This window comes from Callionymus lyra, chromosome 10 (assembly GCF_982586985.1).
Source record: "Callionymus lyra chromosome 10, fCalLyr1.hap1.1, whole genome shotgun sequence".
Lineage (NCBI taxonomy): Eukaryota > Metazoa > Chordata > Actinopteri > Syngnathiformes > Callionymidae > Callionymus > Callionymus lyra.
Genome location: NC_141827.1, coordinates 18,994,248 through 19,064,966, shown reverse-complemented (window position 1 = coordinate 19,064,966; position 70,719 = coordinate 18,994,248). Strand labels below are relative to the sequence as shown.

Below are 70,719 nucleotides of genomic sequence, written 5' to 3'. Positions count from 1 at the left end.
ATCAAGCTGGCCATAGTCAATCGTCCAGCCTGAATATTTGTCACTGTATCAAAAAGACCATTGAACTGTATGCAACATAAACAACCTGCTCAAGAGTGAGGGGCAAAACAACATTCAACATCACAACACATACATTTTACGTTTCTAGGACGTTGTTTTAATCTGTGTATTCGTAAAACCATTAAAACAGTTAAAACGTTTATCATTTTAACAACTGTGAAGAATAAATTCAAATTCCAAGTTAGAAACAAATCTTATTACAAATTGAACACAAACATTCAATATCTTAAAGGCCATATAGAATTAGATTAGATAGACTTAATAAATCACTCAGGAATTAAGGTTTCCGACGACACAGCAGACAATAGAAGGTACAGGTTCATAAAAGTTCCATAAAAACAAGAACAAAGTTCAAATAAAAAGAACAAAGAGCAAAACTAGGTAAGAGCAGTCTGATGTGATGTCCCTATTATTGTAGATCTTTTTGATTTCTAGCTGTCAGTTTCAGATCCTGTCTCTAATGGACTTTCAAATGGAAAAAAATAAATATGTTGACATTTAGTACAGGCTTATACACTGTGTGCAGAATTATTAGGCAAGTTGTATTTTTTGGGGATTCATTTAATTATTGAACAACAACAGTGCTGCTAATCAATCCAAAATGTTAATAAATCTCAAACTTAGATATTTAAAGCAGTAAAAGTGAGGTGTCGGCTATCATAAAAATAAAAAATATATACATCTGTGTGTGCACAATTATAAGTGTGCACAATTATTATGCAGATCAATAAAAATCAAATTTATCTCAACTTACTTGATCATTTTCATTCGTTTAAGTGATGATAATAATAAAACAACTCAAAATGTTCAAATACATTTCTGATAAATTTTAACCCCAGAACATCAGTGACCAATATAAGCACCCTTCATTTCAAGAACACTCAACAGCCGTCCATCCATGGAGTCAACTTTATGTGCTGTATCAGCTCTTCAACCAGCTCGTCTTTAATAATACCGACCCACACCGGTTCTCCACCTTGCTGGCGCCTGAGTGGAGCTCTTTGCCCATTACTGATCCAACCACAGGCCCATCCATCTGGTCCATCAAGAGTGACTATCATCTCATCAGTCCATAAAACCTTTGAAAAATCTGTCTTCAGATATTTCTTGGCCCAGTCTTTACGTTTCATCATATGTGTCTTATTCAGTGGATTCAGCCTTGCTTACCTTCACCATGTCTCCGAGTACTGAACACCTTGTACTTCTGGACCCTCCAGGTAGGTTGCAGTTCTGGAATATGACTCCACTGGAGGATAATAGGTTCCTAGTCGCCTCTCGCTTGATTCTCCAAATATCTTTTGCAGTTACTTTGCATCTTTTTTTCTAAACACGTTTCTTGCGTTTCATTTAACAATTTTGGACTTTTCAGAGCCTGTGAGGTCTTTCTTCTGGCCCATTTTCCCTGAGGAACAAAAGCTGCCTAATAATTGTGCACACCTGATATAGGTGTTGATTTCCTTAGGCCACACCCTCTCTTATTATACAAATGCACTTCACCTGGTGTGCTTCAATCCAATTGGCGTTCAAGTTTATACAGATTAGAGCTGGGAAATATATATACTAAGGAAAATGTCGTCATAATACTGACTTGCTTAATAATTCTGTGCGCAGTGTACGTTCACAGGAACAATTGTAACACAAAGCTGCCACACGGGCTTTCAGGAGTTCTTGCTCAGAGCTGAAGGGTCAATTCTCACAGTACGAGTAAGTAAGTGTGCTGCCCAGTGTGACCCACACACAGTAACATCCGAATCAGAATCTAAATTATTTTTATTGCAATTATCAATTAAGAATGTGCATGTAACTTGATCAATTAAATCATAATATAACTAATAACTAACTAACAGAACAAAGTGAATAAATCAAGTTTCCGCATTAAGCAATCACTCGATAGCAGTGAAACGAGTAAAAAAGTAATTTGACCTTGTCAAGCAAGGGACACAAATGACCCCCAAGACTGGCTTCAGCAATGGCCACATTACACATTGGAAACACTGCGACAAAGATAGCTTCCTACATTATGGCTGTTTGAAAAGTAGCTCTGGTGCACAATATATTAAACTACATTTGTGTTTCTGTTGTTTGTGGTTAAGTGTTGTCTTTAACTCTTAAGATTCCTGATGAAAATGATCATAACTCGTAACGAAACAAACGTCAATGAAGATTCATAGCATTTATAAAACCTAAACTACCAACCACTATCACGACATCCACGATCAGGATGGTAATGATACTCAAATGTACTTCTTATGTACAGTATATTGTTAAGATTTCCATTAGAACAGATTTCTTATTCATTTATCTGCCAGTAAGGTTATATGATTACATTTCAAACAAATAAATCATTTAAGATTGTTTCACTTTATGTCATTTTTGGTTTAATGAGAGGATATTATAGGTTTAATAAAGCTAATTTTATTTGTTATTTTGCCCAATTACATGCCACACAAAATACTTAAAATATTGAATTTATAACACAATATGGATAATGGATTGAAGGATTGGGAGTAATAAAGTAATAATTATCATTGATATTGTTACTGAATGTAGTTAAATCGGTGCTAATGTGGTTATTCTCATTTTCATGTTTCATTTTGTTTGAATATTCAGTGTTTCTGCTCTGGAGGAAAGTTAGTGTGATGACAAAAAAAATCCAATTTTGAAATAGTTTCAATCCCCAAATGGAAAAGGCAGAAGGAACATAAAATCCTGTAACTCTGGGATTTTTTTTTTCTTGGTGCAAGACCCAAATTACAAATGTAGTCTCTCTTCACGGCATACACACTCATTAATATTTATTGGTACTTTTACTGTGGGGAAACGCTAAAAGTAGAGCCATGACCCATTTTGGGTTCGGATCTATCGTTTACCAAAAGCTTTATTTCCGATCAGGAAGAGAAAATAGAAAAATCATTTTCATGCAGAGAGCATAAGAGATTAAAAATAGTAAATCGTTTATTTTTGGTGTGTTCTAAAATGTATATCCCAGTCCTTGGGGTGAGAGGTCACAGCTCAGCTAACATCCTGTGTATTCATATTTTTTAAAGAGTTCGCTTGGTTTTCATTTAAAATTACAATGTAAATTAGATTGTTGCATAACTGAAGAGGGCATTCAATGATAATTGCCTGCAAATATGTGACTATTTTAATAATTCCTGTTCATTTATAGATCCAGTGTCTAGAGAAGGAATTAAATAAATGCAGGCCACTAAAAATAATCACCCACCTGCTGATGATATCATGCTTTTTGATAGCATTTTTACATTTTCACTATCAAATGAAACAATAAGATTTATGAAAGTGATTTCACTGAACAATTATTTTAATTGACAACTAATTTAATATATAAAGTAAATTAGTTGTGGAATCTTCTCTGATTGGCTCTGTCTTGCCGGGTCATCCCCCAAACAGGAAGTAGCCCTAAGTCCTGGCAACAGGAAGTAGCCTAAGAGCAGACAAAACAGCAGAAGCAGCATGTAGCTTAAACAAGTGTAACGCAAACAGGTGTAGCCGAGTGTTGCTTGAACCGGGATATGTATAATTTTTCCGAAACCAGAGAGATGCCAAAACAGGAAGTTGCTATGTGAGGCTCAAACAGGAAGTAGCTAAGGGTGTGTCCCATATCGCGCACTTATCGACTTGCACTTTGAGTGAACAAGTCCCAATGAGCGGTGTGAATTGGCGCACTCAAACAGCCAGAAAATTGAGTGTGGATCGATGGACACTTTCCACCCTTAGCGACCGCCATCTTAGAGACGTAGATGACGCTAAACAAAAGATACGTCGTACGTATGATGACACTTCTTGGGGGAAGATACTGGCGTAAATGTCTCGAGAAAACACTCATTTCACTGCAAAACAACAACAATAATAACACAATGAAACACAACTTAATAACTTGTTTCGATTGACGCAAAGCGTCAAGTGTCAACGATAGGGTTCCTATGGTCGGTCGCAATCAACGTTAAAAAGTAGTAGAAGAAGAAGCTGTTGAGTCATTTCCGGTAAGTCTTTAGCAAGTGTTTGATTTGAGACAGTACTATCCTGCCGAAATGTGCGCACTGCGCAAGTGAGTGCACTATAAAGCAGTGCACTTAGAGAAGTGCGATTTGAGACAAAGCATTGATGAACATTACTCAAACAGGAAGTAGCCCAGGCTAATCTTCTAAGTACTTAGAACTCCGACTTAAAAATTAATAAATAATAAAAATAGTTCATTGAGTAATCATTTGACACATTTTGTGAGTATAAACTTTATGTACGTTCAACCGTTGCATGACAGGTTTGAGTGATTTCAAAAGCTTATCTAAGGGTCCTGCAGTTAAAAACAAAAAACAAATCGATACTGTTAGCTTTCATGTGATTATCTTCAACAAATAGCCTTAAACAGTAGAACCAGCAAAGTGAATTCATAAATAATATTAAGGAATTCATATTTCCGGGAGCACGTTGGTTCCGAAAGGAAGCCAACTTGTGTTCTTTCTGTGTGGAGCTTGTATGTTCTCCCCTTGTTGCGTGGGTTTTACTCTGGGCACCCCGGTTTCCTCCCACCGTCAAAAATCTACAGAAGTTGATTGAGAACTCAGGGAAATTGTCAGAATGTTCGAGTGTGTGAGACATTTCAAGTTAATCTTTGCTGAAATCAAGTCAACACAGATCTCCGCTTGTTAGCGATCCATCAGCAGACTTGATAAGGAGGTGAAATCAGAAAGCAGGACTGAGAGAGAAAAAAAGCCATTTTGCCGCCGTCAACCTATTAATTTGAAAGAAACTAGGAAACGCCAACAGGATTAAATGTGTTACTTCCAGAGCTTTTCCTCCTCTTATCCTCTTTCTTTCTCTTCAGAGTTCAAATTAAAGGATGTGGGGAAGGAAACGAGAGCGGTGTGGGAGAGGGTGGCATAAGAGGAGAAAGGTGTTAATTGCTTGCCAATCGATAATTCTATAATTACTTTGTGACAAATGGCTGGCTGGTGGTGCTCGGGTGGGTTCACGGGACGGCTGGGGGAGGGCGGAGAGGGGGATTGTTAGAAGGATTCGTCCGTGATCAGGAACGGAAATATTTGCTTTGCTGCCTACAAGCCTGACTACCTTTGGGACTTGTGACTGGGAATATGAGTTGGGTTTAAGTCGTCCCCGGGGAGTGCTTGCTGAGCATGTACACATCTGGGGGGTGGGGAGAGTGGGGGGGTCAGAGTTAAACACGATACATTTGTGTGACTTCTTTTTTTCTCTGACTTTTCAATTGAGTAGAACAACATTCAGGTTTTGAAGGTTTTTTTCATTTCACTTTTGTCAGTCAGCTGCTCGCACGCCTGGTGTAGAAGCTTCATGAATTTGTCTCCTTGTTTTTAGAGCCCACTAGATGGCGCTATCTGCTGTATAATCAATTCTATAAATGGCCTCACATAATGGTTAAACTGAGGGTGCCACCTACTGAGCCCCTTAATAATACAACAATAATTAGTGACATTTTTTTTATCTCATCACTACTACACAAACTCCATTTAAAAACTATGAAAAAACAGCCAATATTGACTTAAACTATAGTTATAAACAACAACAAAAAGTGTGTAAAACAGAAAAAAGTTCAATCGTTTGTCAAATCGAGATATACTAGTGATGCAGATAATTGAACAAAGTACTTAAACTAGCATAGCAATTGGGAAATTAGATTTATGTAAGGAAACCTTTCCTGAGCCATGCTGCAAGTAATTGTTCATATAACGTTGTTGATCAGACCAGTACTGATATATGGAAAAAGTTGACATGATGTCTTAGTCTTCTTATGATTGCAACTACTTCTGCCATCATCCAAATACTCTGGATAAAGTTGCGTATAGACCATTTACATTAGGGCTCTCATTTGAACTGGCCATGGGGCCAACAAAGGCAAGTTATTTCAGATCTTTGGACGTTTTTAAAGCACATCTTTGATCCAAATTTTGATTTAGCGCTTGATGGAGTCTACTGACTCCTTTAAGAAACATCTTAAGACGTTTCTATTTGTTCAGGCTTTTCCTTGTATTTCTCGAACTCCTGTGTTGTTCTCAGTATTATCTTGATCTTTAAAGTATGTACTTTTTTTGAGTATTGTTTTGATTGTTTAAGCGCTTTGTGACCCTGGTCTCGAAAAGCGCTATATAAATAAATATTACTTACTTACTTACTTACTTTTTATTGTTTCTGTTTTTTTTTTTATAGGTTTCTATTATTTTTATATTATTATATATTCTATTAATGATCACTTAACCAGCTGACATAGTACAAGGATAGAGTCCCTTGCTCTGCCTGAACAAAAACAAAACTTAAATGGAGTTCCACACAATTTAATCGTGCAAGTTTGAGACCCCCATTATGATATTTAAAGTGGGTTCCTGTAATAGTTTGAAAGCATTAGGTCACTTAGACATCAAAACCGTGTGTCCTTGAGACAATAATCTCTTTAAGCTTGTTCAGAATTCAAAATTCAAGATCAACTCTGAGAGCACCTGACCGCCTGATTCCATGCGTCTTTTTCTTACAGGGAGAAAAAGTAACACAATACACACAGACTCACTTCAGGGAGAAGTTGCTGTCGGCCTCGCTCCTTCTTTCCGTGTCGCGATAATTGTTCGCGTCTCTAATAGCAGAAGGCCAAACAGAAGACAAAAACTCGGGCGTTGGTACTTCTTTTTACTCTCGCCATTAAATTGTCAGAGTGGTTGGAGAGAGTGCCGGCAGTTAGAGGAAGTTTGAAGTGAGAGGTTTGGCTCCAGGTCTGTCTGTCACACCTCACTATCTTCCAATCACAGTTTCATTACTCCGACCGAGCATGAAGCGAAGGGAGACTCTTATGATTTTGGGGCGGACAGCAGGTGGGCTATCTAGAGACCGGTTCGGGTCAGGGCTCTGTGACATCTGGTGCCCCCTAGCTGCCACTGCAAGGTAAGGGGTTAAAGGGGGCCAATGAGAGATTGATGGCCCACCTTCACTCATGTCAAATCACCTGTCAGCACGCCCCTGGCATGGATTCGTTTTGTTTCAAGCCACCATTAACCTTGGACCACTTGGTTCTCTACCCTCCCTCTGTAGACCAGAACCTTGTGACCTCTGTCTGCTCCTGCTGCCAAAGTTGTAGCTGAACTTTTACTGAACTTTGAACAACTCGGATGACAGTCAGAGATCTTTTTCCTCCATCTATGGAAAATGGTACTTTCAGGCTGATGCTCCATGAAGGTTAGATCATTTTGGAAATACAATATAAATTAGACGTCCATTGAAAGAAGCTTTAATGTCCCTTTTTATGTCCCTGCTCTCAGTATTTATTGGGGTCTTGTTCATGAGTGAGGGACGGAGGGCGCCACCTACTTTTCTCTTAATAATTAGACACCGCTTTACGAAGCTTCATCAACCCATGACTAGTATCAAGTGGGATCTTCTTACACATGTTTTTTGAAGTTTCAGAGTAAAACACACTATATTTCTGGACTATACGGGGCACTTAAAAATACTTTATTTTCTCAAAATAACAATACTGTGATTTATAATCCAGTAGTTATGTAGTGAAATCATTAATTATGAATTCATTATTATCCACGTAAATGTAATAGTTTCCCTTGTACTATAAAACAAAAGGTGGTGCTCCAACTTCAGGTAGATTTTACCTAGAGGTAATTTTAAAGTTAAATCGACCAGAACTTGGATTTTTTATTTAAAAAAATATATAACATTTACTACAGTCTGTACGGATTAATTTTGGTTTTACCAACTAGCCTCGGTTAATTGACTAATTTGACACTATGGTGTAACACCTCATTATTAATAAAGAAATTCTAGACGGACTTGTTGTTTAGACTGTTGCCCCTACAACCTGTTGGAAAAAGCAATAAACATAATCCAACATAAAATAATGATCTTGTGTTTACATTATTACCAGTCAATGGCAGAAAAGCTGTAAACTTAATTGTTGTCCATCTTTGTAAACACACACCAGGAAGACGTTGCCCTGCCGCCGTGCTATCCTCATCATCATACAGTTGGTAGGTAAGTCCCCTCCATGGTTACGAGCACACTTGATCATTTCAGTGTCTCATAAAAGGACGATTGTGCCGCCTGTGGCCGCCGTAACGTTGATAGATGCCGGGCAGGTGGGGGCCACCTTGTGCTATTTAAACCGTCTGCCAACCAGCCGTAGGCTCGCCGAATTCACAGGTGTCAACAAAAAAAAAAAAACCTGCCACAGGACCTTTAGCAGATGCGAAGAAACATTTCCAATCCATACCTTTCGCATAATAATTGTATCGCACCATATCAGGGCTGGCAACAATCCATTATTTCCCGTTCCGTTGCCTGAAGGGGAACATAAATTGGATCCAATAACGAGAGGCGGTAATGATTGTCTTTGCATATATGGTCTCGATTTTCAATTATACACGGTTGATATTATTGTTGTGTATTCTCGGCGCTGTCAAATTGAAGCGCGCCCTTAAAAAAAAAAAAATGCAAGCAGGGGGATTTGAATTGTCAACCTTCAGACCGGCTTATTCAAATCTGCCGTGAAATCTGCGCAACCACTGAGCATACATTTGCATTGTCTGCAAGCAGCGAGATGGACTCTGCTTTTTTTTCCTGATCAAATATTGAAACTCAGATTGTGCGGATATACGGGCGAATTTATTCAATTTCGGGATGAATACAGGAGCGGGGGGAAGATGGTCCGCTCCAGACCATTAATGCCGCTGAATAGTGCAGTCCCTGTTCCATTCCAATTTCCCCCAGCTTTGAAGGAGTCACCAGTGGGACGCGGGGCTGCCTCACGGAGCGTGGCGTCTGTTCCTCGGAGCCCACGGTAGCTGTGGGATCGGCTCGCGTCCCTGACGGGAATGTGTGCCACTGAGTGTTGGCCTTGTCCACCGAGCAGAGCTGCAGGCCCTCAGATCTGCGGTGAGCTTGGCCCCCGACGGCGGCTTCTTTATGGCCGGAGTGTCTGGCTGCACACGCGCGGGGCCTCCAGATGGATGCTGAGACAGCGGAGGCCATGGGGCTGAAAATCCCATCAAGCTACAGTTCCAGCCCCTTGCACTGAGAAGATGAAGCACCCCCAGCCCGCAAGGGGACTCAGGCCAAAACCTTCTGTACCATCATCGCAACCCGAACCAAATCCCTTCATGTCCCCTGCGCTCCTCACCCCCTCCCCTTTACTTTTTTCCTTATGAAGTAGGAGTGAAAGCCCAACCAGCCAGAATATGGAGTGGGGCCCCCTCAGGGAACATGGCCCTCGCTTGTTAAATAAAGGAGCTGACTGGCTGATTGATAGACCCCCAACAGTGCGTGAACCTTGCATGTTCTCTGCTACGCCTGCCTCACGTATGAATCCTTTGTTGCCATGCTCGCGTTAGCTTTTGTTAAATGCAGCGTTTGATGGATGGCACCAATTTTCCTCCAAACCCAGATGAGCAACCTAAGCACCTTCACCCCCCGCCTGCCTACCACTGGTTTGTCCTCAGGTAAACCCCATGAGCACGGAGGGACAGGAGCGTTCTAAAATGGTATCAATCAAACAACCTTGTGTGCGACTGAAGCCGTAATGTTTCCTCTGTGCCTCGCACGCTCTCCGATCACCGAAGTGGCGCCGGAATCATAAGCTGCTCACCTTTGGAAGTACCCAGGTGGAGGAAATGTAATCAGGAAAAGATTGCTTTGATATCATTATAACTGTTCAGAAAATACAACGTTATTATTGTGCACCACGGCAACTTTTAAGTACTTCAATACAAAAAGTAAACAAATTAAAACTTAAATTAAACTATAGGAATATTTTCTTTGGTTACACGTTTGTGAAGTTTGGTGAGAGATCTACACAAAAGTATTCGTAACAAGGTTCATTTCAGTCAATATGTCACAAGTCAAAGAGCCAATTAATGGAGCAGCGGCGCTGACACGCTTCACCTGCTCAGCAGGGGGTCCGCTTTTCTCCTCTATTTTGTTTTCGCCATGACTAAGTGGCTACACTTAGCATTTTTTGAATGAAACAAAGTGAACAAACTGAAGATAAAAGAGGGTTAATCTTATTATTTAATACATTAAAATGTTTAAAACCATGCCTAAGGTGTAATTTTATTATTCACAACTTCATTTTATATCACTTTTGTTGAATTACTTGAATATAAATCATTAAAGAACTAAAGACAAAACATTAAAATGGGAAGAAGGAAACCATTGAATAATAAATAACTTGAAAAAGGCTTACAAATTACACAAATGTAATCTTTTGTTGGCTGTGTTTATACGTTCATTTTACAGTTTGGACTTCAAGGGCCACATAAATACAAATTAAATACAATATAAATAAGGTAAAATAAAGTCAATTGCCACATATGGCCCCCAAGGCAACATATATTATATATTATATAATCATATAGTATATGATCTGGAAGAGGATATTATTTTCTAATTTTTTTTTTTAATTAAGTGGAATTGTTTTCTTCATTTTGGTCACAGGTGGTCATTATGGTAGGATGGCGTGTCCAGGCTTTAGAGAAACACAGATCTGAATTAGTAACATGGAGACTGGTTTAAAGCTCCTCCTCTAAAACAAAAGTTACCAATGGTGTACTGCAAGGTTGACTACTGGGCTGATACAAATCACAGAAACAGACCTTCACGTTTGACTTAGAGACCCTCTTGATTTATTTACGAGACACAATCATCTCTAACATCATTCAGTGAGACACAGGAACTTGATTTAGAAGAAGCATATTGAATATCCTGATAAGTCAAACATGGCTTTACAACATGTCATCCGGTTTTTAATCTGGTGTTTTAATTGTAAATTGGAAACATACTTCACTTTAATTTATCTGTTCTATTGAGAAATGCATCATTGTAACTTGTATACATAGCTTAAATACAGTGTCGCAATTTTTTCTTTTTTTCAAGCTAATTTCAAGATTTAATAAGGCCTGAATATATTTTCTTGTTTTAAGTAACAAAATCTAGGATCTGTTCAGTCCTGCTTTCATCAACTTCAAATTCTATCAAAAAGATTCTTGCTCAATCTTCAATCAAAAGTCACTCTCTTGCCTCCAACTGGTCTAAACCAAACGGTATCTCATCAATCCAGTTAAGAACCTTTTACTAGACTGGTTGTTTCGAGGTCGAGGTACTAGTTAGTGAGTGGTTATTCTTGCCTAGCAGTGTGCATGATGTTGAGTAAAGAATTATCATTATCATGTTTCAAAATATTTCGGATCAATGAGAAATAATAATTGACGCTTACTTGTGTGTAAGTAAGTAAGTAAGTAATATTTATTTATATAGCGCTTTTCGAGACCAGGGTCACAAAGCGCTTAGACAATCAAAACAATACTCAAAAAAGTACATACTTTAAAGATCAAGATAATACTGAGAACAACACAGGAGTTCGAGAAATTCAAGGAAAAGCCTGAACAAATAGAAACGTCTTAAGATGTTTCTTAAAGGAGTCAGTAGATCCATCAAGCGCAAAGAGAGAGGAAGATCGTTCCAAAGCTTAGGAGCAACAGCCTGAAAAGATTTCTCTCCTCTGGTCCTGAGCCGTGTGCGTGGAACCATAAGTAGATTCTGATCCACAGACCTCAGAGCCCGAGCTGGGGTGTAAGGCTGGATCAGATCAGTGATGTAAGGAGGAGCCTGACCATGAATAGCTCTGAAAGTAAGAACCAGAATTTTAAAGTTGATCCTGAAAGAAACTGGAAGCCAGTGAAGAGTTTTAAGGATCGGAGAAATGTGAGTTCTCCTACTTGAGCGGGTCAGAATTCTCGCTGCAGAGTTCTGAATCAACTGCAGGCGAGACAGCTCCTTCTTGTTAAGACATGAAAACAAACTGTTACAATAGTCCAGACGAGAAGAAACAAACGCATGGATTACAAGCTCCAGATCATGTTCCGACAACATTTTCCTAAGTTTAGAGATTTTTCTCAGTTGAAGGAAACAGTTTCTGGTCAGTTTTCTGCAGTGTCGAACAAGAGACATGTGTGTGTGCGTGAGAGGACGTGCATGAGGGATCACTGTCATGACTATTTTTCAAATACATTTAAAATTCCTGTATTTTAGACCAAATAATTCATCAGGGAAACTACACCAAAGCTGAAACAAGGCACTGAAATCTGCAGTCATTTTAGATTTGTTTCAAGGGGTCTGACCATGAAGACCAGTGGAAGCTGTTTAAAGTTGTAGAGACAGTGAAAATCAAATACAAATATGATCTTTACTCTGACTTTTCATGATCGCTTGGAGGTCTGAATCGTAGCGTAGGTTCACTTTATATGATTTTACTGTTGTGTGCAATGACCGTATGAGTGAAAACTACAACTGTCGTGAACCGGGTGAAAGAGAAAAAGGTTAATAAAAGTATGAACGATACTTCTATTTGGTGTTTTTTACAGAAGTTAATGAAAAAGCCTCAGCTATCATTAAAGGTAACCACCGAGTCGTCACTCCGCTCTGATGGAGACAAGGTGTGAAATCCTCAAAGGCTGCAGGAAAAACGTCCGTCTGCTGCAGTGCTGCAAACAGACAGGTGAAAAAGATAAACAGATGCGGGACCGGTCTCCTGGGTGTTGGGTTCATTTGTTACCGAGCGAGGACAGACATATTCCTGTCAGACAAGCCGTGGCAGCGCCAGATGCGAGGTCGTTTTCGTTACGGGGAGAAAATCTTGGGTTAAGGACAAAGACTCACTTCGCGCGAGACGGCCGTGGGGTTTTATTTCCCCTGTGGTCGTCCACAATAAATGTTTGCTCCTCACTTAGCTGCAGAGGTTCTTTTTAATAAAGCCGGAGACTGTTTATCTTCGTTTTCCTCCGTCTTTAGTTGTGCTACAGCGGATCTGACGGTATCGAAGAAAACCTTTTGTTCTGGTGTTAAATGATTTTGAAGACGACGAGCAGGTAAAGAAACATCTACTAATAAACATGTAAAGGTTGTTTAATGAATTTGAAGTTCAGCCGGATTGAAAAGTAAAATAATTCAGCCAAAGCATTGGTCACAAACACAGGGTATTTCACTATGAACTAGAAAAATGCATTTCCAGAAGAAAATGCAGTGTGAATGCTGAACCTCCTGTGCTGTGGAAGTAGTAGTGGAATTACTATTAAAAATAGAAGTAGTAGAAAAGTAAAAGTTGTAGTGGAAGTACTATTAAAAGCAAAAGAAGTGGAATTAGTAGTTAAAGTAGAAGTCAAATTAGTAGTAAAAACAGAAGTAGTAGAAAAATAAAAGTAGTAGAAGAATTAGTAGTAAAAGTAGAAGAAGTAGTAGTATTAGTAGTAGACGTAGTAGTAAAAGTAGAAGTATTAGGTCAAAGTGGAAGGAGTTGAAACATGAGTTTAAGATTTTCCCCATTTAAATAAATGAGTTAGAAAAAGAGGAATAAAAGAAAGGGTGGAATAGATAAAAGAAAGCTAGAACATAGCCCGCATTTCGGAAACAAGCTGAATTTATAAAAGTTTGAACGGTTAAAATCGGATAAAATTTGTGGGAGGAGATGCGGAACAAAGTTTAGGTCAGAAGAAAACAGGATCTCAATTGTGTGAATGCTTCCCAGCATTCACACAATGAGGAAGTGCTGATCATGTGTCCATGTGCGGAACCAGATCTGGGGCCACAACGTGCCAGTTGAGTCGGGGCACACGCCAAAAGACCACTGGACCATTTATCACCCGAGATCATGTCCCTGGCTTAATGGCCCCTCATGGGGGAAACACCACAGATAATAGAAAAGAAGGGAAAAATAATAAACGGGGGATCAGACTGTCATGGTCTCTTCCCCTGGCTGGTGCCTGGATCTGTGTGACGCCTCACGCATGATCCACAAGAGAGTCGATCCACGGTGTTCATTAAGTCGCACCGGACCCCGTGGCTAGAAGCCTGGACAACAGTGGACGGATGAAGGATGGATGGATAGATTATTTAAGCATTAGAACTAGTGATAGGGATTGATGTTCTGATGAAGCTTCATGAAGCTTGTGTCATTATTTTCAGAGACCACAAGATGGCGATGTTAAAACCCAACTCTCCTGACTCACTCATTGCATGTTTCAAATGTTGAAGTCGATGCAGTAAGACCCTCATCATGAGGGGACGATGTTTTGAAGTTATCACTTCGTAGAGTTCTCAGCCGTCTAAAATCTTGGCAAACAAGAGGTTACAAGAGCGGAGTCAAGTCATGACGAATGTTAGTGACACATGTAGTGTATCTTGCCTGATGAAGGCTTCTGTAAACGGGGTTCATTCTGGTGTCCGTGAACGTCTCGCCATCTTCGTCCAGTAGGTTGCCAGATTACTACTGAGACTTTCAGGCAGAAACCTGCTAAAACACACAGTAAACAGGTCTTAATGTATCCGGGGGGAATACACCCAATCTGGCAACACCGGCCAGCAGTGGTGCACGATTGCTTACGGCAGTACTTGTCTCAGCAAAGTATCAAGGATTCCTCCAACATTCAGTTAAACAAGTTTTATGACAAGGTCGACAAGAATGGAAGAAAATAAAAAAACGTATTAACTTAAATTATTTCCTATGGTGTATTCATAACACCATACACAATTACTGTGTTTTTTCTTACAATTATGACAATAAATGTTAACTTGTTTCTGATAAGCCAGTCACATCTGACGCATATTTTTAACAGATATAATAATTTCCGTTTGTGGGCTGTGAGTTCATTCAATTTAGAGACTTTTTTTTTCCAATGGAGGTCCAAGATCAATTGAATAGACACTTTAATCTACACATCAAGTAAGTAAGTAAGTAACTCATTTTTATTTGTATAGCGCTTTTCCAGACCAGGGTCACAAAGCGCTTAAACAATCAAAACAATATTCAATAAAGTATATACTTTAAATCAATGCCATTTAAAGATGATCATTTAAAAGAGTTATGAAACCACTTCATGGTCATTAAAAGTGTCTTGACCTGCTGCTGTGGTGGAGAAATCAAGCTCCCTTGAGCACTGCCAGAACGCTAATGCTGCCTTTTTAAAATGATAGTGATACATCAATCAATGTAAACTGACATTTGTTTAAAAAAAATGCAGCTGTTTTGATAGCAAATCTTTATTGATCTGATAGAAGTGATGTTTCAAATGCGAAGGTTGCAGACTAGAGGTCCAGATGTTAGCAAAGGAACTAGAGACACTTTTAATACAGAAGATAACGTTCAGGACTTTTTCAAAAAACATTCAATATTAGCAATTGAGTTCCACGAAAAAAAGGTCCAGAAAGCGAAGAGGGACATGAAAGAGCCAGAGTGTGGAAGGACAGGCAGCACACGAGGCTCGTGAAAAGAAGTTATGTGAAGGTACTTGAGACACACTGGCTCCTCACCAGAACAACTGGCGTCTCTGCACCACAGATGGACACACAGGTGGGCTCACAGGTGGAGAACTAAGGGGGAAGTGTTCTGACAGGTTGGTGTGTGCGCGCGTGCACAGGAGAGACATGGATAACATCTGGCCCATGGTCCACTACGGTTGACGTCGGTGCGAGTCATCGACAAGGCAACACTGCGCCCTTGTGGACGTGAGCGGAATGACGCCATTCAAATGTAAGATTTTTAGACCACTTTAAAGAAAAATAAAAAAGGTTATATAAGTGAATTTACTCCCTTGTCAAAGTGTACTGATAATACTGTCGGAAATAAACATCTGGGCCAAGCCATTTATAATACTGTATATCATCTCAGACACATGGAAACATGTTTACTGAGACCAGGCTTAAGTATTTATGAATATTATATTTTAATTTTCCTTTTCAAAACTTGACAGGTCTTGACGAAGCAGAATAATCCCCGCAATGGACAATATGCCGTCCATTTAACAAATGAGAAAATGCATTTGAAATGGATTTTTTTAAATATTAAACGCTTTCCTGTGATAAATAAACTCAACCCTATGTTATAATATAAAGTATTTTAAGAGAATTTCTGAACAAGCTAAGCTAACAAGAATTCTACAAAAGTTCAAATTTCCTCCATTTTGATTTACAGTTCAATTAAAAATAATCTTAAGAGTTTCTCTAAATAATAAATCATATTATTATGGGTGACTGACGCCATCTCTTACCTGTAATGTTGATTAATGAAAGTCTTTTTATATAATAAACGTTATTTTGATGCAATTTAGTATCAAGAACATAATAAAAAAATTAAATTAATGTGATCTAAAAGTAATCCAAACACATAAGCCCGGAGATAAAAGGTATGAATTCTGAGACACTGTACCCAGTAGCTAGTAATGGTCTGATGAAGCTTCATGAAGCAGTGTCATCATTTTCAGAGTCCACTAGATGGCGGTCTCTGCACCATTTTCCTTCGTTTTGAACAACTGTTCTAATGAAACATCACATCATTTTTACTGATGGCGCCACCTACTGACCTCTAAGCAACATGACACTGTTTCATGAAGCTTCATCAGACCATCACCATCAATCAGTTTTTCACTGTAACAGAACAGAACCGGGACGGTTTGCCACCAGAACCTTCTGCTCTAATCACATCAGCTCCAGCCGATGGTCACACTCGGTTATCCTCCTCGCCGCGGTGACAACCGACATTTCTCAGCCCAGAGACTTGAAAAACAGCCGATAAATCTCATCTTACAGCCGGCCCTGTGAAAGGATGGGCAGAAACAAACAATATGATTGCAGAAAGCAAAACAACAAATACTATTGATCCGCAGCAGCACAGTGACAGCTAATCAATGAGTGCGTGTCCACCGTGCACCGGCAGCACCGAGGATCAATTCCGCAGAAAGATGAGGCGATGGAGAATAATGTAAGCTACATCTGAGGCGTATCCCAATGAAATGAACTCCCAGTTTAGCTCAAAACACAATGTAAAACTCTTCAGTTCCAAATATGCGGCTTTGAGTTTTTTTTTCTAAAACCGCTGAACGATCTCTGGCCTCAAATTTGGAGCCATCAGATGATTTATTGATCCGAATGCAGCCTCCAAATAACCTGCACGATTGTTTCATCACATGGTCATTATTGCCCGACGATGAGTCGGCATGAGAAAGTTGAATAAGTCCCTCAAGGGCGTCGTTCGGTTGCTGCACATTAGTTTTCATATATTGCAGACTCATAAAAGGTTACAGGTTTTATTGGAGCGCTGATTGCTCGGTCAACTCCCTGACCTCGTGTCACGACCTTGTTTTGGGCTTTCAGGCTCTTGATGGAGAGACGTGATGCAGCAGATGTTGGCTTTCAATCCTCACTTCAGCAAAGATGACCATCTCAACATCATGGGTTGTTTTCGTCTTCAAGTTGAAGCCTTGTTCATTTTTATGCATTTCTTATTTTACCTTTTTAATAATATATTTAGTGCATAATATTTGTTTTGGGGTTCGTTATTTGAATTTTCCATATAGTTTTTTTTGTAAAACTTTTTTATTTTTGAAACAATGATTTCTTCACATTTTGACTTTTACTGTTTTTTCTTTTCAGAATTTCTTCATTGTTGCTTTACCAAAAACATTTATTATCTAGTTATAAAAATATGTATATTTTCCATTACATTTATTAATTTCTACCTTATTGTTGCGGTTCCTTTTAACCCACTGACTTTGCAAGGTAAATGGTACTTAATTATATAGAGCTTTTCTACACTTATTTAGCTCTTTACACCAAGTTATGCATTCACCCATTTACACACACAATCCTACACTGATGGGAGTAGGCTGCGACGCAGTGCTCAAGCCCAACAATCAGGATGAAGTGTCTTGCTCAGGGACACAATGCCACAACGCTTTAACTCCCCCTGTAAAAATAAATCGTATTGTTTGACACACAAGAATGAGGTAAAATGCTGTTGTAAAAAAATAACTTGATCCGCACACACGAAAAAACATATAAAATTAAATAAAATGTTGCTTATTTAATACATTTATTCATTTTTAATCAATAGAAAGTCAACTGGTGAATGGTTTCAAGTGGAAGGCTACAGTATTTGTGAGGATTGTTGAAATCTACTAAACAAAACAAGATGTCAGATTTTTCCCATGTTTATTAAGATATTCAAATACACTGAAAAAGTATTAACTCACAGTATTGCAAAAAATCTTGTGCAAAAGCTGGAAAACAATGAGGCCAGAAAGTTATAGGGAAGAAAAAAAAAAGCAACATTCAAGATTCAGTCTCGTCATTAAAGAGTTCTGTGACAAAAATAGCGCTCGACGTTCATCCCGGCCCGACGGCTCGGGCGAGAACATCTATAAATAGTGGCGGCAAGCAATTTAGAAGGCACATAGAAAACCCGCTGGGGTTAATTTTTCGGCACTTTGTCAACACACACGAGTGAGAGAAAGACAAACATAGTATCATTAATTACCGGGAATCTCTTCTCCCTCTCGCTCGACAACAAAAAAGAAAAAGTATAAATATGCAACGTTAACATGCAGCACATACAAGGCCGGAGGCGTAGACAGTGGCAACGCGCTCCATAAATATTAATGTCCAGACTTTAAAGCACGCTGTGAAAATATATATGCTTTCATTTGATATTTATAACGGCCCTGTACGAAGGCCGACCGACGTGCCAGATTGTTCCCTTCGCCTGCAGGTAGCTCTGACTCATGCAGGACAGAGAGGGAATAGAGCTCAGCAACCAGCCTGAAGTCTGGCAGAGGAGAGACCAGAGAAATTGATGTGCAATCTAAACATCTGTGAACCAGAAAAGGACTTAATATACGACTTTTCCCTGATACTGATGGCGTCTCACACACTGCAAAAGCTTTTTCATTGTACTAAAAGATCAAATCCCGGAACGATTATCACTTGACTGACATGGACTATAAAAAAAAAAAGAGAAGACTGCTTAGATTGCTAGATGAGTCTATAACATCACAAGGCTCCGGTGCCTGGCAGGTCTTAATCTGCAAGTGCAACAACAGAACTATTGATAAAGTGCTTTCGCTCACTCATCTGGATTGTTTTGTCATGTTATCACCGTTGCCGTGTTGATAAAGAATATTGATCGAATTCTCTGCTAAAAAGAAATCAAGAAACAAACCACGTTTCTTTTTCAGATCCACAAGCCTCTCAAGTACAATTGTTTTTACCGAAGAGAAACCGAGTTGTACTGGTGAAATAGTTTGTTGTTGCTTTTTTTTTTACTGTAGCCTTTTGTCATTCCTGTACCAGAAAGCACATGATCAAATGTTCTTAAATGTTATGATACGCTGATCATCTTATTTCGAGCTCAATAGAGTAAGCCTCTGTATAATCCAGGTAGTGGGCTCTAAAATTAAATAAAATGTTGTAACCATAGTTACACCATCAATATGTGTTTGACCTTGAACACACCTTTAGTAATCTCTCACCAGATCAAGGTTCAAATTTTTGCATCGACAATGTCGATTTTTCAAAGGTTAATAAGCGACAATATCATTTACTACAGAGTGATATTAACTAGTTGTTTTTTTTTTCATTTTTGCTGCAATATATATTCTAATATTTGTAGGGCAACAAACGTTCTGCAGCTCTTCCAGGGATTTACAATCCAACTGTTGTGTTATTGGTATGCCTCACAGCCTCCTGACAGTTGGACATGCCCAGAGTGTCTCACACGGGAGGCGTCCAGGGGGCATCCTAAAAGAAGTCCCTCCACTGGCTCTGCTCAATGAGCGATGGGAGCACTGGTTTTACTTGGGAGTTCCTCCTGTGTGACCAAATGAAAAAGGTTCATCTTATATAAGCCGGTAAAACAGACATTTCCATTGACCAGTGAATTGCAGTTAAGCTTAATCCATGGCCAGAGATGTTGTCCTTGAGATTCCCGTTTTTTTTGTTTGCAAATAGAATTGTCAAAATATAAAACAAGCCACTAGAGTGAAATCAAAGATAAACAATTCCTCGTTCCATTAGATGCAATGTTTGGTTAATTTACAGCCACACACACACACACACACACACACACAACAACCACATCATTGGAACTACAACAATAACAAGATTCCGGAGCACACGTGTCATATTTCACAAGCTTGCATTTCACATTGTTCCTCAATAATAAAGCAGAAGCAAGAGTCAGAAAAAAAAAATGGTAGCAGTCCTATTATACAGAAGTATAAACGTTCTTAAAAAATATTATGTTTGCTTATTTGCATCATTTGAGTTGTTGGCATGATGTTCTAAGCATCTTGTTTTATTTAAACCGTTATTGAACAGTAATAATCTCATAGTGACATTGAATTATCACTATTTAAAACAATTAGTTCACCCTGGAACAAGAAAGCAAATGACTCAGTCATAGCGCATTTTTTAAAAATGCTAGAGCGACAAAATCAAACCAAGGTAACATGCATATCATCGTCGTAATACAATTGTTAAACAGACAAGCTTGTTAAAGCTGTGCATGTGTTTATTGTGCTGCCTTTTATGTAATGATTACTATTATTACATTGGTATTTATTATTGAGATGAATTGAAAAGTCATTAGTATAAACCTGAGATAACCTGAGGATATGCATATTATTTAGCCGTCTGTGAACATTTACTTTGATAAGTGAAGAATATTCCTGCCAAAAAAACAAAGATAAAAGGCAGATAAACGGCCATTTACTCAACTGAGCAACTTCAGAGTCAAGCATCAAAATACATTCACAATGTTCATAATCCCTTTTCATTGCATGTGCTGACATGATGGTAATTTCCCCATTACATCTTGCAAAATTAAAAATTAATTTTCAAGCCTCTCCGTTTGAGAGCAGCTACCACTTGTAGTAAAATGTGCTTGTTTTGTTATAAAAAAAATCTGAAAAAAAGGAGTTCAATGATGTTTATAGGCATGTTGAGGACGGTTTAGGCAGCTGTGGGCATCATCCGTTCTTTCTACACCCAAAGAAAGTAAGCTATTTCATCTAAATCGACGGGGTAGTCTGTGAGGTGCATGTGTTCTTTGATGTCATATCGCTCTCCTTTATAGCTCTTCCAGCGGCCAGCGGGGAGGTAGATATCCCGCTCTTGCTTCCCGGGCTCCAAGACTGGAGCAACCATCAGGTCGTCTCCGATCAGAAATTGCGAATCAATTTTGTAAGCGGTTTCATCACCGGTGGCGATCCACCACAAGGGGCGTATGATTGGGTCTCCCGTATGCAGCACCTCGCTAGCCAGCTCCAGAACCCGCGGCGCTACAAGACTCTGGTGGAGGGCAGTGTATTTTCGAGCGATTTCGACCACTTCATTGTCGTATTCCCAGGGGGGGACGGAAAACTGCATGGACGGCATGAATGCGGACAGCTCCAGCCAACGGATGTAAAGCTCTCGATCGGGCAATGATCCGTTTCCTTCCGTGCGGTGGGGATAGCCGTTCCCTCCAATCATGTCAGGGAGAATAAACTGATAGCCCAGGATGCTAATGGTGAGCACGGTGGGAATAAGAGATTTGAGGCCCAGCTCGTAGCCCCACACGGAGTCTCTGTCAATCGGTCTGAAGAAGCAGGAAATGTTCTGAGATTGGTAGCCGCTACGAAGCTCTGCTCGATCGTTGTAGGGAATGGCCATCTCTGTGTAGCGGCGGGTGAAAAAGCTTGGGTCTCGGATAGGAGTCCTGGTACTGAACTTCCAGGGTAAGTAGTTGGTCTCACCGGCATCGAATTTAAAAGAAACAACCCCGTACTTTGAGCGCAGGTAACGTAGCTGGGATGCAAACCAATCGCGAGCTTCTGGATTGGTGAAGTCCACTATGCCACCTACACCGTTCCACCAGCGCACCAGGGCCGGCAGCTCCCCCATGGGCTCGCGGACCAACAGCCCTCTCTTCACACAAGTGTGAAAGTTGTCAGACTCGTAGTTTACAAAAGGGTGAATCCAGAGGGACACCTTGAACCCATCGGACTTTAATTTCTGAAACATGGCCGACGCATTCGAAAACTTGATCGGGTCGAATTCAAATTCTCCATATCGCCGGGTGTAGCGGTCGTCTATCTCCAAGTGGCTGCAGTTGAATTTATACTGCAGAATATTTTCAGCATATTTTAAAACTTTCTCCTGATCAATGTCAGTCTTGTGTAAAGCCCAGGTGGACCATATCGGGTGGCTGAACATGACTTGGGAAGGAACTTTATTAGGCTTGTTGAAGTATCTGCGGACCATGTACTTGTGAATGGACGTAACATCCAGTCCGACACACACTCTGTAGCTCAGCTCAGCACAAGGCGCCTCACCCGGGTCCGCTTTAAATGGACTGTCGTTGTAGCGAGCCTGAAAGTACATGGTCTTCTCCGTGTCATTCCAGCCCAGATGGAAAGGCACTGAATTATTGATCTTAATAGCTGTGGCATTGGATGACAGCCAGTAGCTCTCCAGAATCCCCCCAAATTCATTGCGGTTTGTGTAGATGTCACTGGTGACAAATGGTTTAGGAGCTTGTTGCCCAGAGAGGGAAATCGGCCAGTGCTGAATCGCTGACACGGCACCGCCATACCAATGAGCAAACTTGTACGTCATGGCGTGTTCGACGGAGATGTCCGGAACCAGCTCCTCCCAGCGAACGCGATAACACTGCACTGTGTCTTTGGGTCGCACCGTCTCAATGAAGAAGTTGAGCTTTCTGTCAGCCGTTTTGCTACAGCTGAGCATCTCTCCTTCTTTAGTGCAAGAGTCCAAATCCAGTGTTCCGGACCTGCAAATATATGATTGTTTATACAGTGTATGAATTGAAGATATAACTTGTCCTTTTCCTAAAAAGTAAAGTAGACTGCCTTGGAGCATTTTCTTTCAATAATGTACAGCCACATATGAACATAATTAAATAATAAGTATTTAATTAGCACCTACCTGAAATCCATCCTGAAAACAATGGATCCCCCCTGATTTCGGATAATGTATCCATCTTTATTAAGGTCCAACAGCTGAGTTTTTAGCAGCTCAGCTTTTCGCAGCGAGGCAATGAAATAACACCAAGCGGTCACTGCTGCAATGACCAGCAGCAGTCCAATTACTCCGGCTCCGACCAGTGGACGGGTGACTTTGCTGCGTTTTTGTTTGGGGATGACATCTGTAATGGTGCCTCCAGCTCCCCCTGGAACCACCTGGTACATCTTTTAAACTGGTTTATGACCGAATGTTCTGGTGGTTATTCTACACGTCATGGAGATTGTTGACCAGGGAATGTCTTTTTTTTCCTTTTTGAGCTAGCTTCTGAAACAAAACAGAAACAAATGATGCACAGTTAAACTGAGTAAGCATGAAAACAAGTAGGATTATTATTATTATTATTTCAAAAAACATCTATGAACAGGAAGGTCAACTTTATTCTTGTAACATTTGTGTCGTTTTCCTTCCACACACACTCTCACAGATTATCAAGGTACATAAACATACAGATGAATAACATTTTTGCGGATTTTAGAATACCTCGAGAAATAGGGTTTTTCCTCAAAGTGACCTTAAAAGTTTGTCACATGAATCTGAAATGTGTGCTGAGGTAAGTCTTACTAGATGGTAGTTTTCAGACTCAAACATGCTCCTTTCAGACTAGATAGGTGGCGTTACAGGTCCTGAAAGAGAGTTTTAAATCCAGGGACTGGACTGTCAGAGTTATTATCTTTGAATTGTGCAAAGGTCTGGCAGCACCCAATCATTATCATCCTCTCAGAGGTGTTACCCTAAGTAGTAGAAACATTCTAAACCTAACCTTCAAGTGATAGTTCACCAAAAAATTCTAAATTCCCTAATTTTCTACTCACCTTTTTGTCGACCAATGGTGGGATTATTTCAAGAGTAATACATCCATTTTAATGAAATGACTAGTGCTCGTGTGTCTTCATCTTAAATTTCTGCTGTCTACACTGGAAGCTTGGGTTTTCACAAGAACTGATACTTTGGTGCCAATTCGGTACCAGCACACTAAAAATACAATAACTACTTTGTTTTGGTACTGCAAGTGCCATGTGAGTGCAAACTATGAGCGCTGTAGAAGAACCTCTGTCGTCTTAAAAACAATGGATTCTGAAGTGAAAAAACAACACTGGTGGTCTTGTTGATAAACCTTCCAGTCAAGTCACATTTGGAAATACTGTGGATCTAAAGCAGATGAATGTGGAGTAAATATTAACCATTAAAAACCGGCCTACGTTGCCCTCAAATTCGGTAACCAACAAACACTTTTGAACGTTTCAAAGTTTGTTTTTATACTTGAAGGCTGCTCAACAGTGTTTGAATGTATAATAGTTGTTGCTTTTGTTTATTTTTGAAGTTAAAATGATTGATTGTTAGTTTTGTTTATTTAACAAAGTTGTGTTCTTTAAAGTAGATGCTACTTTCTTTAAACAATGGTTTGGAAAAGTATCCAATTATAGGAAAAAATTACTTTTATCAGCCACTGAAATTTTTGTATTTTTACAACTATACTGTAAGTGGTCACGATTATTACCCGAGTATTTCCTGTCTGCGTAGCATGTTAGCCCTTTAAGATTGTTTAAGTTTTTTTACTTTAAAAATGTTGTCGAGGTTTCAATATAAGGTAGACATTACAGACGAGCAGTATGGAGGTATATGGATGTTTCTAAGTGGGATGAAGACACCAGAGCTCAGGTCATTAGAAATGTTCTTATATTGTTGTCTATAACTCAGATTACTCTGAATATAATCCCTAGTCCGTGAGTAGATCGAGTGACTTTTACTATTACTTTAAGACTTAAAAAAAAAAGAAAAGGTGACTTATGCTTCAATTAAGCGTTTGTGCATTTGTTCAAGCCTCTGTCAGGTTCAGCTGTGGACTGAGGCCCGAATTGATTTCTGTGCACTTAGAGGTTTTAAAACTGTCAGGATGTAAACTTAAAAGATGTGTTAGAGATTTAACAAAACAAATCTACTGCCAATTACCTATAAGAGGATGGAGTGGACGTTCCCTGCAGTAATTCAAGTTCCCCTGATCGAACTCATCTGTATGTGAGGCAGCGAGGAAGTGGCAGAAGAGGGATTTTTGGCTTTAGAGCTTTGCCAAAATAAGGGAGCGAGAGGGACGCATGCTAAACTTTACGCTCCATTGAGCTGGTCTAACTGAAAGCAACCATTCAGTGCTGGCAACCAATTACACATTAACCAGAGGACACATGTCCATGTGCGGCGGGCAGGCTCTGAAACCTTCCCCTCCGCAAGGATCCTGATGTTTGTAATTATGGCTTGAGCGAATCAGAACAGATTAGATTAGAACGCAGCCGAGCAGTCCTTTCTGGCGGCGCAGGTTGCCGACTAGTTCTAACCAAACTGACCCCTGCAGTCCAAGCTGGCAGCTGAGGTCGATAGCAAAAAAAAAGAAAAAAGAAAAAAAGGAAGGAAGAAAAAAAAAAGTTGCTATTAATTAGCAATCTAATGGACTAATTCTGTGTTCAACCAGGCTTGGTATAGATTTCCCCTAACAACAGAAGTGATAACACAACCTGCCATTAATTAACAGGAAGTAGCAGTTTGTTGCTCAGAGTTCCGTCTCTGGATGAGGCGTAATTGATTAACGTATTGAAAACAATTACTGTACCTTAGGAGGGGAAAGTGTAACAAGGAGGAGGGATGCAGAGAAAAAACTTTTTTTTATCTGAAACTAAATGTGAAAACTGCACTGATGTGTTGCAGTGTGAACATAACCATTTGGATATTAATGTGTAATATAGGGGCTAGTAATGTTTATTCTACAGTTCTTGTTAAGCTCTGCGTTTTGTGAAAGGACCTTTTTGTATTGTCTGTCAATTCGTTTATAAAAACATGTCTTTGTTTCTTTTTTAAAACCAGTAATACAAGAGATGGTCAGTATATCGTTTTTAAGCCTGTCAAGTTATTCAGAGTTTTTTATGTACCAATAAGAACCTGTTTTCCACACCATGAGATGCATAAATCCTCTCTTTTTATTTGTTTTCTGGAGAAGTTTTGGCATTAATTTTGACGCTTTTTTTTTACAGTCTTCAATGGTGAGTAAAACCCATTGTTATCAAATATAAGTGTATATTGTACTTGAACAGGGTTTTAAATTTTCATGGATAACTAAATAAATAAAGCGGACCTGTAACTGTAAACAAGGAACCACTGCATTTACATTAGTGAACACATCATCATCATAGTGGACAACGTCATGGTTGAAAACAGGTTTGTATAATGAACATAGATATCCATAAAGATGCAAGGACCTATGCAGCATGTACTTACAGTATACATAAATATAACGTCACTACAATATGAAGTGTTTTTTCATTGTCCTTGGTTCCGTTGTTTACTACAAGCTTAACGCCACCAGTTTGATACTCACTTTTAAAGGAATAAAAGATGCATGGTCTATTATATTATATATATTATATTATAGGCTTTTCCTTGATTTTCTGAAACTCCTGTGTTGTTCTCGGTGTTATCTTGATCTTTTAAGTATATATTTTATTGAGTTTTGTTTTGATTGTTTAAGCGCTTTGTGACCCTGGTCTGGAAAAGCGCTCTATAAACCCCACACGGTTCAGGACCAGAGGAGAGAAATCCTTCCAGAATGTTGCTCCTAAGCTTTGGAATGATCTTCCTCTCTCTTTGCGCTTGATGATCTACTGACTCCTTTAAGAAACATCTTAAGATGTTTTTATTTGTTCAGGCTTTTCCTTGATTTTCTGGAACTCCACTTGTGTTATCAGTTTTATATTGCCTTTAAAGTGTATACTTTATTGAATATTGTTTTGATTGTTTAAGCGCTTTGTGACCCTGGTCTGGAAAAGCGCTATACAAATAAAAATTACTTACTTACTTAAATTACAGGCGACACCCACAGAGTTATTTGATTTGGAAGTGTTGTTTTGGACGAATACAAAAAACAACTGAAAACTAGTTAAATTTTAAATTAAGCATTTTAGCCTGTAACTCTAAAAAGTCATTGGATTTCTCTGAAAATAATACAAACCCTCAGTGGACATGAGGGTGTAATTTATTATGAGAGATTCAATGAAACAATGTATTTTTAGAACATGCCTGTGGGCTACTAGTGTGGTCATGTGGTGACCATCATGAGTGCAAAAGTGACAGCAAGTCTTGATAAAAAACAAAAACATGGCCAGCTGCAGTTTAATTCCATTGTAAAAGGAAAGACAGTCAAAGACATTCACAGAACAAAAGACCTCTCAGTGAACTCAACTCCACAACTAAACTGCTTTTCTCTCGTAGAAACGAGTAGTTGTCATTTCAGCGGTTTATTATCTTTCCTGTCTGTGGACAGCAAACATAGCTGCTGATAACGTCTGGACAGAGGTCTGAGAAAAAAAGTGTTTTTCTGCAGAATACGAATGATGTTTATCTCCAACCAGTGACACGAGCTCAGTCCACCAAACTAATGCAAGCTTATCATCCATATTTGTACTATAATAATGTGTCATTTAAAGGTGAAAGAACGTCATTTTTAATCTGTTAAACACGTCGAATAAACGAGTAAACAGTGTCTCCAGTACAGTACTATCCTCGTCACTCAGATTTCTAACTTAAACCGTTACTACCTCAGTGTCGCAACAGAAGCTGAAGAAAGCGGAAAAAACACTTTTAAAGAGCAAAACACTTAATATCTCTGGTCGTGTAACTCAATATGTTTACATACCTGTGTGACAAGCAGCGCCTTCGTGAGCTCCAAACATAAACTTCGCTGCCAGAGTCCATTGAGGAGTGAAGAAAACACGTTGCTGCGCTATGACGACACGCTCGCACTGCATTCTGGGAGCTGTAGTTCCGCCTAAACGGCCGTTCGGTTTATAATGAAGCATGATCATGTATAAATGGTTCTAATGCATTTAAAAAGTGTATTTTGTATTTATTATTCATTTACATTTTCACATAAGTTAGTTGAAGAAATGTTTTGAAAAACAACTCATATATATAAGAATAAATTGCAGCTTATTAAGCTTAATAAAAGTCAACGACGAATGTCCTTTTTCTTTAGGGATTTTCCCGCTTTATTTTTGCTTGACGGCCCCTAACAACATTCACAGAATTGAATGTGGCCCTTGAAGAATTTTAATATACCACTCCTGCCGTACGGGATTGTTAACAATAAAATTAAAAAGCTTAAAAAACACTCGTATTCTTAGATATTTTTAACCACTTTTTTTTTATTATTTAATATGATTTCACTCGGAAACATAAGGAGTTAATGGGGTGGTCATAATGTCATCTTTTTAGGGAGATAATTCGGACACAAACTCGGGGTGGATGGTGTAATGTCCAGCCTGGTACCGGTTCACGACATGGAAGCAGCTGTAGCAGCCACTGAGGAGAGAAGAAAAAATAAATCTATTAATATATCTTGATATTTGACCTCGTCTCACCTTCTGTGTGGCGACATCACGTGGTGCTTCACCGTGTTGCTGGTCTGAGGTCTTGTTGTGAGTCTGTGCTCAGCATCTTTCTGCCTGTTTTATTTCTGTCGTCATCAGGAATTCAGATGACGTCACTGTGTGTAACAACTCACCTTATCTGCTGCGGCAGGAAGCGGGAGAGGTTTTCAATTCTGCCGCAGATCAAGACAAGTCAGTATATTTTCATTTATTTGATTTATTTCATATTAAGTCTTTCATTAAATCGATTCTAACCTGGCGGCAGGAGGCTCCGAGAACTGCAGTTTCTTGTTTCCACCGACAGAGGGCAGCGCCTCGACGGAGGACTGGGGTCTGTCAGGGTCCGCTCCGGTTCCGTCTGCTGCTGGTCCCGTCCGGACCGGACCGTGGAACGACAAGTGTCTGACCGGAGGGAACAGAGGACCCCTGGTGTCCACCGGGGGTCGCAGGAGGGATGGATGGTGTGAATATTTGAAGCCGGACTTCAGATTACGAGGAAATAAAAAGTCCTAAAAAAAACATTCATATTGAGAACCTAGTACACGTGTAGTCTTCATTGTACTTATGGAAGTAACAATACTTGCTGCATGTCGTACAATACACAAGACAACAAAATACTGCATCATAGTGGCAAACTGTATGACACTTTGAAAAACAATAACGTACTTTACTTAACTATGTTATTCTAGCCCAGACCTGTAAGGTCAAAGTTCATGTAGAAACCCACTCATTTTGCATTTTTTCATCCTTGTCATCAAGTCTCTGAAAGATAGGGTTTTTGTTTTAGTACCGCTAAAAAAAAAGAAAATAAACATGACAAATATTTAACAAGTTATTTTATATCAGACTTGTTTTTATTAAAGGTTGACAAAATACAATTAAATAAAAACTTTGTCATATTTAACCTGATTTATTACTCTTTTATTACTCTATTTTATATCTTTGCTCCTTTATTTTTGCTTGAACACCCACTGTATGAAATTATATTATTATTATTATTATTATTATTATTATTATTATTATTATTATTATTATTATAGTAATTGCTTACTACTGTGCTTTGCTATGCTTAACTATTTGTATGCTAGGCCTAGCTAACAAAAAACACTCATATTGCAAACCTCATAAAGCACATGTGCAATCTTAAGTTTTTAACTAGTCAAACCCCACTATCACTGAACAGAGAGCGCCATCTGATGGATTCTGAAGTGAATAATCCTGCAAAAGTGTGGTGAAATACTATTAGAAAATATAACAACAATAAAATAAAATTTAAAGGATAACCAACTCAAGATTAAAAAAATGAGTTTGCCTATGGATAATTCATATTTAAGAGCTTGTAAAATAATGAAAATAAACTTGTGACTAAGTATTCTAAAGGTGTTTCTCACCGGCTGTGGTTGGGGGTTGTTCCTGCGGTGGGCAGAATGTGGTCGTAGCTGGACTCTCTTGACTTTGCCTGGAGAAGCGAACTGCTCATTGTAGACGGTCAGATAAAGCTGAGGAGCCATGTTGACCTGCCTGCAGGTGAGGTCTGTCCAGACTGTGGTGTGTCACCTGCTGGCTCCTCCCTGGTCATCACAGAAGCCTCTGTTCCCGTGACGACTCAACACTGAATTATTCCATTTCATGATAACGCCTTCGATACACTCATACATATATCATTTTCCAGCACTCATTACATATTTGCTGACTCCAGACGCCACCATGTACCTGAGCGCTAATCTATGTTAAGCACCGACCCCCTGCAGAGACAATCCTACCTGGGGTCAGATTCATGACCTACTTCTGCCCCACAGGTAACAGACACTCCTTTTGTTCTTCCTCCTTGTGTTTGAGAGAACCCCGACTTGTTTATTCTAACTGATCCAGTAAAACAAACCTTCCAAACCAACCGGGAATTAGGAAATTGAAAGAAAGAAAAAACTCAGGGAATAAAATCTCCTTTTTTTTTTTAATTTGCTTTAATTTTTGCAATAATGGCATGAAAAATATGTCTTAAACAAAACTTTAATTCCGATTTTTTTTTTTAAATCATAAAGATAAAGAAACTGACAATAAATTTAACAAACTTTTTTTTTTAAGTGCAAAAATGTAATTATATTCCCAATAAATAGAAGAAAAAAAACAAACTCAACAACAGAAAAATTGGCCTCAAATGAATAGAAAACATTAAAACAAAATTAAATACAAATAGGAGAAAAATAAACTGTGGGAACCTTTTCATTGTATAAAATATAACGTACAAATATCCAATACAAGTAAAAGCAATGATGTGTTGTGAGAATGTGAGAAATAAATGTTTAAAAGAGAAAAATGAAACAAAACAAATTGATGTGAAATGGGATTTTTCTTTTAAGGTAAATCATTGATGGTTATAAGCTAAATTTCTGCATGAAATTAAAAAATTAAAACTGAAGACCTTCAAGTTATTATGGAAACACAACCCTTTGTATAAATACTTTTACATTTTCAGTTTGTAATAGTTTCCCTTGTCATGGATGTTATTCACCTTTTCTACCTTTAATTATGTGTCTCAACAACTTTTCATCTTTACGCATATTCTTAATCCTGTCGTCGGTTCTAGACGTGGCCTGTCAGGAGAACAGCCGGCTCTCCGGCTCTGGGGTCACGACGGTCCGTGTGTGACATTGTTATCAATAATTCAAGGCTCTGCGGGAGACCGGAGTCTTCACTGCTTCACAGACTTGTCAGTGACAACGGCTGCTGGTGTCTGACAGCAAAATCAAAATCTGCAGAAGATGATGAAGAGGCGGGGGGAGGGGTGGAGAGATCTGAAGAACTAAAGAAAGTGGATTTACTTTTTTAAAAGTTTAAATTGGTCCTAACAATTAAGAATGTGTCAGTGCCGCGAGTTTCCAAAAAGTTCAAATGTTATTTACTTAAATAAATAAAAAATCGTAGTCTTAAATATTACATTTTTCCATACGGTGTTTCCCGCGTTCGCCCCGGGGCCTCCTCACTGTTCCCAGACCAGTAGATAACATCCTGGCAACATGTAAAAGTAAAGATAAGGAACTGTAATGTATCAAAAGATCAGCTTTAACCCTTTAATCTGCAATTGTGTAGTTTCTGTTAAGGTTGGAGACTACAGGTGAGAGCAGACATATACAGGTAATGGGGAGATTTGTCTTTTGGCTCAGCTCTTTCTCCACTCTTACTCGCATCATTAATGAAGACCCGAAAAGAGTCGATCTTCCATTCAAGACAAGCTCCAGAATTTTTTTTTATTGTGGTTTTATCTTCATAATTGTTGTGAGTATTATTTTTATCAAATATTTTGTTAAAATGTTAACATTTTAATAATTATTATTAAGTGGAAGCCACCATGCCTTTTTGCCTATGACTTAACTTATTTTTCTTTATAACCCATTTTGTTTTCTTTTAAATTGTACCAAAACAAAAGTCTAAAGCAAAAATATACTTTTCATGTTAAAAACAATCTTTTCTTTCTTGTGAACAAGAGAAGATGTTGATAAAGGTTGCTTTTTTTAAAAAAAAAAACTGAAGGGGAACAAAGAAACAGACACAAAAGATAGAAAAGTTCTTGTCAAATTATTTGGGCTCCAAAACAATACAACACATCTGACGACAAAAATGATGCCACTAGAGGAGAAACGCACACACTTCATTTACAGGCCTTTGTCTTCGCCGCAGCTTTGACTTTTGTGTAGACGAAACCAAAGTTCTGCAAAAGATTACGAGTATCAGTCCAGTTTCCTCACTCACACGTTTGTCCACAGGATCCAACGAACCTGAATTGCGTAGTAAACGATCCCCAGATAAGCTGCGATGCATCCTCCGAGGAAGAGATCGAAGGCAGCAGGTTTGACTCTGTGGAGAAGAAGAAGAAGAAGAAGAAGAAGAAAAAGTGTCAGAGTCCCACATAAACATGTCATAAACTCTCCTCACCTGTACATCACGATGGGCTGGTTCATCTGGTCGAAGAAGGTGATGTCGGGGTCTCTGTGAAGGACACGTGTTTTGAGGTCGAGGTGGAAAAAGTGACCTCATCTCAACCGAACTTGAGGTGCTTTAGGCCTCACCTCTTGTCCTGTCTGAAGGTGTGTCTGTGGACCTGCTGCAGGTAATGCTTGAGCTCCTGCTCCAGTGTGTTGATGAGCATCATCTGACCCGGTTCCTTGTCCAGCAGCTGTGTGGCGCGAGGCAGAGCGGTCAGGGAGGACATCAGGCTGGACATCCGGCCGTCGTGGAAGTCCTGGAACGAGCCAATGTACAAGAACTGGGATCAGAAAAATCGAAATATTGTCTTTTATTCCAAAAAAACTAAAAGAAATTGATTTAAAAATTTGGATCGTTAACGTTTTCTTTCAACGAGTAATATTTTGCTTAAATGTGTTTTTATTCTCCCAATAAATAAAAAACACAGCTGTGGACTAATATTAATTTGTTCATATTTAAAATCATGTTGGTCTAAGTATTTCAGTAAATTCTCATGTTTGCTATATTTAATTAAATTCCCCAACTTTCATTTTCTTTCAAAGTTGATTATTATAATAATATAATTATATATTATATTAATAATTATTTCCAGACATTTACCGATACAAACACAAATAATTTGTAAAGTGTTTTTTGAAAAATGTATTTTTAACAATTATGTCAGCATTTGTTTTGGTTAATAAAACAACCATTTTACAACCTTTCACTAAAAAGTATTTTTTTATCTAATAAAACTGTTAAAATAGCCTTTTAGATTTTAGCGAAGTTTTGAAAATTCATTTCATCTATATATCCTATTAATAATGTATTAGTTTATTAAACAATACATTGTTGTATATTAATATCATGATTATTTTTCTACATTCTACCAATATTATATGTTAACATAACAAATACACTTGTTTATTTAGTAAATGTAACTCTTATTGGATTTAATTTGATATTTCAATCCTGATTTAATATTAAATATGTTTTTCTATTCCAGTATAATTCATTAATTGAAAAAAAAAGTATGATTAAAAAATATATATATTTAATAAACAAACTTGTAAAAACTTTCTTAAACTATTATATATGTAACAGAATGTCAATTACTATAAATAGCATAACATATAAAAAATATCTTACTTTGTTCAGAACTAAAACATATTTTTAAATTGGTAAATAAACTAACATCACAATCTTTTTCTTTTTTTTTAAACAAATTAAAGAAATTAATGAAAAATAAATGTTATGTAAAAATATTAGTTGCAGCACAAACTTATGGAATTTGAGTTCTCAATTCTGAAAATTATTTGGACAAAGAAACGTTGTTTTTCCATTTTTACGGATCTTTAAGTATATTTATGTTTTCTTTTTGTCCTGTTAATTTATCTATAAGGGACTCAACATCTCCCTCTGCTGGTAGATAATGGACAAAGAAGCGCTCACCAATTGGCCCTTGAAGATCTGCAAATCCTTCGGAGAGCCCTTTCAAAATGAATATTGAAAAAGTTATATGGCTGAATCGTTCCACAGTAGAATTATGTTCCTCCTCACCTTGTCCGAGAGTTTATACATAAACCGAGCGAGAGCTTCTGCGATGATGATTCCGTTACGTTTCAGCTTCCTGAAGTCGACTTGAGACCTGTGAGGATCAATGATGATCTTCGTTAAGAATCAGCACCTTGCGTAGGTAAATGTGTTCTCCTAGACTCACGCGCCATCAAGGATGGACCCTCGGAGCTCAGACTTGGGGTCCTCCACGTGCGACAGAGTGAACCCGGGGATCCTGCGCAGGCTGTAACGCTCATGTTCCCACGCCACTGTGGACTCCACGAGATTGATCTTTTTATGGACCAGTCCGGTCTTGACCCACGAGAACCTGGAGGAGACCACCTAAGGCACCAATCCACACGGTTAAAGAGAAGAAGTTGCAGAACAAAGAGTGACACTCTTTACCTCCTGCAGCTGCTGAATGAAGGAGTGAAGTGGCGTGTCCGGCTTGGGTGGACGGGACACGTGAACGTGCAGCTCATCTCCATTAGCCAGGGTGTCCAGGCACAAGACGAACGCCACGTTGTCATGCAGGAGGCTGGACTCTAGTGTTGGATTAAAAATGATTATACACTATACGTATACGCCATACTTAAATTAACGCTAAAAGATAATCAAAATATAAAGTATAAATTACTCGCTTCATCTAAGAGCTTAAACATTTGAATACACATTCACAATGAACATTTCACTCAAGACAAGCTTGGAACAGAATTAGAGATACGACACCGGTTATTTAAAAACGTCTGTTTGTCTGCCTTTTCACACCTTGGGTCGTGGATCAAAGAACTAAGCGGGACACATCCGTGAAGGGGGGTCTAGGAGACAGAAACCCCCACCCAAGAACATATGAATGATTATAAAAGGAAACAAATTGGGAAGTGCTCTCCGCGGGGGATCGTGGCACAGGAAGCTTGAAGGAACCAATATAGCGATAGGGGGAGGACCTCCCGGCCTGGAAATTTGCCTTAAATATAGCGATGTTTCTACAGTTCGAGACCGTTTCTGCCCGGGGCTATTGACCTGTAAAATCGCCGGGAGAAAGTGCGACCTATCGATCGTAAAGCTTGTATTTTGTTTGACTTGAAGCGGCGAATAAACGACCCGTGACACTCTGCATTGACCATTTCTCTCCACAAAGCGAAGAATTAAGACCCGGTGACAGGAAGTGACGGCGTGTTGGAGCGACCGGAACGGACTCCAGTTTTACTAGTCAAGGAAGGAAGGGATCAAACAAACTTGCGACTCCACGCTTTGATATCGGAACTCACCGGCGTGATCGAGGTTCTCTTCGATCCACCTCTTCGTGCCGATAAAGTTGTGTTTTCCTCCTCCCGCCAGGGAAAACAGGAGATGAAAACTGCGAAATAAAGCCGTTGGCATCACCATAGCTGCGGTTCGTAACGACGGTCAGGACTCACGGGGGGCGAGTGCTCGAGCTGCTGTAGAGCTTTTGAAATAGGCGAGCGAGCTCCAACAAAATGACGACCCCGCTGCCGTTGGAGTCGGCGCCATAAGACAACCACTGGAAATAAGAACTTCATTGAACTCATCGGGTTCATTAGATAGTTCAAAGTACTACTTTCACTTCTCACTCACTGGTGCGAGTCCGTACGAGTCGTAGTGAGCCGTGATCACGATCGTTGGCACGTCATCGCCGGCTCCGGGTAGGACTCCCTGAAACACACTCTGTTAGCTCGTCCCTCACTGTGAAGACGATGACGACGAGCGTTCTTTACCTCCAGGGTGACAAAAGTGGTGTCGCTGAAGGCTTTGAGCGGCGCGCTGTTGCTCACCAAAATCTGAAAGGCTGTCGCTGTGATCATACTTCGAAGTACTGCAGGAAAGAAAGTGTATCAATGTAGCACTCAAGTCAAATAGTCATCAACAACTCTGTTCATTTGTACTTTTACAGTTCAACTTCAGAAGGGATTCACCCCTGATTATTTGCAGGAACGGGTTTAACGTGGTTGAGTTACAGCTCTCTCCTGAAAATATATACCGTCACGTCCAAAATTTAAAAATGTTTCCTCGTTTTTTTTTTCCTCCCAGTTTTATGCTGATGCCATTTTGTGCATTTAAAGGGCACCTAATGTGAAAAGCCAACTCTCCTGATTTATCACATGTTGAAGTCGTCCTCTTCAAAATGCAGTAGGTCATTCATCATGACGTTGCTCCGTTTTGAAGTTATTACTTAATAAAGTTCTCCCCCGTCTGAAATCTCCTCAAACAAGATTAAATTAAACACTCTGATGTCACTCTGGTGGAAGTGTCCTCCCCTAGAAGCCCTAAATCAGTTAAGAACCTACATGTTAATCTTGAAACAAAATAAATATTTATGTAAACATGGTGAGAGTTACTTCTGCCTTTAGGTGTTTTTGTGATGTGTACATTAAGCAGCAAACCTTACTTTTATGATTCGTTTTTAATATACAAAACGGGAGTTTCAGGGGTGATTTTGAAATTTACGTGAGTCCTTGAATGCAACTTGTGTTTTTGTGACCAATAAGAGCAGAGTGGGCGTGGTTGCTTGGATGAGACTTCTCTCAGGTAAAACAGCCCATTTTAAGTGGGCGGGGCTTAAGAGTATTTTCTAATGTTAGTATCTTTATTAAATGAGAGTTTTGTGCAAAAAGAAACATACTGATGAGTATAATAGAGGTCCTAGAACAAGTTAAGAGACCCCTCAATCAGCATATAGGTGCCCTTTAAGGTTTTTTTGCCAGGTTCTCTTGTCATCACTGACTTGTATCTTGTATTTAGACTGTGACTGGACTCTTTTGCACATGTCAATATACAGTAGTTTCTTGTGCCTTTGTTAGAGGTCACTATTTCTAGAAGACATTTGTCAATGTCCGCTGTTTTAAGGCCTTTTTAACTTTCATTTCATTTTTGTGATTTATTCTTTGCTTCGACTACAGGGTCACCTTAGCTTTGGAACACCGCATGGGAGTTTGGGATTAGTGGTCACTGCTTTGTCTTTTCTCAAGACGATTTGAATTGATGTCCAATCGTTTGTTCATTCGCGTCCAAAAGCTAAGACAGCCGAATGTCACTGTGACATCGAAGACCTCTACCTGCACTCGGTAAAAGACACAGGTTCTCTGATTTTTTTTAACTGAAAGCTGTTGATCTACTGGACATCTTAACTGTTGAGTCAAGTATTCCAGTTAAATAATTTCTATCCAGATTTGAAACAAGGCCATTTGGTCTAGTATGGGTGCCGTCCTTTTTCTACCCGGGGCTCCTACACTCGCTACCCTAAAAAAAATAGTCTGGGATCCCTTTACCTGCTTCCGTTTGGAATTCGAAATCAGGTAATGAAGGCATCACGTGGTGCACGCTGGGCTGGGCCTCTTCCGATTGGATGACCCCTGGATGACCATTCCATACCCCGATCCAATCAGATCGCCTTAGTGACCGTGTTGTTGTGTTGGGCTTAGGCCATGTTGATGATGGTGAAGCCCTGACGATGGGCGGAGATAGCACGGACCAATCAGCGCCCTTCGTCCACAGTTGGGACGGGAATTTTCGAATTCTAAACGAAAGAGGGTCAAGCGATACCGGACTATTTTTGTAGGAGCCCCCGGTAGAAAAAGTATGGCACCCAGGCTAATTTTGTCAAGACAATACACAATTTCGATCGCGGAATAACGGACTATCCTTCAAATGGACTTTATACCAGGTGCCGGTTCCAACCAGTCAAGCACATGTAGTTGAACCAATCAACTGTCTGCGGACTGTAATCTATTGATTGTCAATTCGGTGCTGCTTGTTTCAAACAAGCGTTTCGTTAGTAGAAATACCTTAACCACCTGGGCCCTTTGAGGACCCCGTTGAATATTTACATCATTCCATACATTCAGAAGGACACTGTAGCCTTACCTCGGACCATGATTGATGAAGTCCTGATGGAAGCCGCCTGCTTGACCTCGTCGTACATGTAAAGAAGCTGCTCGTCTTCCAACGCCACGTAGACTGGGATGAGGGACTCTATGAGCAAGGCTTCTCTTTCACTGATCATGAAGGACTGAGGGCGAGAATTCAGGTCCTCTTTAGAGAGAAAACCTATCGGTGAATCAATGTACCTGGAGCAGAATGACGATACCTGCATGGCTTCCTGAGGGATTCCGGACATGTTTTTCGGCAGCAGGATCAGAATGGCTGCAGCGTTTTGCCTCTGAGCCTCCAGATACTTCTCGGTGCAGAAGTCCGACACCTTCATGATCACGCATCGACGGGTCAACACCGGCTCGTCGGCAGAGCGGGCCTCAGCCACCACGATGGCTCCACGGCAACCTCCACACAGTTAGATAAGTGAAAGTGTCACAACTCAACATGAGGTACGGTGTTAAAGGTGAATTCCTATAGTGGCCTCTTCCTACTCACCATGTTTACGCTGCGCCGTGTTGTACTGCTGCATCCTGTAGGCCGTGAACTCGTAGGAAGACGCGGCCGTTAGAGCCGAGCCGTGCAGGTTCTGGACCGAGAGCATCAGCAGGAGAGCCGTGATGCTGAGGAGCTTCAGGAACATGGTGATACTGCGCAACCAGGACATGGTTACAAAGAAGTAGGTGGCGGTCAAATACAGTCCAAGTATACAAGTACTTCTTTTTCTAGTTATTTAGCTACTTGGTCTAAAAGTAGTATCTAAAGCTTTGGTACATGTAGCTAAGCTAGGGGAGCGGGTACATATAGAAGCAGCTTTTAACAGAAGCTGTGCTAGATACTGTTGAATTATGGGATGTATATATAGGAAGAAGACAGTATCAACATTTCACAGGTAGCAGCATAAGTAACTAAATTGTTGACAATATTCTAGTTCTACAGTAGTAGAATGAGTAGAGTTAAAAAAAATAATAGCAGTAGAATTCATCCAGCAAGAGGTAGTTCTGGAAACGAAAAGGTTCCTCACCTGCCTGCTGACGGTTCAGCCTCATCAGCGCTCTGACAACGTGGTTCCACTGGAACCGCTCTCCAGGATTGGAGGTGTCGAGGTAAGCCACGATCTACCATCTGCTCCAGAGGATCAAGTCAGCTAATTCCCAGACCTCCACCCCCACAACCCGCCATAAGTGCTTTCATTTGGAAGGAGACGATTGGAACCTGGACTGTATGGACCACCTGTTAGAGTCCAGTGGGTCTATGAGTAATTCATAAATGAAGCAGTATTGAAGTTGCTGTATTGATAGAAGTAGAAGTAATAGAGACGCTTAATAAGTTATAGTTTTTGCAGTGGAGTGGTCGTGGTAGTCAGGTTAAGTTCACTTTTATTAGTTGTTGAGTTAAGTTAGTTAAGTACTACTAATGTTTTCATATAATCCTTATGTATGACATAATAAACATGTATTAGTGGGATCAGTAGTAAACAATTGATGTTGAACCAGTTGTGATTAGTAACAGTTGATACAGTAGTTGTAGTAGGATTAGTAGTACACTTGGTTTTACCCATAAATAATGAGCGGGTGGAAGTAGTAGGTAATGTAGTAGTAGACCTACTTCAAATCATTACGGGTAAAAAAAGATTTAAGGTGCAGCGACTTTTGCTTGAGTTTTTTAGCGTTACTAGTAAAAATAGTAATCATAACGCATACATGTCGTTACACCATGGGTAGTGAAAATAATCAGATAAGAAAATAGTTTTAACTATAAGATAATACTGTTAGTAATGGTAGAATAATTATTCATTAGACTAGTCAATTTAACAAGTCAATTAAAATAAAGACAGTCATGGTAGCTGTGCAGATAGATACAGCAGAAATAATTGGATGGATATCAACACAAAAATTAGTCTTAATAGTTAAAGCTTAAGAAGCAAAAGAAGGAATTTTATTTCAAAGTCCACAGGACTTTTAGAAATATTAACAAATAAAATAATGCTATAAAAGTTTTATCTTTACAAGGAGCTCATTTGATTGGTCCTGAAATAGAGTTTTTAAAAAAATTAATAGGAATTTAGTAAAATAGGAAAGAATGGAACAAAAAAAAACTTCCACATCAGTGTCGTGTTGAGATATCTAATAGTTTATTATTGTCTGGACATGTTTGCACTATACACAACTTCACACTGTTAGAATCTAAGTGGAACCAGAACACAATCATCATCATAAGCATCTGACAAATATGAAATCATAAAAACAAAAAAACTAGTGACCGAAAACACGCAACTGTAAATAAATACATCCCGTTACGTCAAATTACTTTTGTAGTATAAATCCGTGCATCTCAGTCACTCCCAAGAGTTCTGGAGTCTCAGTTCGACTCATCAGCGTGTTCTCTCCACAGACCTTTGCTTTTTAAGTGAGAAAGTTCCAACTCGTCTTCCCTTTTATGACCTTTTTTTTTTTTCTAGTTCACGTTTAGTCTTCATTCATGTTCCCAAAGCAGTGCAACATACAGCGCAATCTAGTGTATTGATAAATCACCTTCTTCAATCAGTAGATTTCAAACAAACAAAAAAGAAAATCCCTTTTTTTTTACGCACAGCAGCAAAGTTGCCAGGAGTAAAACATGTTATCCTACCTGGCGATTAGAGCCAAAGATGAGAACCAAACTCAAATAAATCACTTTAGTAAATGACACCAACAGATTCAATGGCAGCAGTCGCAGTAAAGAAGTACCAGATATTTCTCGACCGGACTTAAAGATATGGTCTTTCCTGGACCTGCCCAATGGGCAATTTTAATACAATTTGCATAAAATCAGGATCACCTTTTGGTTTTCAGAAGTTTCAAGGTTAATTTCAAAACATTTGTCTTATAGAAAACAAGAGAAAGCCTCAAAAATGTTGATATGTTGACACAAACATTTTGGTCCCCAATAGGTTTCACACCGAGCCAAGGCATTGAAAGCCACATAGATTAACTTGGCAGGCCTTGAGTTTGACACTTATGCACAACCAAGAAAAAACCTCTCTGGGGAGGCATCTGAGAAGAAAAGCCAGCTAGACGCCTGGACCACCTCAATTTGTCTTATTTAGATTTGAACATACGAGTCTCTCCTGGTTGACGGAGCTTCTCCGTCGAGACACAAACGCTTGTTTCTGCGACTGTGTTCTTCAGTCAAAGTGAAAGGGGAGATTAGGAACAAGATTTCAACATCAGACTGAGCCAGATTTACCCTTAAAATGTTAAAATATTAATATTGCATTAAACTCCGTGAATAAATAATCTTCAAGTAAAAAGGTTTTCATGTGAGTGAAAATAATCAGAAATGCTGACAATGAAACGATATGTTGCAAAATGATGCTTTACATGTAGTGAAATAAATTTAATTTGGATTTAATCGTGTCTTTGTAACTCGTCTTTCAACTAGTTTGCTCTGAAATCATTCTAAACTTGATACAAATGAAGTAAAAAATAAACAACAAATATTAACAACTAAAGCTAAAATCCCATAATAAAAACAAAAGTGTGCTTGATCGTTTCTTTTTTTAAAGATTTTTTACAACCTCTTTCTCTGATTGTAGCACGATGAGTTCAGATGCTGTCAAAATTATACATTTTAGTAGTGATGGTCTGATGAAGCTTCATGAAGCAGTGTCATTATTTTCAGAGTCCGCTAGATGGCGGTCTCTGCACTATTTCTTTGTCATGAAACATCACATCATTTTTCAACTGATGGCGCCACCTACTGACCTCTAAACAACATGACACTGTTTCATGAAGCTTCAGACAATCACTACATTTTAGCTTTTAATATTCAATTTCATGGTTTGATTCAGGACTGCGCCTTTACAACTCGAGCTAAAAATCAACCAATCATCCGACAGCACCTGAACGCATCACACCGGATCAGTGTAAACAAAGATGGTGGACAGTATGCGTGAAAGAAAACTTGAGCACACGAGAGACAAGACGATGAAACAAACGTATCCAGTTGTGCTCACATTTCACCGGCTCAGAATCGTGACTGAACTCCTGCACAGAAGGTTGTGTGTGTGAATCCTCCACCGTCCAACAAGTGGGTTCGTCTCAGGATTACGCAAAGTAACAAAAAACGTGTGAAATCACGACGTCTGGACGTCGGTGGACGAGCAGGCTGGCCACAAGGGGGCAGCGTTCACAGGCAACATGCAAAACAGTTTCTTTTCATCGACGAAAAAACTGCTCACACAGAGACAGAAGAGAAAGGGAATCTAGCTCTACGGTCGTGACTGTGAGTTCTTTAAAACGCTACGTTCATGTTCGACACATATACAGACGAGGCAGACCGACTTTAAATATGAATAAATTAAAACACTGTGAGGCTCTCCTTCTACATGACGGTTGATACATGTGGGGGGGGGGTCTCCAGAAGTATGAACTGAAGCAGCTCGATGATGTCACATGATGACACTTGTTGTCCTTGTAAACATAACATCCACGACGGTGAGATGAACGGTCAAGCGAAAGGGGAAGCGAGAAATAAGTAACGTTCTGACCAAACCGACGAGGCACGGATCCAACCATAGGAGGAACGTGCACAGAGTGTTCAACCTTGATCCAGACTTGCACGTCCTGCAAAAAACCTTCCGTGGCACAGCGAGCCGTTTTATTTCTTTTTTTTTTAAACCTCTCGTCGGGCGGGAAGTTTTTCCTTGGTGCAGTGGGCCAGACGGGAAGCTGTGCTACTGGATTTGACATGCTGTAGAGGAGGCAGCCTGGCAACACATGCATGTGGGGTTCACTGCTTTAGGCGGGATCAGATCCAAGTCCTCGTCGTCGGGGATCTCGTCCAGCCGATAGCCGTCCTTCAGGAGCTGGATGTTGAGGTCCTGATTGATCTGCTGTGGAAACAAAAGAGGCATTTAACACCAAGTCAATCACTCCCCCAAAAAAAGCCTAAAACTAATTTTAAACGTTGTTGAATTTAAATTAATAAATAAAGCAAACCAATGTTTTGTTCTACTAAAAAAAAAACAATAACATGGACTATATGTTATTAATTCGTCTCTTTCCATTTCCAAGTACATCAAATTATGTTTTGTGTTCCAAAAGACTAATAACAATGTAGAATGAATAAACAAAGAAATGAAGTTTGACCATGACTGTGTAAAAGTGTAAAAGCATAATGTAGTGGTTGTAAATAAAAATATTATTTGAAATGAAACATAGATGTGTCATATGATATATGAAAGTGACATTTTAATGTTATATAAGGTGGAAACAATATGATTATAGTTATTATCTTCCATTTTTTTTCCATTCTGCACTATTTAAAAACCATCTTCCTGAACAGATCAGCGGGCTACAAACTACTTCTGAATCTTGGTACATTTGGGATTTTTGTTTCTTATTGATAAAATATATTTTTTCATTTTGTGGGGATTTTACTTTTTATTCCATAAAAATAAAATAGAAAATCCAACCAACCCTACTAACTGTGGGTTTACTAATGTGAGTTTAATTTTCTTGTAAACCAGCTAAAAAAAAAACTCGCTGATTGACTGATTTTTTCCGGTTATACTAATGTAACACTCTCGAAAAACATAATCAAAGGACAATTCACAAGTTCTTAAATATTGTTTCTGGCTCCCCCTCTTGTCAGATCTATGTAATTGCAATGTTGTAACTGTAAACCTCCTTTCAGTACTTGTATATAAAAACGCTGTCTTTGACCCACAGCTGTAAACGGTGGTCATGCGTCATGTGACACTCCCGAGTCTCTAGGCGGGTCGTCCAGACAGAGTGACGTATTGAAGATCATATAACAGTAAAAGAGGAAAATATAAACAAAATCCCTTGCACTCTAAAAACTTTGTCACAACTTAAGTAGCCAGAGTTGAATAGAGAATTGATTTATATTTGGACATTGACTGAACTGTCAGAACCACAGGAACGTGGATGGAATAACGAGACAGATGATTATGAAGTGAACTAAAAAGGTCAAAATGACCCACCTCAGAGGTTGGACCCGCTCACATTCTAATCTGAGCCGAGGGACTGAGGAGGTTTCTCCACACAGAGGGACAAAGGGATGAGTGCACAGATACCTGGAGTGGGTGGTCGCGATGGTGGGACTGGATGAGGTGATGTTGAAAATAAACTCAAATATAATGTATATAGATACCTGGTCCCTCAGACATCTCACCTCGGCTGAGGAGTATCCTGATGAGGAGTATCTGGACATGTCGAAGTCGTCATCACTGCAAGATACGATGAGATATCAACTTATTCTGTCTCCGCACCAGCTGTCGACTTAAGGGCGAACGGAGCGTAATGAACGAAGAAGTGTGAGGTCACTTATTTTGGGAGTTAACGGCTGAAAATGAAAAATGAAACGCCCAGGTCGTCACTGAAGAACAATTTAAGAACATTACGTTTGGCCAATATTACATAAACGATTATTTCAAATGTTTTGTCTCAAGAGGTTACAGTAAAAAAAAAAAGAAGAGAATCCATGGAACGGCAGTTTTTTGTTAGCATCATTAGCATAGAGAACGAAAACAGCTGAAAAGTAGACAATCCCATAGCCCAAAAAAAAGTGGAATGCCACAAAAGAAACCTAAATAAGATCGTAACAAATAATAATATCTTATTGCAATGGCCATAACTATGTCAATATAAAGTTTACTATAATATGAATCAATAAAATAATTTGTAAATACAGTACATTTGCTGCACCTGTGTATAAGCAGCAGATGTCCAGGATAAATATATGTACACAATAACACAGTGCTTGTAATATGTCAGTAATACTGCTGGAAAAAAATGCCCTGCCTAACAGTACAGTCATTGTCAGGTTCAGGATATTTGCCTTTATTCCCTTAGAAAGTTTTATCAGATTTATTTGTTGTTATATTTTTTACGCTGCCATCTCCACCTTTTATTCATCCATTCCATGAAGCCAGGCTGACATGCAGCAACTCTAGTTCTCTTTTCAACAGCCAGATCAATCACCCGAAAAGCTTCATATTCTTTGAGTGTGTCCATGATGCACAAATCGACTATCAAAATCAAACTTTAGTCGTCTTCGTCTTCTTCTTCTTCTTCTTGTATATCGACTGGCAGCGTCTGGCTTTTGGTGCATTACCAGCCACCTCCAGAAACTATCATCTTCCTCTGCAAATTATTTGTCTGTCTCGCTTCCTGCTAGAGTTCTTTCAGAGTCCATACATTATTAGCCGCATACTTGCATGGAAATTACAGTTTATTGCTTTGATGACCTTCAGCAGTCGAGTAATGCAACACGTCTTCCACCCGAAACAAATCAATGTGGAAAAGAATTGGACATCAGAGAAGTCCAGTGGAAGAAAATTCTCGAAACACTGAGCGGTCAAAGCAAAAATAAAATGTTTTTCAATGGTTTGTTCAATTGTCATCAGGACTTTTTAGGACTTGTTTTACTGCTCATGTTATTGCAGTTGTTTGTTCATAATTGAGCAAGAAATCAATCTCCTTGTTCAGTATTTCTGCAAGCACTGTATAATGACACGCAGTTGCCCTATAAAGCCTTTCCAGCATAACTAAACTTGGCGTCAGCGTTAGTTGCTACCAGAACTCGCATTGTGAAGAGAAAAAAAAAAAAACAAGAGTGCCAGTGCAACATAAACTCGTGGAATGATTTGGAAAGCGTCGCTCCCCCCTGAGCAGCTTTTCCCCTCTCAAATCCATCACCCCACTATCCACTAATCCGTGTCCTGGGAGCGGCTTTGGCCCTTTTTAGTCTCCCTTCTGTTATGGATTCTGTCAAGTTGCTTCACGGATTAATGTGTCACAACAGAGTTTGGGGGGGGGAACAAAAACTGCAAGATATGCAAAAAATAAAAAAAGTGGTAGGACTTCAAGATGTCCCCATTTTCTCCTCACACGAAAAACAATAAAAGTTGAGAAGTAGGTGGTTAAGGTTAATCTTGTGCGGTCGTGTCTAAAGAATGTTCGTACCTGTCTGTGTCCAATGCGACGAGCGGCTTCTCGTCCGGGCTTTGATCCAGGGAGGAGTATCCTTTATTAGGCACCACCAGCCTGGAAGACGACAGATGATGACATCACTGACGCGAGACAAACCTTATGTTACTTCAGTCAACCTCCTCCACCTCTCAAAGGGAACTTCCATCCAGGATGACTAAGCTTGTATTTGTAAAACTTCCCTGTGGCTCGGTTCATGAACCAGGAAATAAGTTCACCGTCATGTGTGTCATCGTAAGCCGAGATTTGACATTTTAAGTGTTTTTTATCTTCTTGACTTTTCAGCTCTTTTTATAGTTTATCAAGAACAAAATGTTGCGGTGACCCTGGGGATCTTGATTTCTCCACCACAGCATGAGATACCCAGAGGCCCAGAATTGTACTCACCTATTCCCGCTTCTTTTTTTTTTTTAAGATACAGGTTGAAAATGGACAACAGTAAAAAAAAAAATGTTAGCCACAAGACACTTTTCGTAGCCAGAAAAAATATTTTCAATCTTTCCTGTTGAGGATTTCATAACTAATAACCCCGATTTGTACTCGTCACTTTGATGGTTGCACTGCAGCAGAGAGATCAATCTAGTGGGCTCCGAAAAAATAAGGACAATGGCGCTTCATCAACCCACCGCTACTTTAACCAGTATATTCAGTTTATTATAACAATATTCAGATATTGTACAAATGGAGAAATTCGTAGCACGAATGCTGCAGCTCAACTCAATGTATCAAACAATGTTTTAATGTTATTTTGGGGTTGTTGTGTGAGAGAGATAGCTTTAAAAAGTAAAGCAACATTTTATGCAAATCACATATTGCCTACCTAAGAAAATCATTACATTTTGATTGTTACATTTTGGGGGTCACGCCATTTCAAGCGCCATCCTACCCTCACTCATGATCTTCTTTCCTACACTTCCCCCTACAATGACTTTATTTCAACATATATTTACTGTTAATGTTATGCTTTATATTGTTCTCATAGTTTATCTCATCTTTGCTACTTTATTTCTACATTTGCACAATATTGTATTTTTCTAGTTCTCTTTACCCAACTTTGTATTCTTGTCATGTCTCTTTACAATGGATAGAGCTAGTGGTGTCAATTTCTCTCTGTGAGATTAATAAAGTATATATCTATCCGTCTATCTATCCATCTATCTATCCCTCCATCTATCTATCCATCCATCGATCTATACCTGAAAAAGGATCCATTTACTTTCCTCAGACAGATGAATCATGCCTCTGTTCAGAACACGATCTCAACAGCAAATGTTCATTGTTTATCGAAAACATTTCTCAATCAAACACACACAAGAGAGTCGGGATCATTAGTAAACAAAGTCTCATTAAAGATAAAGTTTTAAAACATTAAAACGACTGTATATGAAGATGAAATTGCAATGGCAGCGACATATCAAAGGATGGAGAACTCCAGTAGTTCCAGGATTATATCACAGTGTGCAATTCTCCTTAAAGGCCAGGGTGTCACTAAAGTGGGACAGATCCATCCCCGCGGTCTGCAGGAGTTCTGGATTATTCTGCTTCAGAGACTTTGGGTTCAGACCATCCTGCAGCCTTTCATGTTTCCCACTAATCCACCAGGGATGAGGATTAGACAGATGAGCCTGTTGTCTGTATACGCTGGGCTGCTGAGGTTAATGTTCCATGCTTGTTAAATAATATCATTATTCACAACAAAACTAATTTTATACAGCTCAGGCCAGATTTACAGGATGTAAAGATTCACATACGATTTGAACATTTTTCAGTTTAACTTCAGAGTTTTAACTTCCTTTTATTGGTTAAATGCAATTCCAAGAGTAGGGGCGATACACTGGAATGACAGGAGGTTCATCTGAAAAGTTGGGTTTCATCTTTTATCCTTTGGGATCTGATGAAACTCAGAGACACTTCCAAACATGAAACATTGAAGTCACCATTGAAGATGGTGAACTTCTATCTGAAAAGTCTAAAATCAGACCAAACATTAAAAAATAGCAGTTTAGCTCAATATACACACAAGCGATAAAGTATATTCACAATATTTCATCTGTTGCAATGCATGCTGGGACATTGCTCCCACTTGGACTTATCTATACAAAACTATCTCCTTGAGCAAACGATAAAGTTAATTCACTTTTTAACACATACAGTATATTACTATTAAAGCACACATACTGTGTCTAGGTTAAAGTTTCATTGTTGGTACTTCTAGTGTAGCTCAGTGGAGTGGCCGCAGTTGAAAATCCCAGGGTAGAAGCTTGTTGTTTTAAGTTTAAATCTCGTAACTATCTCCACATGACTGACTCGGATTGCATTTTAAAACTGAAAAAGGTTTGCTTTCCCTTTCCTCTCCTGCTTTACTGCAACTCCCCAACACACTGGTAATCCTGTAACTTGTGTTTAAGTGTCAAATCATAACTCAAGACACTTGACAATTTAAATACCACTATATAAGAGAAAATTAAGGGGTTCAGCAAATCACAGAGTGACTATGAGGAGGAAGATTTTCATTTTAACAGGCAGAAACCTCAAGAAGAACAAGGCTCAGAGTTGTGACTAGGAGGAGAATAGTCTGGATTTGACTTGAATTGCATCATTTTCATGCCAGATCAAAAACCAACCGGTGACAGTTGTATCATTAATATATTTGAGGTAGAAAAATAAAAGCCAGAAGGAAAGCAAGTGTTACCTCGTCCTGGAGTTCTTCTTAGGCTGCTGATTGACAGGACTACCCACGGTACCATTCTTCACTGAACCTTTTCTGGCAAGGTCTCTTTGTTTCTCTAGGCAACCACAGGAAATGAGGTCATCAGTACAGTCACGATAACTTTTGCTCAATCTAATGACCAAGTGACTAATGCAGGGGAAAGCAGGTTTTGATTTGTTACACAGACTTCATCTTTTACGTTGGTGTCGTTATACCTATTTGGACCTGCAGCGGCGACGGCTTGTAGTTCAAAGCTACAGTCTCTCCTTTGGTGGCAGATTCTGCGTCAGTGGTGGCGGACGCCGCTGGATCCTGGAGACAAACAAAATATGTTACTTTACAGCGTCGGAGGTGTTTTTTGGATTTAAAAAAAAAAGCCTAGAATTCTACATCCTGGCAAGATTCCTTCGTCTGCTCTCGACCATACTACGGCTGCCTGTTTCACGGCATCAAACACAGAGTGTTCTGGCTGTGCTGCCGCCTCACTTTTCTTTCATGAGACGGCATGGAGAGGAGGCTGCGGGGAGAACAGAGGCAGCTGCTGTAGGAGCCAAGTGAGAGCCGAGCCGGTGCTTACACAGAGATGCACATTATATTCACAGCACAGGCCCCTGCTTGTTGAACTCCAAAGGCTTCCAGGGGCCGTCTGGAACGAACCCCCGAAACCAAACGTCGACTATAAACTCAGTGAGACACCTTTTGCTGCAGCCAAAATAATCGACAAAATCAATTCATTCTTATGGATGACCTTTCGGCAACCTTTAAAGAAAATATCACAATCTAGAGTTTCCACTGCTGCTTGCCCTATGTAGCTGGGATAGTCCGATTGTGGATGACTAAAGCGTCCGTCCTGTTAATCTCCTTATTCCTCAAGCTCGTTCCTGAAGCTTAAAACCTGCACTCCCGCGACGAGTGAGGCTTGTCCCAATACTCAAAAGTTACTTCTTCTTTCAGGACCTTCTTTTGGTAGTAAGTGGTATCCCACAATTCCTTCCGCATCAAGACTGAAATCAATGGCGATTAAAACCCTAATTTGAATGGTAGAAAAATTCTAACATTCAAATCTTTTTTGCAAGTTTTTTTTTTTAAACTACTAACATTTGTGTTTTTAGATTATTGATCACGATTTTGTCACCACCCGTTTAAAGTTGATGTCCCTTTTTATTTTTGGAATATATTAATGTAGCCGACTATGTAATGTAATTTAGGAATAAAATTAGAACAATTCAATCCTATAATTAAAATTGCATTAAGTAGATTAATAATTGAATCAAGGCATAATTGTCTGCATGAGAATATATTAATTCTACTAGGCAGTACTTTTATATGTTATCTCACATGAGCTAATCAATACATGTAGCAAGTATTTGACAGTAAAGAGGATAATGTAGTTATGAGTTAATGAAACGGAACTGCAGAAATCCCCATCATGGCCACAATACTTTTACTTCAAAGATTTGTAAGAAGAAGAAATGTATTTAAAAAACATTTTCAGTTTGTCTTAAGATGCTGCTGAGGTTGTTATATTGAAATTCAAAACCACCACACAGCATGGGCTAAAGATAAAGGAACCCAAACTACGCTGTAAAAACATTTTCCTGCGACATTGCTAGACTATCCTTTGGGATTGTTTTCTTTTGTTATTATTGGGCCACACTCTGTCAGAAGAAACATCTTTTTGAAATGTTAGGCAGGAGCTGCCGGAGGATAATGATGAACTTCTGGGGGAATAAATCTCAGCCGCTTTTTTCAACACAACTTCTTTTGTACCGTCATGTGTTTAAATGCTTTTAATTGAGGTCAGAAGGTTCATGTTGCCCTGTGGTGATGCATGTTTTGTTGATAATCATATCTATGGCATTTAACTTTCTTTTCCGTGTAAACATACATCGTATGAGGTACAGAAGCACATCTTTTATCAAAACCCGGATTACATACTTGGATATCATTCTCAGGAATTTTTGTTAATGGTTTTTAAACCGTGTCGATAAAATAATTATAGGGCAACTTTGCATTTCTATATCTTGTTTATCAGAATTAGAGGAAAGAACGTAGCATCAAAATGATTAGTAGAATATATATACTTTAACATTTTTTTCATCCTTCAGGTCTTGTTTGTATTTAACACGTTCTGAAGGAACTGTGATTCAGGAATCCATTCAACTCCTCAATATGAGAGACATACATCATGGTATTGATCGTGTCGACTCATCAGTCCAGAAAGAGTATTCACTGGAGAGTCTGCGGCACAGACAAATCTGTGCATTTAGACTTTGACAAACAAAAGAAAATAACGTCTGAAAAGACCACATAGAAAGAAGATTAAAAAGAGATCAATTCTACTGCTCTAGCACTTTCATACCCACACACAATTTAACAATAATGCACGCCAAGAATAAACCCTTCTTGTCCCTGTTGCCGAGTTCCTACTTTACTGCCTCTGATGATGAAGAGCCACAAGTTGCTGACACAGCACAGACACCCGGCTATAGCTGGGATTATACATCACAACATCCTACTGACCAATAGCAGCGAGGACAAGACAAATCAGGTGACCGTGCGAGCACATGCGCACTCGCCCCTCGTGCACGGCGAAGGCAATTTGTCTGAAGAAAATGATTACGTTCTGCAAACCGAGCTTATAGTAAGATCAGTCTGAGTCATTTACTTTATCGCTGGAGCTCTTACAAGATTTAATGAGATACTTAACAACTATTCTGACAAAAGCAGCGGCACAGCCGCACGATGATGGGAAAAACTATTGAAATGTTTTGTGGGTGTCGCATAAGGAGCGGGAGATAATACACAGAAATATGAATCTTGTATATTCATATTTTCTTTCTATCATGGCTCTGTTACTGTTTATATTTCAATAACGTGCGTATAAAATAAGATAATTTAAGAAAAACATTTATAGATAGCAGCAGTCATTACGTCGTCCCTGGCTAAAGGGACAACGAAATCCTGAGAGATCCTGAAGACGACTGAGGACAAGAGGATACAGTCAACTACAGCAGCTTTTAAAGAAGATATCTGGACATATTGTGGTTTAAAAACAAATGAAAGACATTCAACGTCATCAAGAGACGTGCAGTCTGTAAATTCTGCAACGCAAATATACTACAAATATATCCTCGTTTCTACGGTATCGTAATATACGGTACACTAGCCCCTGTATCGTAGTCTAAGGGAGGACCATTCATTTTATATAAGGGGTAGTAGGGGTGTTAAGCCTGTCAGGACACATTTAGAAAGCAGCAGCTGTTTGATTCTGATGTGTTTGATGTGATGGCTTTAAAAAAGGAAAAGTCTGTTGTATTCGCGAAAAACCCTAGGGTAAGAAAAAGTTCAGACATATCCTGGTGTGAGGCTTGAGAGATGAGTGAGTGTCGTGTTGTTGTCCTGGTACTGGACTCGCAGTCACAGCTGGTCAAATGGGCTGATGATGTAAGGGGGTGATATGGATCACTGTCAGTACACAGATCTTATTCATGGGACTCCATTGTGGGACCCAAAAATCACACGTCACTGGATGATGTGTTGTGTCAACACCAGGGCAGGGCACATCGTCACGCAGAAAAATGTGGATTCCCTTTCATAGATAGAGGATTATTTAAAATGCAATAAATCCATGCGTTATTCATGTGAGCAGACTGTGTGTGTGTGTGTGTGTGTGTGTGTGTGTGTGTGTGTGTGTGTGTGTGTGTGTGTGAGGGAGTGGGGAGGGGGACACACCAGCCGCTCTCCCTTTTATCCCAAAATATTAAATCAGAGATTAGTTTGGTTCAAACAGAAACGATTGCACGAATTTGTAAAAAAAAAAAAGCCAAATCTCTGCACGATCCCGTCCATTTGTGTTTGTGTTGCTGTCTTACCAAAGGCTGCGTCTCCCCGTTCACCGGAGGGACTTGGAACCTGTCGATTTCTTCCATCATTTTGGCAAAGCGGTAACTGCGAGGTTCGATTGCTAAAAACGGAGATGATTCGTGTTAGTCCAGTTGGGGTGCGTTGAGGTGACGGAATATCCCGTTATAACGCATTATTGCGGCTCTGATTCCTCCATCCTGGCAGAGGTGACTCGACAGCAAAACAGCAGCAGCAGCGCCTCGCTTCCGGGGTCTGTGGGAGATTTCGACCAATCAGAGGAGGGCTAGAGGGAAACTGCGCACAGGGAAAACGCCTCGGATTTAAACATCTCGTTTACAGGCGACGTTTTGTGTTTCACTGACGACAACATACTCGTTTCTCCGCAGAGAAATGCGTTTATATTTATTTAATTGTTACCTAGCTGTTGGAATACGCTTGTTTATATACATTAGATCACATTCTCGTGGGAATGGGCTTATGAGTAGAAATGCAAAACGACAACATAGCGCCGATGGGGGGGGCTTGTTATCTTGATACGTTAGACTCTTTGACTTGATGCAAGTCCGCCCATCACAGCTAGTTACCTTGGCAACCAGATACAGAAGTTAGTCCCAGGACTTGTTTGTTACCAACTCTACATGTTGCATGACAGAAATGGCACTTCCTAACAAAAAGTTTGCAGCAGTCGCACGAAAGGTAATACAAATAATTCAATTTGTGTTCACGACTGTAAAATATTGCAACGTTGCTCTTTTTTTCCTGTTTAGTTAATTGTTTTTCTTCCACATATAAACATAGAAGGCGCCTGAGACGAAAACCCCAAAAACAGCATCTCTTAAAAAGGTAGGTCTCAAGCCAGGATTTTTAGGAATAACAACTCCAGTGTGTGAGATAAAACCTGCACCTGTTCTGTTGTTTTATTTTTTCATCCAGGATGAGGATGAAGGAGCAGAAAAGACTGATGGATGGAAGAATACAAAGCTCACTGATCAACAGGAGAATAAGGTTAGAGAGACTGATCTGAACTTCATTGCAACATAAAGCATTTCAGTCTATTTTCAGTTGGTGTTCATTTCTTGTGTTTGTCAGCTGGCCCCAACTCATATTATTAAACGTGGCCCTCCACCGGGAACCCAGACACTCCTAACTGAAAATAATATCACAGATCATATTTCATCTTTCCAGAATCCAAGATAATTTGATGGGTTTTTTTTTCCATTTCATTTTCCCTTCAATTGGAAAAAAAGGGACCAACAGAGGAGATAACACGGATCCTGACAACAAAAAATCCTCATGCACCCGACAACATCGTCCACTACAGCTTCAAGGTATTTAATTTGTACTCTGTTTTGTTTTGTTTTATATGTAAAGAAAACAGCAATACTTCTATTTTACTATCAGAAATATTTAGGCCTTCTGCTTACGATCTATGAATTTCACAGAAAATGTCCATCTATTGTAATATGGTTGATTTAACATTGAAAAATAACATGTTGATATCATGACCTACAAGGTTATCGTCCTCACATCTTTATTTAGTTGTTTAGTAGTTAGCAAAGATTATTAATGTCTATAATGAAGCTTCCAAAAACCCAACTAATTTGTATTTTTCTTTCTGTATCTATCTACCAAATATTTGTTTTCAAATACAGTAATACATATATAATATTGTAACTTCAACCTTCTTTCAACATACAAATATAAATGTGCAATGGATCATGTTTAAAACGCTCTGTTTGTTTGCATTCTTTTAATATTTGGGGTTTCAGTGAAACAGTCTTTATCCAACAAGTGTTAATAATTATGTTTCATTTTTCCAATGATTTGTTGGAATTCAGTTTTGGTTGCTTTTTAAGAAAATTGCTCAAACGCAGTGGTCTTTTTTTATTTGCAGGTCCTGAAAAACTCATAATTTAAACAATCGTTTTATTTCTCAGGAAGGAGCCTTCAAGCCGGTGACGGTGGATCACATGGCCGTCCACTTTGTCATGGAAGGCAATCTGGTGGACAAGAATTGGGAGAGTGAAGCTCAAAGACTGACATTTCTTCCTGAAGGTTTTTTTTATTTTATTTTGTGGTTAAAACCGCTTCGAATAGTCCCAAAATCCTGTAATTCACTTAGTTCACCCCAAGATGTCACTGTCACTACATCAGATAATCTTAACAAACTGCATTGTTTCCAGAGAATGAGTCAGAAGAAGAGGATGATGATGATGATGACGAAGACAAAGAAAAAACTCCAGTAAGACATGATCAAATATAACAAAGTGTTCATGGTTTGACGCCTGGTAAACTTCTTATGAAATAAAAACCCATCAGCTCCTACACGACTGTAGTTCAATGTTTCGCTCCAGACTCTAGTGTCATCCTGCAGGGCCGTATCCAAGGCAACACCCTTGCTCTGTGGACTGTCCAGATTTTTCCATAACTTGAGTGAATGACATATAATGACATGTCATAATCACTTGTCCTTGATGCAACATTCACTGGGACCAAAATGTAAATACAACAACAGCACAAACCAAGTGTTTTTTATTACATGCTCCAGAGACAGTTCAGCCACTCCATCCTCACTTTTTGAGCACATTTTATTGACCCAAACTGGATTTTCACTGCATGCAATTGTTTCATCTACTTATCAGCACTGATGTCACACAGAACCACATTGATACAAAACTCATATTTCTCCGATCCTTAAAACTTTTCACTGGCTTCCGTTTTTTTTCAGGATCAACTTTAAAATTCTGGTTCTTACTTTCAGATCTATTCATGGTCAGGCTCCTCCTTACATCAGTGATCTGATCCAGCCTTACACCCCAGCTCGGGCTCTGAGGTCTGTGGATCAGAATCTACTGATGGTTCCTGAACACGGTTCAGGACCAGAGGAGAGAAATCCTTCCAGGCTGTTGATCCTAAGCTTTGGAACGATCTTCCTCTCTCTTTGTGCTTGATGGATCTACTGACTCCTTTAAGAAACATCTTAAGATGTTTTTATTTGTTCAGGCTTTTCCTTGATTTTCTGGAACTCCTATTGTGTTATCAGTTTGACCTTTAAAGTATATACTTTATTGAATATTGTTTTGATTGTTTGAGCTCTTTGTGACCCTGGTCAGGAAAAGCGCTATACAAATAAAAAATACTTACTTACTTACTTACTTTCATACCATCTACAGGCAACTCCAGAGGACGGTGATGACGTGGAGGAAGGCGTAGAAGAGGAGAGACCAGACAGCGTGGACTCCAAATCAGTCAAAGGGCCTCGACTGAAAATAACTCTTATTGAAAGAGCGACTCAAGTACAACATTTCCCTCTCAGAGTAAGTAGCAAAAAATAACTAAAAAGCACAGCACATGCTGATGTTTCTTATCCTCGCCCTTACAGGACAAGAGCTGCCAGAAAGAACCTCCTCTGTTCTGCAACTTCTCTGCCACGGCTAACCAGGTGCTGCAGGTGGTGAGTAGTGAGTGTTAAGCAGTTGATGTTCATGTTCGATGTCTTGTGCAGTGGGAGATTCAGGACGCGTACACAGAGGAGCTGCAGAAGTTGGAAAAAAACAAACAGAAAGCTGCTTCGAGTGTGAAAGATGGCGACAGTACCACCAAAAAGGTGATCCCTATACTGATATCTCTGTGTAAAGCATTGGACAATGTTAAGAGGTCTTGTCTTTTCCAGAGTAACGACATCAGCCGAGTGGCCAGGGTCGCCAAGATCATCGAACGGATGCTTCACCAGAACACGTTCGATGACATTGCTCAAGATTTCAAATACTTCGAGGACGCCTCGGATGAGTTCAGAGGTCAGGAAGGAACTCTGCTTCCTCTGTGGAAGTTTCACTACAGCAAAGTGAAACGACTGTCTGTCACCGCCCTCTGCTGGTGGGTTTTCATATTGACACTTTCCTGCAACGCATCAACTGACTTCATATTTTTCCTGTTTGTACTTCACAGGAATAAAAGATACCCGGATCTTTTCGGCGTGGGGATGGGACCAGGTGATACAACCGAGTATAAGTTCATCCGTGAATAAGTTAAAATGCAGTTTTTATTTGTTCAGGCTTTTCCTTGATTTTCTGGAACTCCTGTTGTGTTATCAGTTTTATCTTGTGTTATCGTATATACTTTATTGAATATTGTTTTGATTGTTTAAGCGCTTTGTGACCCTGGTCTGGAAAAGCGCTATACAAATAAATATCACTTACTTACTTATATTTTCCAGTAGAAGACATGAGTACAAAACACAGTGGCATGCTGATCTTCTACACCCTGAAAAACTCAACTTTCCCTGAGTACATCTACCCGACCGGCTCGAGCGTCCTGTGCCTCGACATACACCCGCAGCAGTCCCACCTGGTGGTGGCGGGTCATCACGACGGATGCGTGGCGGTCTATAACTTGAGGAAGAAGGGAGTGGAACCTGTGTATAAAAGCACTGCTGAGAACGGAAAGCACACCGACCCCGTCTGGCAGGTAAGAGCATGAAGGCAACTCAAAAATACTTGCTGTGTGTATTTGCAAATATCTATCATCTGTATCACAATACAGGGGCAATTAATAATATATACTATATTGCGATATGTTATGATACTGTAGGAACAACTGTGTATGGGCATTCTTTGAATTCAATTGCAGAAAAACTGTCATAACAAAGTCAACACATAATGCTGTCACAGCAGGAGGCCATCAACACTGAGTCTGGTTCTGCTCAAGGTTTTCTGCCGTCTTAAACTTTTAGACGATTGAGATCACATTGTTAGAATAAGACGCTTAAATTGAACTAAATTTAAATATTTACTTGCAAAAAATTTTCTTAAGCCCCACCCACTGAGAACACTTGGTTTTTCTGGAGATTAAATCTTGTTTATCACAACCACGCCCCCTCTGCAGTGATTGGTACAAACTTCAAGGTTCATCATCGCGCTTCATCAATCCCGGAAGTCTCCACCTCCAGTGGACTCGTTATAATAAACAAAGCGGGCTATGGATACAGCCGGGTAGAGAAGTCGTAATCGTAATAGACTACGCTCTCGTAACTTTTTGTTCGCCGAGATTTCAGACGTGGTAGAACTTTATGAAGTAATAAGCATCTTGGGGAGGAAGACCTCAAAATTTGAAACATGAGTGAGTTAAGTCAGGGGTAGCTGCTGCTTAAGTGCATCAATATTTTCTTATACCTCTTAAAGTACATATGGCTTTCGGGGTTTTGAGCAACTGTGTGGTCTCCTTTTTTTTGGACTCAGGTCCGCTGGCAGGACGACGACATGGCTCACAACCCAAATTTCTGTTCCCTCTCAGCTGACGGCAGAGTCGTTTCCTGGACCCTCGTGAAAGTAGGTGGAGAACTCTCCGTGTTCACTCATGTGTTGATAAGTCATGGTGTGGTTGTGTTTCCCTAGAACGAGCTGGTCCACAGAGACATTATTCTCCTGTCAGTCAACGGGGCCTTCGCCAAGGGACCCGAGGAGGCTCGGCAGCTCAACCACGGTGACATCAGAATTTAGGAACTGTTCTTGCGAATGCAACTGATTGAAATGTCAAACATCTTTTTTTCTAGTTTGTGGAACATCGTTTGACTTTCATAGACAGACTCAATACCTCTACCTTGTCGGGACCGAGGAGGGGAAAATACACAAGGTAATTATGACCATCAGTCCTGTTAAAAACATCACTGGTTGTCCTCTTGTTCAAGGATGTGACAGTTTTCTGAACATCTGCAAATAAAAACAATGCTTCTCACACAAGTGTGAAGGAGTTGCATCTGTGAGCTGCAACTAACCAACATATTGATCCTGAACTAATGACCCACAAGTGAAAGGATAAGTCTGTTAATCACATAATAATGGGTCTCACTCAACAGCTTCTGATTGGTTGTTGGGATAATCAGTCATACAGTGTGTGTATGTGCCGGACATTGTGTATAATATCACACAAGAGAACACTCGATCATGCAGTATATTATAAGCACAATGTCATGGGTATTCTTTTTTCAAAACTAGTGACTATATCATCCTCATTATTATGGTAAAATGTGGGAGAAACAGGTGAAAAAAAAGAAGTAAAAATATAAAAAGAGATAAAATCCTGTAGCTTCATGAAACTGTCATGTTGTTCAGAGGTCAGTAGGTGGCGCCATCAGTTTAAAAATGATATGATGTTTAATTGAACACGTTGTACAAAACAAAGGAAAATAGTGCAAAGACCGCCATCTAGTGGTCTCTGAAAATAATTACACTGCTTCTTGAAGCTTCATCAGACCATCACGAGACATTATCAAGTTCAACTGTGTGACAGACTTGAGGAGAAACTAAAAAGCTAGAGTTTAGAATATTGTGTGTTTTGTCAGAAACATTTCTACATGATCTTCAACCGCACTGGGGCCACAGATATACAGCAAAGGTCTGATCAGATTCAGAAATATCGTAATTTGCATATATAGTCAATATTGACAATATACACAACATTTTTCTTTGGCTGATAGTGCAACACGGAATAAAAGTGAAGGGATTGAAATTGCTAAGCTTTTACTTTACCTAAGTGGCTAATGTTTTCATAGCTCGCGTTTTAAACTGAAAACAAAAAGTTGATATTTTGTGTAAATGCAGCTGTTGAGATGATGTTTTCTTAACAACACAAAGTGTCTAGTGGCTACACAGGAAATTATAATAAGTGCATGCACACATGTGACTGTTGATCCTGCAGTGCTCCAAGATGTATTCAAGCCAGTTCCTGGAGACCTATAATGCCCACAGCATGCCGGTTGAAGCAGTGAAGTGGAACTTCTTCCACCCGAAGATTTTCATCTCGTGTAGCACCGACTGGACCGTCAAGATCTGGGACCACAGCATCACGTAAGACATGGAGCGCTTCGACTTTTCTGTGTGTGATGAAGTGATGCGTGTAACTGCAGGACAGATGGAGAAATAACATCCAGAGAAAAACACTTGTTGCAGTTTCTGTTGCCTCTTATACGTGAAAGTATTTATACTCTCAGTTGTGTAGGACCAAGCAAAAACCTCACAAGCAGAAATTATGTCTGTCAACACTTGCAAAGTTATTCAGCGCATGTGTATTCGTCGCCTTATTATTGTCGTAATGGCCTCGCATCACCTCCCACTTCTTGTCAGTGCATCTTGACTGAGTAATGATAGTAATCTTCTGCCTAATGTGGGACACAAACAATTCTAGAATTATCCCTCACAGAGTGTTAGATCACCTGCTTCTGTGAAGTTCATAAACACTTCTGGAACCTTCACCTGAAGATACTTAATGTGTTTCCTTAATGTTTTTGCTGGATGTTTTTGATTCTTCCTAAATTTCCATAGTGTTTATTGTAGGTGTGGTGGTTTATGTTTCTTCTTCTTCGTGATTTTGTTCTTAAAAAATGAAAGATAATTTTAATGAAATGTCTAAAATTTAAAAATATATACAGTATATTTTTTAAAAGTCAGAAATAATCCACAAAGTCAAAAATCTAACTCTAATGTCTGTATGTTGATTATGAAGTGGGTTTAATTTGTAATGCAAATCATGTGAAAAATAGGAACTGTGGTCAAAAGAGGTTTATGGTTAGGATTAGGTTTAGGGTTAGGTTTAGGTTTAGGTTTAGGTTTAGGTTTAGGTTTAGGATAAGGATAAGGATAAGGATAAGGATAAGGATAAGGATAAGGATAAGGATAAGGATAAGGATAAAGATAAAGATAAAGATAAAGGATTAGGACAACGACAAGGATTAGATTAAAGATAAGGATTAGGGCTAGGGTTAGGGTAAGGGTTAGGGTTAGGGTTAGGGTTAGGTTTAGGGTTAGGTTTAGGTTTAGGTTTAGGATAAGGATAAGGATAAAGATAAAGATGAAGGATTAGGACAACGACAAGGATTAGATTAAAGATAAGGATTAGGGCTAGGGTTAGGGTTAGGGTTAGATTTAGGATTAGGATCAGGGTAAAACTGACATTCTAAAAAGGTTTAAAAAAAATGCTGCAAAACTTAAGATCAGGTCCCTCCACATCATGTGAACACAAATAAATTACTGTTGAAGAATTGTATTTTCTGATCTTCATGGTCTAAATATGTTTTGCAAATTTCATCAGGCTAAACCAGACAATTTTTGTAAAATATATGAAAAAGAAAATTCAAGATAAATTGTGATTTTCTATTTTTTATACATACATACGAAAGAGCAGTTTGAATAGTACCTTCGATGAAGTCGAGTTCATAAATCTTCAATCAAAACCTACTGGTGCTGCAGTGTTTCTTCTAGATTCATGAAACATGAACGATGCTTTGATTATTAAAAATACAAAAATATACGTACATGTAGAATAATGAATTACTCACTATCATTTTTGACCTGTCTCGATTCTCCAGCTCTCCGATGTTCACCTTTGACCTGGACAGCGCCGTGTCAGACGTCGCCTGGGCGCCGTACTCTTCCACCATATTTGCTGCCGTCACAATAGATGGAAAGGTATGTTAAGGGTTAAATTCCTCAATAAAACAGTGTTCACTTTACTTATAATAAGGATGGATTCAAACTTAAACTACCTCTGCTTTAATTCAAGTTATAAAATGTTTTATTTTTTGCATGTTTGATAAAAATCCATAACGTTTTTGGTTCGTTCTTGTCGTTCCACTTGATATTTAGCCCCATTTGATATAACATTTAATTGACAAGAAGATATGTATCTTATGTTTGGATCATTTTTACTAAAACAATTATATTTTAACTTGTTTAATTTTAATTGAACATTGAACAGGTTTGGAGTTTGGTCCGCAACAGTGGCTACTGTTGGCTGTTGTAACTTAATAAATAAGAAATATATATCATCCTTATTATTATGGTAAAATGTGGAAGAAACAGGTGAAAGAGATAAAATCCTGTAGCTTTATGAAACAGTCTCATGTTGTTTAGAGGTCAGTAGGTGGCGCCATCGGTTTAAAAATGATATGATGTTTAATTGGACAAGTTGTACAAAACAAAGGAAAATAGTGCAAAGACCGCCATCTAGTGGTCCCTGAAAATAATGACACTGCTTCATGAAGCTTTATCAGACCATCATGAGACATTATCAAGAATAACTTTCCTTCATCTTATGTTTGGACCATTTTTAATAAAGATTTTATATTTTAATTTTAATTGAACATTGAACGAGTGTGGAGTTTTCCATGTTTAACTGATGCAATCTTTAAAAAAAATATTATGCCTAATTTCCCCAATTAATTTCCCATCTATCTATGTTATAGAACATTATATTCAGTCAACATACATTAGAACAACTAGCTCATATCAAAGGCGAAGTCAGGCCACGTGTTATTTGTGTCTCCTGTTATATTTTTGGAGATCCCCCTCCAGCCTTCTGTGTCGCGCCTCAGACGGTGGTGTCTGGCACTTGATGTTCTGAGGAAATGAAAGCTGACACCTAACAAGACACCTCCTGTGTGCCCGTACGTGTGTGTAAATGGTGTGTGTCATCCACTGTTACCTTTTGTATTATCAAGGCTTATCAGCTCGGTTTTTCTTAAAAAAAACATTTTTTGCTCGTCACACTAGAAAAAATCCCGACAACCTATATTATCATGAATCATTTCAACTTTTCCAGCACCATCTTCACACACGTGGCTTCAGTTCCAGGTGGAGAGGGTTGAGCTGCAGTCTGATTTATGTGCCGAGGAAGGAGTGATGAGATAAAGGATGAATTCGGCTGAGAGTTTCTTCGTCGATGTAATTTATTCTCAGAAAATGGATGCAAGCCTTTTTTTTTCAGCAGCTGTTAAACACTCATTAAAAACTCATTAACGTGCAAAAACCCAAACGTCCAGGAAGTGATTATTAAATACAAACTTTTTATTTTAATGCTTTGTCCTGAGACCGTGTATTATTTTGTGCAGGTAGAGGAAAAAACTCATTAACTTTAAAGCTGTGATCCAACACATCAACCGCCTGTTGGAGGTTCCAAAAACGATTTTAATGACATGTGCTTTTGAATTAAATATATATTAACACACCTTGGGAGGAGGTGAAGGAAAGTATGGCAAGAGATTTTAACATCCATTCTTTTTCTTAATAGTTCAACTTCCTTTATTCAAGCTGGTTTACACTACATGTCTCTGAGTCATTTAGATTTTAGATTGCCTGGAAAAAGAAGCAGATTAATAACCATTGACTCCAGTGTCAGAGAGAACAATTATTGAAAATGAATATGTGAGCAAATAATACAAATTTAATTGAAAATTGATTCTACTTTTGGAATGAATAGTTTATGAGTACAGTTAGTTCCTATGACATTTGAATCAGATCGGATTTGATTTTTTTTTTATTTTTAGCGTAAATGTTTCTTACTAGTAAAGATAAACCTTCCTAATCAGAAATATTCGTGAAGAACAGAACTACCCATAATACAAATGTGAAAGTGACCATCATTCCTTAATTTCAATATTGCTTACCTTAATATATTTTTAAAAATATAACATCTTTTCAGTTTTTGTGTTTATGAGAATAACATGCATATCAGATACATAACCTATCAACTGTATTAGCCTCAGTTTATCTGTCAGACTGAGTTCCTTGGTTCGGAAATGCCTCTTGAAGCTGGCTCTTAAAACGTATTTATTATTAGTTTTGAGTATGTGTTGGCCAGCAGCGAGACCTTGACCATCAAGAGAGGGGACCTTTCTCCTGGACCTTTAAGGTCCATATTGAGTGTACAGGAAATGGAATTCTTTCCGTTTTCTCAGGGCGCTGGTAATTCAGTTTTAATGATGTTTGTCGTATCTCTTGAGTGCTACCACTTCCTGTCGATGTAGAGATCAGCCTCTTCATTGTATCTTATTTCAAATCAGACGCTTACAGCTGGTTGTTTAGCAGATGTAATTGCCATTGGATTCTTTTGGGCTTTTGGGTTGATAGCGCCTATTGTTTGTTGTCATATTCTTCTGGAGGTTTATATCGTGAATCCATCTTAAAGTTCCTATATCCAATTGAGACGGTGATCAAGATACTCATCCGTGCCCAAAATCTTAGGGTTGTTTTGAAGCAAGAGATCAGAATTCGACTACAATCACCTCCGCCAAGGAGCTTATGATTACAGTTGCATTATAGTGTTTGCTCTGTCTGTCTATCCTTGTTCCAAATATATATATATACATGTACAGACTTTAATAACACATTTATAAAGGGACAAGTCATTTATGATCAAATGTTTAAACTGTCTCAAATTATTATGTGGATCCTTTAATAATTTGAGGAATTAGTCACTCTTTATTGAGGAAATACTGCAGCTCCCTTTCTTCCTCTCTCCTACTGTTGTACAAGGGAGTTGAGGAATGCTACTGATGTCTCTGATAACTAATTGATACCAATAATGTTTAAAATTTTGACAGTCATCATATACAAAAGGCGTGTTGTGTTGGCTCACTACAAAAAAACAGAATGGAGCCAAATACTTACCACTAGTATTCCCAATTTCTATTTAGGTTTCTTTGTTTGCTAGTTCTCAACAGAGCAGGGCACATGAGCCGCAGTGGTTAAAATCCATGGAAGTGACTGATAAATACTTTAAAACCTCCCTAAATCCAGATGGAACATTAAGAGAGCTACAAAAATGTAATCAGTTCCTTTTTGGCACTGTCAACATTTCATGAAACGTAAGACGCTGCTAGAAACATAACCTCCTTTGTAGAAATAATTAACTAAAGGTAGGGCAATAATACTGGGTATACAATGGAGCCTCACAGAGTAATACTGTGGAGCCTCGCAGAGTAATACTGTGGAGCCTCGCAGAGTAATACTGTGGAGCCTCGCAGAGTAATACTGTGGAGCCTCACAGAGTAATACTGTGGAGCCTCACAGAGTAATACTATGGAGCCTCACAGTGTAATACTATGGAGCCTCGCAGAGTAATATTATGGAGCCTCGCAGAGCAATACTGTGGAGCCTCACAGAGTAATACTGTGGAGCCTTGCAGAGTAATACTGTGGAGCCTCGCAGAGTAATACTGTGGAGCCTCGCAGAGTAATACTCTGGAGCCTCGCAGAGTAATACTGTGGAGCCTCGCAGAGTAATACTGTGGAGCCTCGCAGAGTAATACTGTGGAGCCTCGCAGAGTAATACTGTGGAGCCTCGCAGAGTAATACTGTGGAGCCTCGCAGAGTAATACTCTGGAGCCTCGCAGAGTAATACTATGGAGCCTCACAGAGTAATACTGTGGAGCCTCGCAGAGTAATACTGTGGAGCCTCGCAGAGTAATACTGTGGAGCCTCGCAGAGTAATACTCTGGAGCCTCGCAGAGTAATACTATGGAGCCTCACAGAGTAATACTATGGAGTCTCACAGAGTAATACTATGGAGCCTCACAGAGTAATAATACTGGGTAAGAAAAATATCCAAATATAGGAGGAAATCAGCTGCTTGGCAGAGGTCTGAGTATGCTTTAACAGGTTTAATACTTTCAGATTTTTGTCTTTCACAGGTTCACGTGTTCGACCTCAACGTTAATAAATACGAAGCAATCTGCCAGCAGCAAGTGGTGGCCAAAAGAACCAAACTGACCCGGATTGAGTTCAATCCCATCGAGCCCATCATCATAGTGGGCGACAACCGGAGCTACGTGACCAGTTTGAAACTGTCGCCAAACCTACGCAAGGCGACAAAGGTGAAATTAATTTCATTCATATTTAAGCATTTTTCTCTAAGTTAGTTTCTCTAGATCAGTGGAAGCTGAAGCAGAACATAAAAGTGTTGACTGTGATCAGCTGCTCATGTTTGCTGTGTGTCCAGGGAGAGAAGGGCCAAGAGTTGCCCAAAGGTCCAGAGGCAGAGGTCTCTAAGCTGGAGAAGTTGCTGAGCTCTCTGAGGGAACACTCCAGCACGGCAACTGAATGGTGACGTTTCCTCGTCACAACTCCTCGACTGCTCAATTCCTGCTTGAAAAGACTGTGTCAGGCGACGGGGAAAACGATTTGTTGCCGTTCATTATTAATCATCCTTCGACTTTTAATAAATAATTCAGAAACGTCGGCTTTCTTTATTCAGCCCTGACACACTTTTGACAGTGTTGTTGCAACAGTGGGAGAGAATGTAAGCGTCAGAACAAGAAAGAAAACTGGCGTCATGAATCTTGAAAAAAAATCAATGGAACAGGACCAGACGACTAATCCTGGCTGACGCTCAGCCGGTCCCGGGCAAACCTCCAGCCACGAGCCGTTTAATTTCCCATCTCAGTCATGATTCATGCAGCTGTACTTCGTTTTCTGCTCTTCTCATGTCACTCCTAATGATCTTGTACTTCAATTAATGGACTCTCAGTGTAGTTTTTATGTTTGTACGGACAGCTTTTCATGCCCATCTCAGAGTGGACCGTCTTTAGTGTTGAGGTGAGACTGGAGGTTTTCTCTACACTGTTACAAATGGTGTCGGAAGTAGGTTGACGCATTTGACCAACAGATCTATTGATCGTATTGATATCCTCCTCCTTCATGTACATTTTTCTCCTCAAACATGCCTGTGAGTGACGGGATTGAGGAGGGAAAGAGTTGTGTCAATAAAGTTTTGAGACTTTATTGTGAAAAACAACAAATTTATTTCTACATAAGTGTTTACTGTACTTATACAGGGTTTTAAATGAGTAAGTATAAAATATATATATAGCGCGGTTTCGTGGTATACCTCTGGAAAGGGTCAATAGTAATAGGTATCACAGAGTAATACTATGGAGCCTCGCAGAGTAATACTATGGAGCCTCGCAGAGTAATACTATGGAGCCTCACAGAGTAATACTGTGGAGCCTCGCAGAGTTATACTATGGAGCCTCGCAGAGTAATACTATGGAGCCTCACAGAGTAATACTATGGAGCCTCACAGAGTAATACTATTGAGCCTCGCAGAGTAATACTATGGAGCCTCGCAGAGTAATACTGTGGAGCCTCGCAGAGTAAAACTGTAGAGCCTCGCAGAGTAATACTATGGAGCCTCACAGAGTAATACTGTGGAGCCTCGCAGAGTAATACTATGGAGCCTCGCAGAGTAATACTATGGAGCCTCGCAGAGTAATACTATGGAGCCTCACAGAGTAATACTATGGAGCCTCGCAGAGTAGTACTATGGAGACTCACAGAGTAATACTGTGGAGCCTCGCAGAGTAATACTATGGAGCCTCGCAGAGTAATACTATGGAGCCTCACAGAGTAATACTATGGAGCCTCACAGAGTAATACTATGGAGCCTTACGCAGAGTAATACTATGGAGACTCACAGAGTAATACTATGGAGACTCACAGAGTAATACTTTGGTCTCACACAGTGAGTCCACTAGATGGTGGTCTCTGCACTATTTTCTTTTGTCTTGAACAACTGTTCTAATGAAACATCACATTTTTAAACTGATGGCGCCACCTACTGACCTCTAAACAACATGACACTGTTTCATAAAGTTTCACCAGACCATCGCTAGTTACAACCCTTGAAAACAAATGTAGAAAACATTGTTTGACACCTCCAATGTCGAATATAAGTCTCTTGTACGTTTGATTCCACACTGAGGAACTACAAAGAGCAGCAGCCGTGTGAGAAGCATATTGAAGAGGAGACAAATCTCAACATAAGCCTCTTCGGTCCTTATGTAACGCCTTCAGTGCAACGCCTCAGCGAGCGCCACTACCCGTGAGTGACAGTGACACGCACACATGCACGTTTGACTCAGGCTCAAGAGTCAGCTGCCGTTTCTTCCTTTTTGTTCAAACAAAAGTACGAAACCAGAAGATATATTTAGAAACATCCAACACTGGGCCCGGATTCTCTGCAGCATTGGAGTCAACAGTCAGAGCAAAAGTCCAAATGAAGCCATGGATCAACATCGACTGTCAACTCTGAGCCATTAGTATGTAAATGAAGAGTCAATGAATCATGAAATGAAACGTGAAACGAGATAATGGGTCGATTTAAAGTTAATTTCACCCGCAAGTGTGGGGATAAATCTCTAGCATATATTTAACTCAGTGATGCTATTTTAAAATCCAAAAGCAGTGCACACCTCCTCGGAGGAGCTTCTTTCACGTGATGTTCTAAAGGAAAACCACATACTTGAAAAAAACTGGGCTTTTAATGATTTAACCACGTGTGGCTTCAGTGACGTTTGCTTCATTCCAGATTCTTTATGTTTCTTCTTACTGTCTATTATTAATATTGAATGTAAAACTAAGTAAATGTTGATTCCCATCATCCTTGTTATGGAAGGAATCATTGACATTCATTCAGCCATTTTTAAATTATTTTAACAAAACAACACGACCGTTTACATTAAAAGCAGCAAGGGCCCAGAAAAAAATCTTCAACTGGCCCCGAACATGATTTTAATAATGGAGCGTCTTTCAAAGACTCCGAAACTGGACATGCATTCGTCCACTATCGAGATTTTTTTGCTTTTTTTATGCATTTTAACGATAACAATTCTCCCGTTTTAAGGAGTCAAGTAAGAATGTTTGACCTGGTATATACAGGGGGTCCTAACATTATTAAATTAACCTTCAAATTAAAATGTTTATTGCTCTTTTTGCTAAAACAAATCAATTATTTATAAAAAAAAATTGAGAGTTCTATTATCTCATTATCTTATCTTATTATAAGTGTATTATATGTGTCGAAGAACACCCATACTCGGTCAAATGTGAAAGTACATGAACAATCACTATATTTAAATCAAAGTTTGCATAATTAAACATTTTGATTCATGTCGATATCATGCAAATATTATAATATTTTCATTTTCATGAAAGAACCTGCATATTAAGCCTCGTTTGAAATCTAATCTTATTTGAAATCATACATTTTTTGGCAAAGTATTTGGAAAAAACAAACCGTCATTCTAATAACACAGTCTGGCATGATGTTTGTCTGTTTTAAATTAAATGTATTATTACAGTACAGAAATAAATCTGTTCTTTGATGTTTAATCTTGTCTTTTGTGTGCCTTTTGTGTGCATTCGAGTTGACACATGGGACAGCTTAATTTCTCCACCATTGAAGCAGATTAAACTTGAGCCATTTTTCTTTGGTACAGTCAGCATTATACAGTCTTAACATGTTGATTGTGTGTGAGTGTGTGCGTGCAGACATCAAACACTCCTTCTGCAGACGTTTAAAGTTGACCATCTACACTGCAACAGATGTTGACTTCTTAAAATGTGTCTGATTTTACCGCTAACGAATATGTGTGATGACAGTCATCCTCTGAACACGGTCATCTTCCATGAATACATATGCAGTGGTGGAGATGGTTTACCTTGAGCCAGAGACAACACAAGGGATACCACAAACACATTTGTTTTCGGGCCTAACCAAGTGATGAACGGGTGTTGTGATAGTTCACCTACAATTTAAATTTGACTCATTTTATACTCAACCTCATGTCCAAGGGTTGGGATTATTTTAAGAGTAATCTATCCCTTTAATATCTTCCAGGAGACGACAAGGATTTTGGTTTGGGACATTGATACACTTAATTATTGCTTTTTATTTTCCTCAATACTGTATTGATAATAAAACACACTATATCGATATATTTTTGTTTGTTTTTATTTTTGGGGGGGGCTTTCAAATCATATTTTATTTTGTTATCATAAATACGTATTATATTATTAAAAAGTGTGTAAGATAAAAATAATATGTTTTACAATTAAAATGCAAATAGTCACGTTTTGTGTTTCAATTAAACTTCTGGCCAATAAATGGCAGCAGTCATTACATCCTCCTTAAACCCAAAGGAACAAAGAAATCCTTCAAGATACCGATAACGATGACTAAGGATGAGAGGATACAGTCGACTCCAGCAGCTTTAAAAGCTGATGTTTTGTTTCAAAGCAAAATGAAAGCGACTTTATCAAGAGTCTGTAAAATTCTGTATCACCAGACGCAAGTACTGAGACAATACTACCAATGTGTCCTTGTTACTTTAGTACCGCACAATATTCACAACAATACACGACCCTTTACAATAGGAGAGAGATTGAAGTCACAGCTTTCAAGTAATACTGGATGGAAGTTGGACGTTAACAGAGGAAGAAACAAGAATTCCAGAGAGGTGAGGTTTCTGCAGCTACTTTTATTAATGTTTGCTCGGACATGCTGTTTTAAGACTCATCTGAAGCGGGGTACGACACACGTTTACTCCGATGGGATAAATATGGGGATTATTGCTGAGGCCTCAATAGCGGGGAGAGAGTCATTGCTACGCGTGACCCGGTCTGGAGGTCAACAGGCACTTTGCTCGCTCAGCTGCAGGGTCTCCGCCGGGGTCAGGACCAGCATCCTCTCCGGGCTGGAGTTGGGAACCCTGCAGGCCCGGTAGATCACGAAGCACAGGAAGAACAGGAGGACGGCGACCACCGCGTTGCAGACGATGGCGACCAACGCGGCCGTGGACAGTTCTGTCATGCCGTCTTCTGACTCCATCCCTTTTAAGGCATTTTTTTTACCCTTCAGATCGCACGGGTCTGTCGCTTGAATCTACGGCGTGTGGCGACAGAAGCACAACTCTTGTGTAAACGCCAACATCTTGGCAGGAAACATTTTTGCAAGATGGAGATCCAACAATATCAGTCTGCTTTTGGTCTTCGAGAGATCCCAGCTTTTTTCCCCGTCGTTCTTCGAGTCTGCTCTCCTCGCGTTAAAAAAGCTCACAGTTGATTTGTTGTGTCGAAACAATCCTTCAGACGCCTGGCAGGGTCTGCGGGAGAGGAACAAATAGAATAATTAGGCATCTGAAGACGCTGAGAGCGGTGGCAGGAACATCTCGTGTCTCAGCCAGGAGGGAGAACATTACAGCATGACAGAGCATCAGTTCAATAGACACGGAAGACAAATTTGTTTAGAGTGTGTTTCAGGCAGGAGGGAAGTCTAGACTGAATCGTCAGGGCATCGCGGCAAATTAAAGGATTTGTCATGTATTTATAGAAGTATACAAGTTATTAGTATTATTATTGTTATTAATATTATTAAGTGCCATCAGAATATTGAAAGGTTGATGCTGTTGAGCATTGATACATATATATACAGTATATATATTATTTTTTTAAATGATTAAATTCCATGATTTCTATGTTGAAAGGTTGAATTTGTTTTGGCTTTTTTTTATAATTGAAATATTTTTAAGTGAATATTTTCAAAATGAATGCAGACTTTAATCATTTAATTCCAATTTATCAAAAATATTTTTTCTAAATTCAATATATTATTATTCGTAGGATTTAAAAAAAAAATGTTATGACAACATTTTAATATTGAATTTAAAAAGAACACAAATTTTAAAATACTTAATTAATAATGTTTTTTGTAATTGTTAGAATTAGAGTATCAAATGTTCAATATTATTACTATAAACA

At 39.2% G+C, this 70,719-nt stretch overlaps 5 protein-coding genes across 9 annotated transcripts; 1 reads left to right on the top strand and 4 right to left on the bottom strand.

The window, feature by feature from the left end:
* Nucleotides 1-18,067: 18,067 nt before the first annotated feature.
* Nucleotides 18,068-27,686, bottom strand: myorg (myogenesis regulating glycosidase). Its single transcript, XM_087801196.1, has 3 exons — nt 27,635-27,686; nt 22,858-23,220; nt 18,068-22,702 (listed from the first exon to the last, which is right to left on the bottom strand). Exons 2-3 carry the CDS (start codon nt 23,118-23,120, stop codon nt 20,911-20,913), a joined length of 2,055 nt encoding a protein of 684 aa, XP_087657322.1. The 5' UTR covers nt 23,121-23,220; nt 27,635-27,686; the 3' UTR covers nt 18,068-20,910.
* A 522-nt stretch (nt 27,687-28,208) lies between these two features.
* Nucleotides 28,209-29,906, bottom strand: LOC148070854 (uncharacterized). Its single transcript, XM_087801113.1, has 5 exons — nt 29,759-29,906; nt 28,623-28,876; nt 28,502-28,540; nt 28,359-28,442; nt 28,209-28,299 (listed from the first exon to the last, which is right to left on the bottom strand). Exons 1-5 carry the CDS (start codon nt 29,876-29,878, stop codon nt 28,209-28,211), a joined length of 588 nt encoding a protein of 195 aa, XP_087657239.1. The 5' UTR covers nt 29,879-29,906.
* A 2,091-nt stretch (nt 29,907-31,997) lies between these two features.
* LOC148070853 (BOS complex subunit ncln) lies at nt 31,998-38,425 on the bottom strand. The gene is made up of 15 exons (XM_087800767.1): nt 38,277-38,425; nt 37,996-38,186; nt 37,773-37,917; nt 35,627-35,724; nt 35,487-35,564; nt 35,309-35,412; nt 35,159-35,247; nt 34,293-34,432; nt 34,051-34,229; nt 33,891-33,978; nt 33,783-33,821; nt 32,435-32,607; nt 32,301-32,354; nt 32,144-32,222; nt 31,998-32,076 (listed from the first exon to the last, which is right to left on the bottom strand). The coding sequence occupies exons 1-15, from the start codon at nt 38,419-38,421 to the stop codon at nt 32,017-32,019; spliced, it is 1,662 nt and encodes a 553-aa protein (XP_087656893.1). The 5' UTR covers nt 38,422-38,425; the 3' UTR covers nt 31,998-32,016.
* A 1,465-nt stretch (nt 38,426-39,890) lies between these two features.
* Nucleotides 39,891-52,580, bottom strand: fam219aa (family with sequence similarity 219 member Aa). 3 transcript variants are annotated; one of them, XM_087800708.1, is made up of 6 exons: nt 52,361-52,580; nt 48,701-48,797; nt 48,468-48,561; nt 45,752-45,832; nt 43,938-44,013; nt 39,891-42,654 (listed from the first exon to the last, which is right to left on the bottom strand). In XM_087800708.1, exons 1-6 carry the CDS (start codon nt 52,418-52,420, stop codon nt 42,496-42,498), a joined length of 567 nt encoding a protein of 188 aa, XP_087656834.1. In that variant the 5' UTR covers nt 52,421-52,580; the 3' UTR covers nt 39,891-42,495. The 3 variants fall into 3 exon arrangements, with proteins under 3 accessions (XP_087656834.1, XP_087656836.1, XP_087656837.1); XM_087800710.1 differs by having other exon boundaries at nt 43,959-44,013; XM_087800711.1 differs by lacking the exon at nt 39,891-42,654 and adding an exon at nt 42,666-43,860.
* A 398-nt stretch (nt 52,581-52,978) lies between these two features.
* On the top strand, nt 52,979-65,325 carry dnai1.2 (dynein, axonemal, intermediate chain 1, paralog 2). Of its 3 annotated transcripts, none has more exons than XM_087800707.1 (19): nt 52,979-53,048; nt 53,151-53,195; nt 53,286-53,357; nt 53,600-53,680; nt 54,290-54,407; nt 54,536-54,594; nt 55,526-55,669; nt 55,735-55,794; nt 55,858-55,959; nt 56,026-56,228; nt 56,301-56,344; nt 56,572-56,819; nt 57,590-57,679; nt 57,746-57,833; nt 57,904-57,983; nt 59,049-59,197; nt 60,715-60,814; nt 64,815-64,997; nt 65,123-65,325. In XM_087800707.1, exons 1-19 carry the CDS (start codon nt 52,998-53,000, stop codon nt 65,228-65,230), a joined length of 2,025 nt encoding a protein of 674 aa, XP_087656833.1. In that variant the 5' UTR covers nt 52,979-52,997; the 3' UTR covers nt 65,231-65,325. The 3 variants fall into 3 exon arrangements, with proteins under 3 accessions (XP_087656833.1, XP_087656832.1, XP_087656831.1); XM_087800706.1 differs by having other exon boundaries at nt 56,569-56,819; XM_087800705.1 differs by having other exon boundaries at nt 55,858-56,228.
* Nucleotides 65,326-70,719: the final 5,394 nt, after the last annotated feature.

Excerpts from the sequence above, each read along its gene's own strand:
- LOC148070854 (XM_087801113.1), bottom strand. The coding sequence starts at position 29,878 with ATGGCTCCTCAGCTTTATCTGACCGTCTACAATGAGCAGTTCGCTTCT. Across the intron at positions 28,541-28,622 it reads TCGGAGCCTCCTGCCGCCAG|AATTGAAAACCTCTCCCGCT; the intron begins GTTAGAATCGAT and ends GATCTGCGGCAG. Across the intron at positions 28,443-28,501 it reads TTCCTGCCGCAGCAGATAAG|GCAGAAAGATGCTGAGCACA; the intron begins GTGAGTTGTTAC and ends GAAATAAAACAG.
- myorg (XM_087801196.1), bottom strand. The coding sequence starts at position 23,120 with ATGTACCAGGTGGTTCCAGGGGGAGCTGGAGGCACCATTACAGATGTC. Across the intron at positions 22,703-22,857 it reads GTTTTCAGGATGGATTTCAG|GTCCGGAACACTGGATTTGG; the intron begins GTAGGTGCTAAT and ends ATATATTTGCAG.
- dnai1.2 (XM_087800705.1), top strand. The coding sequence starts at position 52,998 with ATGACAGAAATGGCACTTCCTAACAAAAAGTTTGCAGCAGTCGCACGA. Across the intron at positions 54,595-55,525 it reads AAGACAAAGAAAAAACTCCA|GCAACTCCAGAGGACGGTGA; the intron begins GTAAGACATGAT and ends TACCATCTACAG. Across the intron at positions 56,820-57,589 it reads ACACCGACCCCGTCTGGCAG|GTCCGCTGGCAGGACGACGA; the intron begins GTAAGAGCATGA and ends TTTTGGACTCAG.
- LOC148070853 (XM_087800767.1), bottom strand. The coding sequence starts at position 38,421 with ATGTTCCTGAAGCTCCTCAGCATCACGGCTCTCCTGCTGATGCTCTCG. Across the intron at positions 35,725-37,772 it reads TTCATCAATCATGGTCCGAG|TACTTCGAAGTATGATCACA; the intron begins GTAAGGCTACAG and ends TCTTTCCTGCAG. Across the intron at positions 32,608-33,782 it reads AGATCTTCAAGGGCCAATTG|GACTTCCACGACGGCCGGAT; the intron begins GTGAGCGCTTCT and ends GGCTCGTTCCAG.
- fam219aa (XM_087800708.1), bottom strand. The coding sequence starts at position 52,420 with ATGATGGAAGAAATCGACAGGTTCCAAGTCCCTCCGGTGAACGGGGAG. Across the intron at positions 44,014-45,751 it reads GTCGCATTGGACACAGACAG|TGATGACGACTTCGACATGT; the intron begins GTACGAACATTC and ends CGTATCTTGCAG. Across the intron at positions 42,655-43,937 it reads TGAGATGTCTGAGGGACCAG|CAGATCAATCAGGACCTCAA; the intron begins GTATCTATATAC and ends TTGTTTCCACAG.